This window comes from Capra hircus (assembly GCF_001704415.2).
Source record: "Capra hircus breed San Clemente chromosome X unlocalized genomic scaffold, ASM170441v1, whole genome shotgun sequence".
Taxonomy (NCBI): domain Eukaryota; kingdom Metazoa; phylum Chordata; class Mammalia; order Artiodactyla; family Bovidae; genus Capra; species Capra hircus.
In genome coordinates this window covers 42,110,241-42,182,329 of record NW_017189516.1, presented here as the reverse complement: position 1 = coordinate 42,182,329, position 72,089 = coordinate 42,110,241, and positions in this window count along the sequence as shown.

The following is a 72,089-nucleotide window of genomic DNA, read 5'->3' as shown; positions in this document are numbered from 1 at the left end:
GGCTGAAATGGTTCCAACTCCAAACTCGAAAGTACCCACCTCAGCCCGTGTCATGTACTCTGCCTCAACGTGCCTCCATTTCACCATTAGACAGCCAAACTAATGGCTGAATGAGCTCCCAGCCCCAAGCAAACTTGTGCATCCTCGATGGGAACTACTCCAAACGCCCATTTGAGGAAGGCCCACCTGACACTCATGTGATATATTCTGGGAGCCAACATGTGTTTATAGTACCAGCATTTTATTTTATTTTGTTTTATTTTTTTAGTACCAGCATTTTAAAAGTATGATTCCCACTAGGGCTGTATATTCCACACCACAGGCTGTGTCCAGCACCAGTTTGAGCTCTGGATGAATGTACTTTCCCCACTTAAAGGTCCGACTGTGCAGCAGATGTCTTCCAGGAGTAATGCCTGTGTTACCAGCTAGGGGCATATAGATGTCCCAGGCATGAGAGGGTGACATACGCCAAAAGTGAAAAGTCCTGTTCTGCTCTGAGCCAGTTGGTTTGTTCCAGGTTTCCATCATATGACAAGAGTGTAGGGGCCATAATTATCATCAGAACTTTGCAAAGCAGTGAATTGTTGGCTGGAAAGTTCTCTGGGGCACCAACACGAGGGACAGCTAGTGAGCAGAAGAAGTAAATTTGCTGGCTAATAAGCTCTCGGGTTCCTCTGGGATGATACTCTTGTGATCCCAAGGTCTCTCCATCTAAGGTGGGCAGACAGGTCTCCAAGAAGCCTAGGTTCCCATGAACGTGAAAAATGTAGGGGCCAGCAGGAACTGGAACCCTAGCTAGCAAAAAGTCCCATGTCCAGAAATTCCCCAGACACTTCTAGATCAAGATGCAGTGGAAAAAGTGATCCCTTGCACCAGATCTTTGGGTGGATGGTTAGCCTCAGGGCAGCGTGTGTGCCAAAACTCTGGCCCAGGATAGTGCCTATATGTGTTCTCCTAGAGCTCGGTGCACAAGTAGTTTGGCTTCATAAAGAATCAATAGGTACATGCCGCAGCAAAGTGTATGACTGGCAGTGCTCCCTGCATGCTAGGGCCCTGGACCCAAGGTGGGCAGAAGAGCCTTGGGAACCTAGAGTTCAGGCTGTGAGTTTCACAGCCACTAAGAAGGTGATGATGCAAAGTGTATCTAATCCTCCAGCTGATGGACGGGCTAGGGACATTAGAACTCATAGAATTCCAGATGCAGTGACCAGATAGTGCTAGGAGGGTGCCCAGGGACAGAATGGGTGTGGAATTCCATGTATGAAAGGGTTCTAGGTTCTGCCTCAAGTGCCATAGCTGAGGACCACTCCCAAGGCCAGGCTATGCAAGTGGCTGTAAAGGCCCTGATCTCTGAATCACAGTGTCAGTCTAGCGGCCTAATCACTTTAGGTCTACAGGGACACCAAACAATTCTGGACGCTAAGGGAGGAAACACGTTGTTGACTTGAAAGTTCATTGGTTCATCCATGCTGTTGGGAAGTACAGTGTCTGAAAGGACTGAGATTCATTAGCTGTGAGGGCTCAGGGCACATATGCCGAAATTTGGTTCTGTGACCCAACACTAGTTTTAAATGCCACCATAAGTACTCACCAGAAATCCCCTTGGTCCCAGGCATGTCCATGAACTTTGAGCAGCAGGATCTCCAGGAAACTTCCCTGATAGGATGTGGAGTATGTGCCTAAATGGCACGGAGACCATGGTCTCCACACTGCTACTGCTGCTAAGTCACTTCAGTCATGTCCGACTCTGTGTGACCCCATAGACGACAGCCCACCAGGCTCCCCCATCCCTGGGACTCTCCAGGCAAGAACACTGGAGTGGGGTGCCATTTCCTTCTCCAATGCATGAAAGTGAAAAGTGAACGTGAAGTTGCTCAGTCGTGTCCGACTCTGTGTGATCCCATGGACTGCAGCCTACCAGGCTCCTCCATCCATGGGATTTTCCAGGCAAGAGTACTGGAGTGGGGTGCCATTGCCTTCTCCCTCCATACTAGAAGCATGGTTTCCAATTAGGATATATTCTATAGCACAGCATTTGGGTGAAGCCCACTCGATGCCAGTTCACTGTCAATCTGGCTAAATTAGGACCCCAAGGGCAGCACTTCTATCGCAGATTGTGTCTGGAAATGCCCCCTGGGACACCAGTGTACTAGCAGAGAGAATCCAGAAAAGGCCAAAGACATGAGAAGATCTAGATGGACACAGACCTAAAAGGAACATCAGGTTGATGGTTTAATAAGAGGATCCCATATTTCCCCACCTGCATGTGCTTTCTGGACCTGAAAGATTGCTGAAATCTTGAAGAGAAATTTAGCAGCAGGAAAAATACCTGGGGCATCCACAAGAGGGCAGACTGTGGCCGAGAGCACTCCTTTAATGTCAGATGAAGGGGAAAGTTAAAGTCGCTCTGTCCTGTCCGACTCTTTGCGACCCCATGGAGCATATAGTCCATGGAATTCTCCAGGGCAAAATACTGGAGTGGGTAGCCTTTCCCTTCTCCAGGGGATCTTCCCAACCCAGAGATCGAACCCAGGTCTCCCGTATTGCAGGCGAATTCTTTACCAGTTGAACCACCAAGGGAAGCCCAAACTAGTTGGACTTAAATAAATTAATTTATAAGCAAACTTTGGTAAATTAATATGTAGTAATATTTAATCTCAAGACTGCTAGATAATTAAAGGTCCGAAAGGCTCACAGATCCACCTCATGGGTTTTAGTGCCTTGTGGGGAAAATTCTGTTTGTACTGCATACGGCCCAGCTCGTTGTCCAAGCACCCTTGGTCCAAACAGAACAAATTCACATTGAGGGCTAAGGAATATCCTGAAACCATAGCTATCAAGAAGTCTGCAGGCAGGAAACTTTCTGGGTATGCAAGTTAGATGAAGGTGCTGTGATGCAGAAGGGTTCTCTCGCTGTATGAGTCTGAACAACTGGTTGCCAATAAGGATTTCAGTTCTAAAGCTAACGTGCGGGCCAGTGTACAGAAAGGCTCTCCTGGAACTCTACACAGTTATTGTGGTCCCAGAAAGGACCCACAGGTCACCAGGGCCAAAGAAGTCCGAGTTCCAGTGGCCAGGTCAGCATCACTGCAGAGGAACACCCTGTAGATTCCTCCCGATCAAAATGGATGAGACACACTAAGGACTCTGCATCCTGGCCCTATCGGGAGGGTGATGGTCACAAGGGTACAGAGTGCCGCTAACTAACAGTGAGATGTGGGGCCATGAGTATAGGAACCTTAAGTGCAGAATGAGATGGTGGTTGGAACCTCTCCAGGGACATATCGAGCCAGCCGGTGACTGAAAGGGTTCAGAGTTCATGGCACACGAGCTATCGGAGGACTGGAGGAGCAATTGGCTCACCACAGCCGAGCCTTACTCCTGACCTGAGTTCTAGCTTCTGCTTGACGGGGCAGGTTGGTGACTTAAGAAAGTTTGGTTCCTGGGCATGTGATCAGTAGGCCGGAAATAGTTCCGGAACCTTAGAGCGAGGGTACTGTCAGTGTTTGGTGATTCTGCTGGGCACTGGAACGTAATGTGAAGGAAGACGGCCTACAAGCCTCAAAATACTTAGGTGTAAGGGCCCTGGTGAAGGATGGAAACCAAAAGAGCTCAAAATTGCTTAGCAAGAAGTGCACAGTGTATCTTGGTCAGAGATGTATATCTCAGTCTAACGTGTTCCATTTCTAACAGTAGTCACATGACCAAACTGGATCCACAACCCATGATTCCCATATGGGCTGTGAGCAGGAAAGACCTCATGAAAACATTTAAGGCGGGAATGGCACTCATGAGGGTAACAGGATGGGGGCATTGGGGCCAAAGGATACACAGGGTACCAACAGGCTGTTACTTGGTTTCAGGTAAGGCCTTATATTCCACAGTAAGGAATCTTAATTCAGTTTGTAGGACCCCAGTGCGCTGAGAGTCTAGTTGCCAAAAGGGTCACCTGGACAACGTTTCGGGGGGATGGTGTCCGGAAGTACCCCAGCAATTAATCCTTGAGGTGTCATGCATGTCCACAGTAGGGTAATGTGCTGTGAGAAGGAGCGATGGCTTGCTGGGCCAGCAGGCATGAAGGCCACCCCTGCTGATCTGCTGGTAGGAACCCATCGTTCCACTGAGGGATCTGAAGATGCCACGGAACCCTATGGTGATATGGAAGTGGCAGGTTGCTGCCTGGAATGTCAGTGTGGGGCACCATCTGCACCGCTGGACGGTGGCCCAGAGTTATCTCACTTCATCAGTTTACTTTGAGTGGTTGAGACCTCCACTTCCCCAGCCAGTGGCTAGTGTCATGACCAAGCGCTCTCTTTTCCACCATAGGCAGACCCTCTGGTCACTAAATAACCTAAGACTCATCAGGGCACATACAGACTAGGGGCAGTGGGAATCCCGGATTGCTTGCTACAGGAAATCTGGTGGCCGGAAGGTTTCCTGGGAGCACTGCATGGAAGCCTGTGTGGGGTCAATAAGGAGCTTCTTATGGCAGTGTTCTGGTTGTCAATATAAGGCACATATCCCTCAGCAGTAGAAAAAGGTTGTTTCCCAGTGTGGCAGCACGGTCTGGTAAATCATCTGCAGGGCCCCTGTGCCAGGGCAGAATGTGTCTGCAAGTGGTTCAGAGTAACAGTGCCCTGGACCACATGTCTCTGGAAGAACTCCAGGAGTCCTGGATGGACAACATCGTGGCACTGGTTTTAGAGCCTATGAAAGGAATGGTTTCACGTGTATTATATATTTTATTGAGGGGTTTTGGCCAGAAGGAGTTCTGGCATTGTAGTGAGTGGTTAGATTAGTGGTTGGCACGTGCTTGGATGGGGCAGAGAGGCTAGGAACAGTGGCCGAAATACCTCAAGTGACTGAACCAGAAGGAATTCTGAGCAGTGGGGGAAACTTAGAGTCCACATCTCTGGGTCTGCAGTATCCACTGTGGGTGGAAAGACCTCCCTGAAACATGAAGGGCTGAAAGGGTCTTCATGACACCAATAGGAGGAGGGTAAAATGCTTTTCAGAGGGGTCCAGGGAGCTGGAAGTTGAGTTCCCACAGGGGCCATAGTGCACAGTAAGGGTTTTGGGCAGGGCCCCGGCCCACCCTTGCATGGTAAATCCCTTAAACAAAAGGATCCCCAGTGGAGAAGTATGCAGGCACATGGAGTCCAGACATCATAGACAACTCTGTGCCCATCTCCCATGACCCCTTTGAAGCGGTAAGAATGCACCATTTGAGTAAGATGCCTGGAGACCTAAAGGCCTGTTGACGGCTTAGTACGAATTGCCCAAGTTTCAGGTGACAGTAGTGGCAAAGAACTCACCTGCCAATGAAGGAGACATAAGAGACATAAGAGACATGGGTCCATCCCAGGTTGGGGAAGATCCCATGGAGGAGGGCATGGGAACCCACTTCACTATTCTTGCCTGGAGAATTGCATGGGCAGAGGAGCTTGGCAGGCTGCAGTCCAAGAGGTCGCAAAGAGACGGATGGGACTGAGTGACTTAGCAGGCATGCACTGCCTTGATAAGGACCACTTGGTGGCCTGATGGGTCTGTGGAACCCTGATGAGCCAGCAGGTTTCTGGCAGGAAGGTTCGGGGCACCTGCCTGAGGGAGAGGTAGTGGCCCGAGAAAGTTTGTGTTATCGGAACTTGTGAGCCGACTGAGGTGGAAGGACTGCTGCTACCTCTGCGGGATGCCATGGTTGTGACTGAAAGTGCTGTCCTTTCCATAGCGGATGGGCAGCCTGAGTGCCTAAGAACCCTCGATACCTCAGCTTTCACACAGTCTGGGGTGGAAGGCATCCCCGCCCCTAGCTGGTAGGAAGGGTTTGGAGGTCAGACGGTTTCCAGCTGCACAGGCACGGTGTAATTAATAGGCGCTGAAAGCCCTACCACCCAGCAAGGCGGAGCCATGTGTTCCGCAGCAGTGGCTACTGTCTGCTGACCCTGGACCACAGTTTGTGTGCAGTATGGTCTCAGAAGGGACATCTAGGACAACATTGCCAGGCGGAGAGAGTCCAGAGGTGCTCCTGGGCTCAGCAAGGTGGCAGGTATGTTTCCAGTAGAGTTCTGGGGTCTGAAAGGGGGACATGGACTGAGGCAGGGAGTGCTAGCTTGCTGATGGCTGAGTAGGAGTGTGGATTTTACCACACTTGGGTTTCTTTGGAAAGGGCTCCAGAGGAAGTAAAATGCGAGTGGGATGCTTACCGCTAAGGCCCTAAGTTCCCTTGCCAGTGTGTAGCCTAAGCTTCCAAGGCCCTTGGGATACCATTTGTGGACAGGATGGTGCTGGCCCGGGTCTTTCATGCAGTATCTGGAGGGCTGTAGGGTGGTTGAAAGGTTCCTCTGGCTTCCAGGATGTGGTCAGACTGGTGCCCATTAGAAGAGTCTTTTTAGCCTATAGTCTTCTGGGTTCATTGTGTGGAAAAAAATCAGAAAAGGAAAGAATCAACAAAGTGGTAATTAGTAAAAGTTACTGTGCACATACCAAAACATAGTTTGTAAACTGTGAGCACTTAAAGCAAACCACTCACATGGCCTATAAGGCTCATGATTGTCCAGCTTGTGAGCTGATTGGAGGCCTGAAGGGCTCTCCACTCTTGTTTGGGAAGCAAGTGCCATAAACTAAATGCTCTCATTGCAGTCACAGGTAACAGGCACGTAGCAAAAGAATCCTGTAATCCCCAAAGCATACACAGGCTGGAGTCTAATAGGAAACCCGAACTCTAGATGTTAGAAAGTAAGAGTGAGCAAAAGGTTGCCTATGGTACAGCACAGATGGAGATGCAGTGGTGAAAAGAACCCTCTTGCACCAGAGTAGACCACCACACAAGACTAGTGTCCATATGAGCTCTCCTAGAACCCAGTGCGCAGAGAGTCAAATCTCAAAAATGACCTGGCATCAGGCTAATGGAGGCTTCCCTGGGAGCTCAGAAAGTAAAGAATCTGCCTTCAATGCAGCAGACCTGGGTTTGAAATCTGGGTCAGAATGATCCCCTGGAGAAGGAAATGGCAACCCACTCCAGTATTCTTGCCTGCAAAACCCCATGGACAAAGGAGCCTGGGGGGCTACAGTCTATGGTGTCGCAAAGAGTTGGACATGACTGAGCAACTGACACTTTCACTTTTCCCTTTCTAGGCTAACAGAGTTTGGAAGAGCTTCTGGGATTCCAGCACCCTGAACAGCACATTCTGGATGAGCCCTTAGGGACCTAGAGATCCAGATGGACACATTGTCCAAAGGCTATAGATTCTACATTCCACGAGAAGAGTGATGATCAGAAGGATACACGGTCCCCCCACATGCAGGCCAACTAGTAGATCTTAGGACACTTGGAATTCTGGGTTCTAGAGTGAATGGTGATGCCAATGTGCTGTGTATACTAACTTCTGCTAAGACACCTGCCAAAAGGATTCTAGGTTGCAATTCAAGTCGGATAGCTGAGGACTATAAGAGCCATAGTTTCCCATGCCTCCCTGCAACCAGAAAGATTTTTGTTTGTTTGTATCATGCTATCAGGCTTGGGGCAAAGAAATGTTGGTTCCCAGGAAAGCAGGATATCTCCAGACCAGAAGGAACCTGGGAGGCATAGCAAAGGGGTACGTTGGTAATCAGAAAATTCATCAGTGCACCCACATGGGGGCGGAGGTATGTGTGGTGGCTGAAGGGGCTCAGGGTTTTTGAATGCAAGTGCCAAGTTTATTCCAGTGTGAGGCCTGTATTATAACTGAAAATGCTGTGGTTTCAACAGCCTTTTGGAAAACTGATGGCTGGAAATCACCCAGAAGCTGAGCACACCACCAGATTTTCATTAGAAATTTAGAGCCAGAAGGGCCTTCGTGTTATGAACACGCGTGGTGTAAGGTGCCTGAGTGGGACCATGGACACAGGCATGCTGCACAGTATGGTTCACAGTAGGGCCGCATATTCCACAGCACAAATTTCATCTTGGTCAATGAGACCCTAGGTTTTCAGAAGTATAGTTGGAAAAGAAGCCTCAGGGAACCATGTCCAGGCAGGTGCTGTCCTGAACTGCCTCCCTTGGCACCAGTGCAGGGGCAGGCTCACATCCAGAAGATCTCAGGGTATGAGAAATCAAGATGGACTCAGACCAAAATGTCTACTCCTGCTGACAGACTAATAGGAGGAGCCTGAGTTCCATCACACAAGTGTGATTGGGAGCCTGAAAGATCCCAAGAACCTTAGCGAATGGACTTGTTCACAGCAGGAAGATTCTTGGGTGTCCCTAAGGGGGGACAAGCGGTGGCCTAGAGGTTTCATGACTCCTGGGCTGGAAGCGCCCATATCTCAGTGAGGCCTGTACTGTGAACAGAAGTGCTCTGGTTCAACCACCAGGCGGACAGTTGCCCTGGGGGGCAGTTGTTTTGTGGGGAAGTGCTCTCATTCCACCGCCTGTGAACAGGCTGATCAGCCAAGAGAGCAACACATTTCTCAGTTCCCCAGGTTTCACAAATGTGGAAGTTGTTGGGTATCCTGGAACTCTGCTACTGCTAAGTCACTTTAGTCGTGTCTGACTCTGTGTGACCCCATGAACGGCAGCCCACCAAGCTCCCCCATCCCTGGGATTCTCCAGGCAAGAACACTGGAGTGGGTTGCCACTTCCTTCTCCAATGCATGAAAGTGAAAAGTGAAAGTGAAGTCGCTCAGTCGTGTCCGACTCTTAGCGACCTCATGGACTGCAGCCTACCAGGCTCCTCTGTCCATGGGATTTTCCAGGCAAGAGTACTCTACTGCTGCTACTGCTAAGTCGCTTCAGTCGTGTCCGACTCTGTGCAACCCCATAGACAGCAGCCCACCAGGCTCCCCTGTCCCTGGGATTCTCCAGGCAAGAACACTGGAGTGGGTTGCCATTTCCTTCTCCAATGCATGAAAGTGAAAAGTGAACGTGAAGTCGCTCAGTCGTGTCCAACTCTTCACTATCCCGTGGACTGCAGCCTACCAGGCTCCTCCATCCATGGGATTTTCCAGGCAAGAGTTACTGGGGTGGGGTGCCATTGCCTTCTCCGAGAGTACTCTAGATGGCAGCAAGTCTGGTGGCCAGATGGCTCCTGGGGGTACCAGGCAGATGAAGGGATGGTGTGAAAGGGGCTATCTTGTACCAGGGCTCTACATAAGTGGTTACTTACAGGGTCCTGTGTTCCACAGCAACAGGCAGCTTGTGGTCCTTGTAGATCCCAGTGCACAGACAGCCAGGCCTGTCTGAGAGTATCCCTAGAATGCAGCACCAGGGCAGGGTCACCAGAAGTGCTTCAAGTGCAAGTGTCCAGAAACCTCCTTATTCCTGGATGTCTGGATGGAAAACCATGCCCGATGGACTCTGGGTGGCACAGCCTACTGGGAGGGTGATTATGGAAGGGCATGTGCAAATGGTGTAGCTGAGCGCTGGAACCACCAAATGTCCCTAGAGCTAGGCCTGACCAGTGGCTGGAAGTTCAGCACCCTGGACAGCACTTCCTGGCCACGCCCTTAGGAACATAATAGAGATGAAAATGGACAGGATGTCCAAGATCTATAGATTCTGCATCCTAGAAGAAGAGTGATGGTAAGAAGAGTCCATGGTTGCACAGCTTGCAGGTTAACTAGTAGATCTTAGGACAGGTGAAATTTTTGGTCTAAGATGGACGGTAGGCTTCATTGATGGCTAAGAATCTGCCTACAGTGCAGGAGACCCAGGTTCAGTCCCTAGGTCGGAAAGATCCCATGATGAAGGAAATGGCTACCCACTCTAGTATTCTGGCCTGAAGAATTCCATGAACAGAGAGTCTGACAGGCTATAATCCATGGGGTCGCAGAGTCAGACACGACTGAGCGAGTAACACACGCAAGGTGGACGGTGATCCAATGCGCTATGTATACTAACTTCTACAAAAGTTCTTGATAGAAAGGATTCTTGCTAGGATTTCAAATGAGATAGCTGAGGACTATAAGGACCATAGTTTCCCATGCCTGTCCAGTAATCAGAAAGATTCTTGTATCTGTATCACACTATCAGGTTTGGGACAAAGAATGTTTGGTTTCCAGGAAAGCAGGCTAATTGCAGGCCAGAAAGAACCTGGGAGGCATAGCAAAGGGTTTAGGTTGCTTATTGGAAAATTCATTAGTGCACCCACATAGGGGAGAAGTGTGGTGGCTGAAGGGGCTCAGGGTTTTTAACTGCCAGTGCTCAGTTTATTCCAGTGTGAGGCCTGTGTTATAACTGAAAATGCTCTAGTTTCAACAGCCATTTGGAGAACTGTGGCTGGAAATTGCCCAGGTGCCCAGCACATCACCAGACTTTGATTAGAAACTTAGAGCCAGAAGAGGCTGCATGTTATCAACATGCGTGGGGTAAGGTATCTAAATGGGACTGCGGGCACAGCCTACTGGAAAGTATGGTTCACAGTAGGGCCAAGTATTCCACAGCACAGATATGCTTTTGGCCAATGAGACCCTAGGTTTTCAGAAGTATAGTTGCCAAAGGGGCTTCCAGGGCAGTGTGACTGGGGAGATGGTGTCCTGAATTGCCTCCCATGGCACTAGTTCAGGGGGCACACTCATATCCAGAAGAGTCCCAGGGCATGAGAAATCAAGGTGGGCTCACACCAAAATGACTCCTCCTGCTGACAGACTAATAAGAGGAGCCTGGATTCTACCACACAAGTGTGATTGGGAGCCTGAAAAGTCCCCAAAACTTTAGTGAATGGACATGTTGTTGTCACCCCCAAGGGGTGAGAAATAGAGTGCCAGAGGATTCATGATTCCTGGGCTTAACGCACCAATGACATCTTACAGTGAGGCCTGTACTGTGAACAGAGGTGCCCTAGTTCAAATACCAGTCCCACAGTTGCCCTGCGGAATGTTATTGCTGTGAGGGGAAGTGCTCTCTCCGCCACCCACGAGCAGGCTGGTTGCTCAAGAGTGCAACACAGTTACAAGTTCTCAGCTCCACACAGGCTGGGAGATGGCAGGAAAACTGGAACCCAGGCGGGTTGTAAGTCTGGCAGCTGGAAGGCTCTCTGGGACACCACACAGATGAAGACAGGATGACAAAGGAGCCATCTTGTACCAAGGCTCTAGATAAGTGGTTACTTACAGGCTTCTGTGTTCCACAGCACCTGGCAGCCCGTGGTCCTTGTAGAAACCAGTGCACAGACAGCCTGGTCTTTCTGCGAGTATCCCCAGAAACAGCACCAGGGCAGGGTTACCAGAAGTGCTCCAAGTGAAAGTGTCCAGAAACCTCCTTATTCCTGGCTGTTTGGATGGAAAACCATGTCCAATGGGCTTTGGTTGCCACAGCCAAGTGGAGGGTGATTATGGAATGGTAATATGCAAATGGTGTAGCTGAGCTAGGCCTGACTAGTGGCTGGATGAATCCTTCTTTCTGCATCATGCAGGAAGTCTGGTGCCAAAGTACCATCAGTTCCCAGGCATGCTTAGAAGACCCCACACAAGAGAGAACCCAAGAACCCTAGCAAGGAGCCACATCTGTGGTTGGAAGTTTCATTAGGGCTCCCATGTGGGACTGGGTAGATGGGAAGGGGAAAGGTGGCTGAAATGGTTCTAACACCATGATGGATATTACCCATTTTGCCTCAGCATGTGTCACATACTGTGACTGAAATTGCTGCCATTTCAACACTAGACAGCTAAACTGATGGCTGGAAACCACCAGGCCCCAAGCACACTGGTGCATCTTAGATGGGCCCTACCCCAAAATTCCATGGTGAGGAAGGCCCTTCTGACACTTATGTGACAGAGTGTGGGTTCCAAAATGGATGTTAAGTAACAGCATTTTACAAGTATGGTTCCCACTAAGGCTTTATAATCCATAGCACAGGCTCTGTCCAGGGCCAGTGGGAGCCCTGGATGCCTGTAGTGTCTCACTTAAAGGGCCTGCTGTGCAGCAGATGTCTTCTAGGAGTAATTGCCTGTGGTATCAGCAAGGGGCCAGGAAAAGGTGCAAGCATGAGAGGGTGACATACCCCAAAAGTGAAAAGCCTTGTTCTGCCCTTAACCCCATTGGAGGAGCCTGGGTTTCCATCATGTGAGAATAGTGTCAGAGCCTAATGTCTTATCAGAAACTTGCTAAGCCATGAGGTTGGTGGCAGGAAGGTTCTCCTGGGCACCAGCACAAGGGACAGCTAGGAATAGAGAGAACTTCAGATTCCCCAGTTAGCAAGCTCTCGGGTTCCACTGGAATGATAGTGCTGTGACCCCAAAGTTTCTCCACCTAAGGGGAGCAGAAAGGTTGCCAAGTAACCTGGGTTCTCATGAACATGCAGAAAGTGGGGGCCAGCAGGAAACCTGGAACCCTAGCTAGAAAAAAGTCTGATGACCGGAAATTACCCAGGCACTTCCAGATCAAGATGCAGTAGGGAAAGAGGTCCTTTGCACCAGATCTGTAGGTGAATGGTTAGCCTTAGGGCGGTGTGTGCCACAATTTGGGGCAAGAGAGTACTTGTGTGTTCTCCTGGAGTTCAGTGCTCAAGTAGTTTGGCTTCAGAAAGAACCAACAAGGCACAAGCACCAGGGCAGACTGTCCAGAATTGCTCCCTTGGTGAGAGGGCCCTAGACCCAAGGTGGGCATAAGAGCCTTAGGGACCTAGAATTCAGGCTGTGAGTTTCATGGCCACTAAGAAGGTGATGATGTGAAGTGTATCTGATCCTCCAGCTGATGGATGGTCTAGGGCCATGAGGACATCTGGGACTCTAGATGCAGGGAACAGATGGCGATAGGAAGGTGTCCAGTGGCATAATGGGTGCTGAATTCCATGTTTGAAACAGTTCTAGGTTGTTTTAAATGGGATAGCTGAGGACTGTTCCCAAGGCCAGGTCAGGCTAGTGGCTGCAAAGGCCCTGATCTCTGAATAACAATGTCAGGCTAGTGGGCTAATCATTTTGGGTCTATATGGAAGCCAAACAATTCTGGACCCTAAGGAACACCAGACCCTAATGGAGGAAATATGTTTTTGACTTGAAAGTTCATTGTTTCACCCATAATATTGGTAAGTTCAGTGTCTGAAAGGGCTGAGATTTCTTAGCTGTGAGAGCTCAGCTATGCCCAAGTTGAGTGCTGTGACCAAAATACCTCTAATTTTCATAGCCACCAGTAACATAATCACCAGCTCCCCTGGTCCAGAGCATACCTTTGAACTTTGAGCAGTATCTCCTGGACACTTCCCTGATGGGATGTGGAGTATGGTGCCTAATTGTGGCTGAGACCACCAGGGTACGGGAAGGGTGGTTTTCAATTCGGCTATATATGCCATAGCACAGGATTTGGGTACAGCCCACCCCATGCTAGTTCACTGGGAATCTGGATAAATCAGGTCCGCAAGGGCAGCACCTCCATGGCAGATGGTGTCTGGAAAGGCCCTCTGGGACTTCAGTGTGCTATCAGGCAAGAATCCAGAAAATTCCTAGGGCCTGAGAAAATCTAGATGGATGCAGCCCTAAAGGGATCATCAGTTTGATAGCTTAATAAGAGGAGCCCATGTTTCCCCACCTGAGTATGCTCTGAAAGATTGCTGGAATCTTGCATCTGTGCTAAGTTGCTTCAGTCCTGCCCAACTCTTTGAGACCCTATGGACTGTAGCCTGTCAGAATCCTCAGTCCCTGGAATTTTCCAGGCAAGGATACTGGAGTGGGTTGCCATTTCCTTCCCAAGGGATCTTGCCGACCCAGGTATCGAACCCATGTCTCTTAGGTATCCTGCATTAGCAAGCGGGTTCTTTAGCGCTATCTTCACCTGCTGGAATGTTGCAAAGAGGGAAATTGAGTGGCAGGAAAAACTCATGGGGGATCAGCTAGACAGCCAACGGTGGTGGCATGCACTCATTTAATCTCAAGAAAGCGAGCTAATTGAAGGCTGATAAAGTTCACACTTCCACTTGGTGAGTATTATTGCCCTGAAGGAGACATACTCTGTTTTCACTGCAGTGGGGCAGGCTGGTTATCCAAGCACCGTCGATTCCCCGGAATAAATTCTCACTGGGCTCCAGAGGTATCCTGGAATCGTAGCTGCCAAGAAGTCTGCACATAAAAATCGCCAGGTACACCAGTTACTCGGAGGTGCAGTGATTCAGAAGGGCCCCTCCCTGCATGGGTCTAAACGGCTGGTTGCTGATCAGATCTCCGTTCGAAAACAAAGGTATGGGCAATGGTGCATTAAGGCTCTCCTGAAACCCTGTGCAAAATATTGTGGTCTCAGAAAGGACCCACAGGTCACTAGGAACAGAGCAGAATGTGTTAAGTCCTTTCTGAGCGCCCCTGGGCAGGGCAGAGTTATTGCGGAGGAACACCCTGTAGATTCCTCCCGATCAAAATGCATGAGATGCACTAAGGGCTCTGAGCCCTAGCACTATCAAGAGGGTGATGGTCACAAGAGTACAGAGTGCTGCTAAATAACAGTGAGACTTGGGGCCATAAGGACAGTAGGAACTTAGGTACTGGGTGGGCTGGTGATGGGAACCTCTGCAGGGACACTAGCGAGCAAGCTCGTGACTGAAAGGGTTCAAAGTTCCATGGCACATGAGCTAGATTAGGACTGCAGGAGCAATTGGCTCACCATACACAAGCCTAACTCCTGACCTGAAGAGTCTAGCTTCTGCATGACAGGGCAGATTGGTAGTTTAAGAACATATGGTTCCTAGGCACATGATTGGCAGGAACCTGGAAATGTAGAGCAAGCGTACTGTTGGTGGTCAGTGATTATGCAGGGTACTGGAGCTCGAGGTCAAAGAAGGTGGCCTACAAGGCTCACAATTCTCGGTCTAGGGGTACCTGGAGAAGTACGATGTCTGATTGGGCTCAAAATTCCTTTGCTTATAGACACGTTCTATCTTGGTCAGAGCTCTATACCTGAACCTAATATGTTTCAGTTTCAGAGGTAGGCGGGTGATCAGATTGGACAACCTTTGCTTCCCATATAGGCTGTGGACAGGAAATACCTCTCGAAAATATTTGAAGCTGGAATGGCCCTCACAAGGCTAAAAGGATGGGAATACTGGGGCCAAAGGGCCCCCAGGTACCAACAAGCTGTTAGGATAATTTCTAGTAAAGCCCTATCTTTCACAGCAAGGATTCTTAATGCAGTTTGTAGCAACCCAGTGCACTGACAGTCTAGTTGACAAAAGGGTCACCCAGACAATAAAGTCAGGGGGAATGGTGTCCGGAAGTACCCACACCAAGGCATCATTGTGGTATCAAGCATCTAAAAAGTACAGTAGTGCACTGTAATAAGGAGCGATGGCTTGCAAGGTCCAAGGCATAAAGGCTGATCCCTGCTAATTGCTGGTATGAGGAGCTCATGCTTCCATTGAGTGGTATGAAAAATCATTGGAACCCTATAGAGGAGGCAGGTTGCTGGTCAGAATGTCAGTGGTGGGCGCCATCTGCACTGCTGGTCTGTGGCACAGAGGGGTCTCGCTTCATCAGTTTGCTTAGAGTGGTTGAGGCTAACCCCTCCCCAGCCAGTGGCTAGTGAATGACCATGTGCTTTATTTTCTACTATAAGCGAACCTTCTTGTCACTAAAGAACCTTCATCCTCACTAACACACATACAGATTGGGGGCCGGTGGGATTTCCCCGTTTGCTTACTGACAGGAAGTCTAGTGGCATGGAAGATTTCCAGGAGCAATGCCCAGAAGCCAGTTCGGGATTAAAAGGAGTCTCTTGCAATCATGCTCTCAATAAGTGTCAATAAAACTACATATTCCTCAGCAATATAGCAGGCTGTTTCCCATAAGTGTTCTCCTGAATCCCAGTACAGGGGCAACAGGGTCTTTTAAAGGATGAGCAGGGCAACAGTGCCAGGGTAGAAGGTGTCCACAAGTGGTTCAGAGTGCCAGTGCCCTGGAATACATGTGTCTGGAAGAACTCTCGGAGTCCTAGATGCACAAAATCCCTCGGTTCTGCAGCCTACGAGAAGGGAGATGACCTCAAGAGTTATGACTTTGGGCCAGAAGGAGCGCTGGAATTGTAGTGAGGGGGTAAATTGGTTATTGGCAGGTACTTGGATGGGGAGGAGTGGGTAGAGATGGTGGCTGAAATGGCTCAAGTGACTGAACCAAAGGGAATTCTGAGCAGTGGAGCTGACCTACAGTCAGTATATCTGAGTCAACAGCATGAGCTGTCGGCAGAAAGATCTCCCTGAAACACTTCGGGGTGAAAGGGCCTTCATGACTCCAAACGAAGGTAGAATGCTGCCAAAAGGGGTCCAGGGAGTTGGCAGTTTAGTTACCATGAGGGCCATATTGCGCAGTAAGGATTTTGGGTAAAGACCCTGGCACAACCATTGGTGGTACGTCTCATTGCTAAAGGGGCCCCCAGTGCAGAAGTGGCCAGGCGCATGGTGTTCAAAAGTCCCTCCCCACTCCCATGCCCCTCATGACCTGGTATCCACTTTGAGTCTGTAAGTGTTCTTGGGTTCAGCATTCCAGACAGCACATTCTGGACGAGCCATTAAAGATCCAAGGATCAAGATGGACAGGACGTCCAAGGGCTGTAGGTTCCACATCCTACACAAGAGCAATGGTCAGGTTACATGGTAGCTCAGCTTCCGGGCCAACTAGTAGATCTTAGGACACCTGGAATTCTGGAGTCTAGGGTCTAACTTTTTCAAAGACTCCTGACAGAAAGGATCTAGGTGACATTTCAAATGGGATAGCTGAGGGCTATTATAAAGACCATAATTTCCCATGTCTGTCCCATATCTAGAAGCTTTATAGTACCTATATCACATTATCAGACTTAGACAAAGAGCTTTTGGTTACCAGGCAAATAGGATAAATCCAGGTCAGGAGGAACCTGGGAAACATAGCAAAGGAGTATGATGGCTGATCAAAAAAATCCATCAGTTCACCCATGGGGAGAAGTGTGATGGCTGAAAGGACTCAGGTTTCTTAACTTCAAGATCCCAGGGTATTCCATTGTAAGGCCTATATTGTGAGTGAAAAGGCCCTGGTTTAAATAGCCTTTTGGAAAACTAGCAGCTGGAAATCGCCCAGGTGCCCAGCACACCACCAGACTTTGATCAGATTTAGGGCCAGAAGGGCCTGCATGATATTAACGTGCATGGTGTAAGGTTGTTCATGGGACCATGAGCACAGGCACTCTGGAAAGTATGGTTCACAGTAGGGCCAGGTATTCCACAGCACAGATTTAGTCTTGGCCAACAGGAAAACTGCTTTTCTGATATATGGTTGCAAATGGGCCCCCAAGGCATCATGCCTGGGTGGATAGTGTCCGAAACTGCCTCCCATGGTACTGGTGCAGGGCCCAGCTCACATGTAGAAGAGTTCCAGGGCCTGAGAAATCAAGATGGACTCAAACCAAAATGTCACCTCCTGCTGACAGACTAATAGGAGGAGGCTGGTTTCTACCACACAGGTGTGATTGGGAGCCTGAAAGATCCCCCAAACCTTAGTGAATGGACATGTTGGTGGCAGGAAGATTCTTCAGGGTCCCCAAGTGGAGAAAAATGGTGGCCTAGAGGATTTATGATTCCTGGGCTGGAAGTGCCTATGATATCTCATAGTGAGGCCTGTACTATGAACAGAGGTGCTCTGGTTCAAACACCAGTCCCAAAGTTGCCCTGCAGGATGTTAGTTTTATGGGTGGAAGTGGTCTCCTTCCGCTGCCTACGAGCAGGTTGCTTGCTCAAGAGTGCAACACAGTTCCCAGTTCTCCAGGCTGCACACAGGCTGGGAGCTGGCAGGAAAACTGGAAGCCAGGCTGGCAGCAAGTTTGGCGGCTGGCAGGCTCCCTGGGGCACCATGCAGATGAAGGCAGGAGATAAAAGGAGCCATCTTATACCAGGGCTCTAGATAAGTGGCTCCTTACAGGGTTCCATGTTCCACAGCACTAGGCAGCCTGTGGTCCTTGTAGAACCCAATGCACAGACAGCCTGGCCTCTGAGAATATCCCGAAAACACAGTACCAGGGCAGGGTCACCAGAAGTGCTCGAAGTGCAGGTGTCCAGAAACCTCCTTGTTCCTGGATGTCAGGATGGAAAACCATGCCCAATGGGTTCTGGGTGCCACAGCCTACTGGGAGCGTGCCTGTGGGAAGGGCGTGTGCAAATGGTGTAGCTGAGCACTGGGACTGCCAAATGTCCTGAGAGCTATGTCTGACCAGTGGCTGTAGGAGTTTCTGTTTATACATCACATGGGAAGGGGGGGGTGGCCAAAGAACCTTTAGTTCCTAGGCACGCTAGAAGACTGCTTGCAAGAAAGACCCCGAGAACCCTAGCAAGGAGCCATGTCTGTGGTTGTAAGTTTCATTAGGGCTCCCATATGGGGCTGGGTAGAGTGGAAGCGAAACATGGCTGAAATGCTTCCAACAACTTAACTGAAATTACCCAATCTACCTCAGTGTGTGTCGTGCATTGTGATTGAAAGTGCTCATATTTCAACACTAGACAACTAAACTGATGGCTGCAAAGCCCCAGGCCCCAAGCACACTGGTGCATCATAGATGGGAACTATTCCAAAACTCCATGGCAAGGAAGGCCCTCCTGACACTCATGTGACAGACTATGGGTGCCAAAATGGGTGTGGAGTAGCAGCATTTTACTAGTATTGTTTCCACTAGGGCTATATATTACAAGTATGGCTCTGACTAGGGCCAGTGGGAGCCCTGGATGCAGGTAGTATCCCACTTAAGGGCCCTCTGTGTAGCAGATGTCTTCTAGGAATTATGCCTGTGGTAACAGCGAGGGGCATGGAAATGTCCCAGGCAGGAGAGGGTGATAAACCCAACAGTGAAAAGCCTTGTTCTCTTCTAAGCCTCGTTGGAGAAGCTCGTGTATCCAAGTTATGAGAAGAGTGTAGGAGCCTTGAGAAGCATCAGAACCTTCCTAAGCAATCTGGTTGTTGGCAGGATGTTCTCTGAGGTGCCAACATGAGGGACAAGTAGTGCCTGAGAGAACACAAGTTTCCCAGGCTAGCTAGCTCTCAGTTCCTCTGGAATGCTAGTGCTGTGACCCCAAAATCTCTCAACCTAAGGTGGTCAGGCAAGTGGCCAATAGCCCTGGGTTCTCATGAACATGCACAAAGTGGGGGCCAGCAGGAAACCTGGAAACCCAGCTCATAAAAGCTCTGATGACTGGAAATTCCCCAGGCACTTCCAGATGAAGATACAGTGGGAAAAGAAGTCCCTTGCATCAGATCTCTGGGTGGATGGTTAGCCTTAGGGCAGTGTGTGCTACAGTTTGGGGCAGGAGAGTGCTTGTGTGTGTTCAAGTACTTGAGAGTGCTCAAGTACTTTGACTTCAGAAAGAACCCACATGACACAAGCCCCAGGGCAGAATGTCTGGAAGTGCTCCCTGAGCAAGAGTGCCCTGGACCAAAGGTGGGCAGAAGTGCCTTAGGTACCTAGAATTCAGGCTGTGAGTTTCACAGCCACAAAGAAGGTGATGATGTGAAGTGTATCTGATCCTCCAGCTGATGGATGGGCTAGGGCCATAGGAACATGTGAAACTCTAGAGGCAGGGACCAGAGGTTGCCAGGAAGGTGCGCAGGGACACAGTAGGTGCAGAATTCCATGTTTGAAAGGGTTCTAGGTTCTGTTTCAAGTGGAATAGCTGAGGGCCATCCCCAAGGCCAGGCCTGGCTCAGTTACGTTCAGTTCAGTTGCTCAGTCATGTCCAACTCTTTGCAACACCATGGACTGCAGCACACTAGGATTCCCTGTCCATCACCAACTCCCGGAACATACTCAAACTCATGTTCATTGAGTTGGTGATGCTATCCAACCATCTCATCCTCTGTCTCATCCTCATCCTCACTCCTTATCCTCCTGCCTTGAATCTTTCCCAGCATCAGTTCAGTTCAGTCAGTCGCTCAGTCATGTCTGACTCCTTGCAACCCCATGAACTGCAGCACACCAGGCCTCCCTGTCCATCACCAGCTCCCAGAATCCACCCAAACCCATGTCCATTGAGTCGGTGATGCCATCCAACCACCTCATCCTCTGTTGTCCCCTTCTCCTCCTGCCCTCAATCCCTCCCAGCATCAGGGTCTTTTCCAATGAGTCATCTCTTCTCATCAGATGGCCAAAGTATTGGAGTTTCAGCTTCAACATCAGTCCTACCGATGAACACTTAGGACTGATCTCCTTTAGGATGGACTGGTTGGATCTCCTTGCAGTCCAAGGGACTCTCAAGAGTCTTCTCCAACACCACAATTCAAAAGCATCAATTCTTTGGCGCTCAGCTTTCTTTATAGTCCAACTCTCACATCCATACATGACCAGTGGAAAAACCATAGCCTTGACTAGATGGACCTTTGTTGACAAAGTAATGTCTGCTTTTTAATATGCTGTCTAGGTTGGTCATAACTTGCCTTCCAAGGAGTAAGCGTCTTTTAATTTCATGGCTGCAATCACCATCTGCAGTGATTTTGGAGCCCAGAAAAACAAAATCAGCCACTGTTTCCCCATATATTTGCCATTAAGTGATGGGACCAGATGCATGATCTTAGTTTTCTGAATGTTGAGCTTTAAGCCAACTTCTTCACTCTCCTCTTTCACTTTCATCAAGAGGCTCTTTAGTTCTTCTTCACTTTCTGCCATAAGGGTGGTGTCATCTGCACATCTGAGCTTATAGATATTCCTCCTGGCAATCTTGATTCCAGTTTGTGCTTCATCCAGCCCAGCATTTCTCATGATGTACTTTGCATATAAGTTAAATAGGCCAGGTGACAATATACAGCCTTGACATATTCCTTTCTTGATTTGGAACCAGTCTGTTGTTCCATGTCCAGTTCTAACTGTTGCTTCTTGACCTGCATACAGATTTCTCAGGAGGCAGGTCAAGTGGTCTGGTAGTCCCATCTCTTTAAGAATTTTCCAGTCTGTTGTGACCCACACAGTCAAAGGCCTGGGTAGTGGCTGCAAGAGCCCTAATCTCTGCATCACAATGTCAGTGTTGTGACCTAATGACTAGGGCTACAGGGAAGCCAAACCATTCTGGAACCTAAGGAACACCAGAACCTAAGGTAGGAAACACGTTATTGACTTGAAAGTTCATTGGTTCATCCATGCTGTTGGGAAGTACAGTGTCTGAAAGGGCTGAGATTCCTTAGCTGTGAGAGCTCTCGGTACATATTCCGAAGTTTGCTACTATGACCAAAAGACATCTAGTTTTAAAAGCCACCAGTAAAGTAATCACCAGAAATCCCCCTGGTCGCAGACATGTCCTTGAACTTTGAGCAGTGAGATCTTTTACAAACTTCCCTGATGAGATGTGGAGTACAGTGACTAATTCAGATGAAGACCACCAGGGTATGGGAAGTGTGGTTTTCAATTAGGCTATACATTCCATATCACAGGATTTGGGGGGAGCCCACATGATACTAATTCACTAGGAATCTGGGTAAATCAGGACCCCCAAGGGTAGGAGTTCCACGGCAGATGTTGTCTGGAAATGCCCCTGGGACCCCAGTGTGCTAACATAAAGCATCCATAAAAGTCCAAGGGCCTGAGAAAATCTAGATGGACACAGACTTAAAGGGATTATCAGGTTGATGGTTTAATAACAGGAGCCCATGTTTCCCCACCTTGCTATGCTTTGTGGACCTGAAAGATTGCTGGAATCTTAGAGAGAGGGAGATTTAGCAGCAGGAAAAATTCCTCGGGCATCCCTGAGACGTCACACTGTGGCCGAAGGCATTCATTAATTCTCAAGACTGCTAGCTAACTAAAGGTCTGAAAGCCTCACAGCTCCACCTCGTGAGTATTAGTGCCCTGAGGGAGAAATCCTCTGTTTGCACTGCAGACGTCCAGGCTTGTTGTCCAAGCACCCTCGGTTCCCCAGAATAAATTCACACTGGGGCTGAGGAGTATCCTGGAACCCTACCTGCCAAGATGTCTGCGAGCAGGAAGCTTTCTAGGTACACCAGTTAGAAGGAGGTGCAGTGATGCGGAAAGGCCCACTCGCAGCAGGCGTCTGAATGGCTGGTTGCTGATAAAGATCTCCGTTCCAAAGCAAAGGAGCAGGCTAATGTACATAAAGATCTCTTGGACCCCTACGCAAAATATTGTGGTCCCAGAAGGACCCCCAGGTCACCAATACCAGAGCAGAATGTTTCCAGAAGTCTTTTCTCAGTGCCAGTGGCCAGGGTAGCGTCATTGCGGAGGAACACCCTGTAGGTTCCTCCTGATCAAAATGCATGAGATGCATTAAGGGCTCTGAGTCCTGGCTCTATCAGGAGGGTGATGGTCACAAGGATACAGATGCCACTAAATAATAGTTTGACTCGGGGCTATACGGTTGTAGGAACCTTAGGTGCTGAGTAGGCTGGTGATCGGAACCTCCCCAGGGAAACTAGCAAGGAAGTCCGTGACTAAAAGGGTTCAAATTGCCATAGCAAAAGAGGTAGCTGAGGACCTTAAGAGTTATAGCTTCTATATGATGCGGTAAGTTGGTGGCTTAAGAAGGTTTGCTTCCTGCACACATAATCAGGAGTAGGCCGGAAATAGTCATGGAACCTTTGAGCCATGGTACTGTTGGTGATCAGTGATTCTGCTGGGCACAGGAGACCGAGATGAGGGATGGTGGCGTACAAGGGTCAAATTAACTGAACGTGTACTGGAGAAATACGGTGTCTGATGGGGCTCAAAATTCCTTTACTTATAGGGCCCACTGTATCTTGGTCAGAGATCTATACCTCAATCTAATATGGTCCAGTTGCAGCAGTATTCTGGTGGCCAAATTGGACCAATAGCTTGTGCTTCCAATATGGGCTGTGGGTAGAAAGTACCTCACAAAATCATTTGAAGGTGGCATGGCTGTCACAAGGGGTACTGGGGCGAAAAGGCCTGCAGGCGGTTTCTGGTAAGGCTGCATATTCCACAGCAAGGTATATTAATTTACTTTGTAAGAATGCAGTGCACTGACAGTCTAATTACCAAAAGGCTCACCTAGACATCAAGTCAGGGGAATGGTGTCCAGAAGTACACCACCAAGTCATCATTAAGGTGTCAGGAATGTAGCACAGTAGGGTTCTGTGTTGTAAGAAGGAGCGATGGCTTGCTGGGCCTAAGGTGTAAAGGCTGCCCTCTGCTGAAGTGCTGGTAGTATGACTTCATGCGTCCATTGAGGGGTATGAAGAATCCATGGAATGTTATGGAGGAGTCCAGTTGCTGGCCGGAATACCAATAAGGGCACCATCTGGACCACCCAGAGAGATATTACTTCATCAGTTTCGTTGAGGCACACCCCTCCCCAGCCAGTGGCTAGTGCCATGACCATGTGTTTTCCTTTCCACCACAAGTGGACCGTCTGGTCACTAAAGTACATCAATACTCGCTAGCACACATACAGGTTGGGAGCCAGTAAGCATTCGGGATTGCTTCCTGATGGGAAGTCTGGTGGTTGGAAGGTTTTCTGAGTGCACTACCCAGAAGCCAGTGCGGTGTTAAAAAGGACCCACTTGCTACAGTGTTCTCGATATGTGGTTTTCAATAAAGCCATATATTCTTCAGCAATAGAGCAAGCTATTTCCCATTAGAGCTCTCCTGGAACCCAGTATGGGAGCGGCATGGTGTTTTAAAGGCCAAGCAGGGCACTAGTGCCAGGGTAGAAGGTGTCCAAAAGTGGTTCAGAGTGCCAGTTCCCTCGACTACGTGTGTCTGGAAGAATTCCAGGAAGTCCTGGTGGTGGTTTAGTCTCTTAGTCTTGTCCGACTCTTGCGACCTCATGGACTGTAGCCTGCCAGGCTCCTCTTTTCATGTGATTCTCCAGTCAAGAATAGTGGAGTGGGTTGCCATTTCCTTCTGCAGTTATCTTCCCGACCCAGGGATCAAACTCAGATCTCCTGCATTGCAGGCAGAGTCTTTACCAACTGAGCTGCGAGGTGTGGTATGCTGTGCTTAGTCACTCAGTCGTGTCCAACTGAGCTACAATGGTAGATGCAGCCTACAGTTAGGGAGATGGTCTGAAAGGTATATACTTTCTTGATGACTTTGGGCCAGAAGGAGCTCTGAAATTGTACTGAGGGGTAATTGGTTATTGGCAGGAACTGAGACACATGTAAAGCAGGTCGGGATGGTGGCCGAAATGGCTTGTGACTGAACCAAAAGGAATTTTGAGCAGGGGGGCAAACTTACATTCAAAATCTCTGGGTCCACAGCATCCACTGGGGCTAAAAGTTATCCCTGACATGCTTCAGCGTGGATGAGCTTCCATAACTCCAATAAGACTGTAGAATGCTGCCAAAGGGGTCTAGGAACTGGAACATCCCACAAGGCCCATATTGCACAGCAAGGGTTTGGGGTAAGGCCCCTGGCACAGTCATGGGTGGTAAGTCTCATCGCCAGAGGGGCCCTGGTGCAGAAGTGGATGGGCACATGGTGTGCAGTAGTCCCTCCCCAGCCCTGTCCTCCTCATGACCTGCTTCCATACTAATGGAGTCCAGAAGTGTCTTGGGTTTCAGCACCATGGACAGCACATTCTGGAAGAGCCCGTAGGGACCTAAAGATTGAGTTGACCAGGCAGTCCAACAACTACATAATTCACATCTTACAAGAAGAGAGATGGTCAGAAGGTACATGGTTGCCCAGCTTTCAGACCACGTTATAGATCTTAGGACACCTGGAATTCTAGGGTCTGACGTGAATGGTGATCATAATGTGCTATGTGTACTAACTTCTGCAAAGACTCTTGACAGAAAGGATTCTAGGTATCATTTCAAATGGGATAGCTGAGGAGTATAAGAGCCATAGTTTCCCATGCCTGTCCGATATCCAGAAGGTTTCTTCTTTCTGTATCACATTATCAGGCATGTGCAAGGAACTTTTGGTTCCCAGGCAAGCAGGATAAATCCAGGTCAGAAGGAAGCTGGGAAGCATAGCAAAGGAGTAGGATGGTGATCAGAAAATCCATCAGTGCACCCGCATTGGGGGGAAGTGTGATGTCTGGAATTGTGATGTCTGAAAGCACTCAGCTTTCTTAATTCCATGTGCCCAGTTTGTTCCATTGTGAAGCCTGTATTATGAGTGAAAATGCTCTGGTTTCAAAAGCATTTTGGAAAACTAGTGGCTGGAAATCACCCAGGTGCCCATCACACCAACAGAGTTTGATTAGAAATTAGATCCAGAAGGGGCTTCATGATATTGTGTGGTGTTAGGTGCCTAAATGGAACCATGGGAACAGGCATATTGGAAAGTATGGTTCACAGTATGGCCACGTAGTCCACAAAACAGATGTTCTTTTGGCCAATAACACGCTAGGTTTTCAGAAGTGTATTTCAAAAATGGGACCACTAGTCAGCATGTCTGGGCAGATGCTGTCCTGAACTGTCTCCGATAGCACTGGTGCAGGGGCAACTTCACCTCTAGAAGAGTCCTAGGGCCTGAGATATCGAGATGGACTCAGACCAAAATGTCTCCTCTTGCTGACAGACTAGTAGGAGGAGCCTGGGTTACACTACAGAAGTGTAGTTGGGAGCCTAAAGCATCCTTGGAATCTTAAAGAATTGATATGTGTTGGAATGAAGATACCCTCCCTAAGAGGGTACAAATGGTGGCCTACAGGGTTCATGATTCGTGGAATGGAATCACTCATGATATCTCTAATGAGGCCTGTATTGTGAACAGAGGTGCTGTTGTTCAAACACCAGGCTGACAGTTGCTGTGGGGGACAGTAGTATTTGGGAGGATGTACTCCCCTTCTGCCACCCGTGAGCATGCTGCTCACCCAAGCAAGGTACACACTTCTCAGTTCTCCAGGCTTCACCAAGGTGGGAGCTGGCAGGAATCCTGGAAACGTAGATAGTGCCAAGTCTGGTGGCTTGAAGGCTCCCTGGTGCACCACGCAGCTTAAGGCAGATTGTGAAAGGGGCCATCTTGTACCAGGTTTCTAGATAAATGATCACTTAAAGGGTTTTGTGTTCTACAGCACCAAGCAGTCTGTTGTCCTTGTAGAATCCAGTGCACAGACAGCCTGGTCTCTGAGAATATACCTGGTCTCTGAGAACACAACACCAGGGCAGGACCACAAGAAATGCTGCAAGTGCAAGTATCCAGAAACATTTTCCTGGGTGTTGAGATGGAAAAACCACCCAATGGGCTCTGGGTACCACAGTCTACTGAGCGTGTGATTATGGAAGGGCATGTGCAAATGGTGCAGCTGAGCACTGGAACTTCCAAATGTCCCAAGAGCTAGTCCTGACCAGTGGCTGGAGGAATTCTCATTTCTACAGCATGCAGGAAGCCTGGGGGCCAAAGTACCTTCAGTTCCTAGGCATGCTAGAAGAACCTATGCAAGAGAGAACCTGGGAACCCTAGCAAGAACCCATATCTGTGGTTGGAAGGTTCATTAGGGTTCCCATGTGTTGTTGGGTAGAGGGGAAGGGGAAAGATGGCTGAAATGGTTCCAACACAAAATCGAAAGTACCCACTTACCTCAATGCCTGTCATGTACTGTGAATGAAAGTGCTCCCATATTGGCAGTAGACAGCCAAACTGATGGCTGGAAAGCCCCAGGCCCCAAGCACAGTGGTGTGTCATAGATGGGAACTACTCCAAAACTCCTTGCTAAGGAAGGCCCACCTGACCCTCATGTGAAAGAATATGGTGCCAAAACGTGTCTGGAGTAGCAGCATTTTACAAAAATGGTTCCCAATAAGGCTATATATTCCACAGCATAGGCTCTGTCCAGGGGCAATGGGAGCCCTGGATGTAGGTAGTGTCTCCACTAAAAGGCCCTCTGTGAACCAGTATCTTCCAGGAATAATGCCTGGTTACCAGCTACGGGCATGGAAATGTCTCAGGAATGAGGGTGACATACCCCAAAAATGAAAAGCTTTATTCTTCTCTGAGCCTAGTTAGAGGATCCCGGGTTTCCATCACATGAGAACAGTGTAGGAGCCTTAATTAGCATCAGAACCTTTCAAAGTAGTGAGGTTGTTGGCTGGAAGGTTCTCTGGGGCACTAACATGAGGGACAGCTAGTGTCTGAGAGAACTAAGATTCGCTGGCTAGTAAGCTCTCACGTTCCTCTGGGATGATACTGCTGTGATCCCAAAGTCTCTCCATCTAAGGTGGGCAGACAGGTCACCAAGAAGCCTAGGTTCCCATGAACATGAAAAAAGTTGGGCCAGCAGGAACCTGGAATCCTATTTAGCAAAAGTCCAATGGCACGAAATTCCCCAGGCACTTTGACATCAAGATGCAGTGGCAAAAGATGTCCCTTCCATCAGTTATCTGGGTGGATGGTTAGCCTTAGAGCAGTGTGTGCCAAAACTCTGGCCCAGGATAGTGCTCATATGTGTTCTCCTAGAGCTCAGTGCAGAAGTAGTTTGGCTTCAGAAAGAATCCACAGGGCACATTCCCGAGACCAGTACATGATTGGAAGTGCTCCCTGGGCAAGAGGGCCCTGAACCAAAGATGGGTAGAAGAGCCTTAGGAAGCTAGAGTCCAGGCTGTGAGTTTGAGAGCCACAAAGAATGTGATGTGGTCCTCCAGCTGATGGATGGGCTACAACCATGAGGACATGTAGAACTCTAGATGCAAGGACCAGATGGTGCTAGGAAGGTGCCCAGGGACACAATGGGAGTGAAATTCCATGCTTCAAAGGGTTCTGGATTCTGGATTCTGTTTCAAGTGGGATAGCTGGCGACCCTCCCCATGGGCAGGCCTGGCTAGTGGCTGCAAAGGCCCTGATCTCTGCATCACAATGTCAGTATAGTGACCTAATCATTTCAGGTAATTCTGGACTATAAGGAACACCAGACCCTAAAGTTGGAAACACGTTGTTGTCTTGAGAGCTCCTTGATTCATATATGTTTTGGGGAAGTACAGTGTCTGAAAGAGTTGAGATTCTTTAGCTGTGAGGGAGCTGGCAGTTTAGTTACCATGAGGGCCATATTGCATAGCAAGAGTTTTGGGAAAGACCCTGGCACAATCGTCAGTGGTAAATCTCTCTGCCAAAGGGGCCCTCAGTGCAGAAGTGGTCAGGCACGTGGTGTCCAGAGGCCCTCCCCAGCCACGTGCCCCGCTTGACCCAGAATGCAGGCTGAGTCCAGAAGTGTTCCTGTCGTCAGCACCACGGTCAGCACATTCTGGAGAAGACCTAAGGATCAAGATGGACAGGAGGTCCAAGGGCTGTAGGTTCCGCATACTACACAAGAGTGATGGTCAGAAGGTTACACGGTTGCTCAGCTTCCAGGCCAAGTGTTAGATCTTAGGACACCTGGAATTCTGAAGTCTAGGCTGGATGGTGATCCCAATGTGCTATGTATACTAGGTTTTTCAAAGACTCTTGACAGAAAGGATCTAGGTAGCATTTCATATGGGATAGCTGAGCATTATAAGGACGATAGTTTCCTATACCTCTCCAGTATCCAGAATGTTTCTAGTATCTATATCACATTATCAGGCTTAGGCAAAGAAGTTTTGGTTTCCAGGCAAGCAGGATAAATCCAAGTCAGAAGGAACCTGGGAGACATAGCAAAGGGGTATGATGGTGATCAAAGAAATCCATCAGTGGACCCACGGGGGGAAGTGTGATGGCTAAAAGGGCTGAGGTTTCTTAACTGCAAGAGCCAGTGTATTCCACTGTGAGGCCTATATTGTGAGTGAAAAGGCCCTGGTTTAAACAGCCTTTTGAAAAAATAGCAGATGGATATCACTCAGATGCCCAGCACACCAGCAGACTTTGATTAGCTTTAGGGCCAGAAGGCTTGCATGATATTAACATGGGTGGTGTAAGGTGCCTCAATGGGACCACGGGCACAGGCATACTGGAAAGTATGGTTCACAGTAGGGTCAGGTATTCCATAGCACAGATTTAGTCTTGGCCAACAAGACCCTTGGTTTTTGGATGTACAGTTGCAAACAGGCCTCCAGGGCAGCATGCCTGGACAGATAGTGTCCTGAACCTCCTCCCATGGTACTGGTGCAGGGGCAAGAACACATCTAGAAGAATCTCAGGGCCTGAGAAATCAAGATGGACTTAAAATGTCACCTCCTGCTGACAGACTAATAGGAGGAGCCTGGGTTCCACCACACATGTGTGATTAGAAGCCTGAACGATCCTGGGAACCTTTGTGAATGGACTTGTTCATGGCAGAAAGATTCTTCAGGGTTTTCAAGTGGGGACAAATGGTGGCCTAGAGGGTTCATGATTCCTAGGCTGGGAGCACCCATGATATCTCAGTCAGACATGTAATGTGAACAGAGGTGCTCTGGTTCAAACACCAGGCCCACAGTTGCTCTGTGGATGATAGTGCCATGAGGGAAAGTGCTCTCCTTCCCCCGCCAACAAGCAGGCTGGTTGTCCAGGAGAGTAACATACTTCTCAGTTCTCCAGGCTGCACACAGGGTGAGAGCTGGCAAGAATCCTAGAACCCTTGATGGCTGCAAGTCTTGTACCTGGAACGATCTTGAGTGTACTGTGCAAATGAAGGCAGGACGTGAAAGGGGCAGTCTTGTACCAGGGCCCTAGATGAGTGGTTGATTACAGGGCTCTGTGTTCCACAGCACCAGGCGGCCTGTGGTCCTTGGAGAACACTACGCACAGATAGCAAAGTCTCTGAGAGTGTCAACAGGACACAGCTCCAGGGCAGGGTCACCAAAAGTACTCCAAGTGCAAGTGTCCAGAACGTCTCCTTGCTCCGGATTGAAAACCACTCCTTATGGGCTATGGGTGCCACAGCCAAGTAGAAGGTGATTATGGAAAGGTGATGTGCAAACGGTGTAGCTGAGCCAGGCTACACCTGGATGAGTTCTTTCTGCATCATGCAGGAAGCCTGGTGGCCAAAGTACATTCAGTCCCTCAGCATGCTAGAAGTCCCCATCCAAGAGAGAACCCGAGAACCCAAGAACCCTAGCAGGGAGCCACATCTGTGGTTGGAATTTTCATTAGGGCTCTCATGTGGGCTTGGGTAGAGGGGAAGGGGAAAGGTCGCTGAAATGGTTCCAACAACAAACTTAAATTACCCACTTTACCTCAGTGTGTGTCACGTACTATGACTGAAAGTGCCCCCATTTCAACACTAGACAGCTAAACCGATGTCTGGAAAGCCCCAGGCCCCAAGCACACTGGTGCATCGTAGATAGGACCTACCCCAAAACTCCATGGTGAAGAAGCCCCTCCTGACACTCATGTGGCAGACTCTGGGTGCTCAAATGCATGTGGAGTAGCAGCATTTTACAAGAATGTTTCCCACTAGGGCTGTATATAACAAATATGGCTCTGACTAGGGCCAATGGGAGCCCTGGATGCAGGTACTGTCTCCACTTAAGGACCCTCTGTGCAGCAGTGTCTTTCAGGGGTAATGCCTGGAAGAGGGGTATCAGTGATGGGCATGGAAATGGCCCAGGCATGAGAAGGTGACATACCCAAGAGTGAAAAGCCTTGTTCTTCTCTTAGCCCAGTTGGAGAGACCTGGGTTTCCATCATGTGAGAATAGTGTAGGAGCCTTAATTATCATCAGAAACTTACCCAGTAATCAAGTTGTTGGCAGAAAGGTTCTCCTGGGCATCAGGACAGCAGACAGCTAGTGGCCAAGAGAACTCCAGATTCCCCAGCTAGCAAGCTCTTGGTTCCTCTGGGCTGATAGTGCTGTGACCCCAAAAGTTCTGCACCTAAGAGGGGCATACTGGTCACCAATAAGCCTGGGTTCTCATGAATATGCAGAAATTAGGGGCTAGCGGGAAACCTGGAGCTCTAGCTAGCAAAAAGTCCGATGGCCAAGAAGTTCCCGCAGGCACTTCCAGATCAAGATGAAGTGGGGAAGAGAGGTCCCTTGCATCAGATCTCTGGGTGGATGGTTAGCTTAGGGTACTGTGTGCCACAATTCGGGGCAGGAGAGTGCTTGTGTGTGTTCTTCTGGAGCTCAGTGCTCCAGTGGTTTGGCAGCAGAAAGAATCTACAGGGAATGTGCCAGAGCACAGTACATGTCCAGCAGTGCTCCCTCGGTGAGAGGGCCCTGAACTAAAGGTGGGCAGAAAAGCCTTAGGAACCTAGAGTTCAGGCTGTGAGTTTCACGGCCACTAAGAAAGTGATGATTGAAGTGTATCTGATCCTCCAGCTGATGGATGGACTAGTGCCATAAGGACAAGGTGGAACTCTAGATGCAGGGACCAGATGGTGCTAGGAAGGTGCCCAGGGACACAATGGGTGTGGAATTCCATGTCTGAAAGTGTTCTAGGTTCTGTTTCAAGTGGGAAAGCTGAGGACCATCCCAAAGACCAGGCCTAGCTGGTGGCTGCAAAGGCTCTGATCTCTGAATCACAATGTCAGTCTAGTGATCTAATCATTTTTTAAGTCTACAGGGGAGCCAAACTATTCTGGACCCTAAGGAACACCAGACCCTAAGGGAGGAAACATGTTGTTGACTTGAAAGTTCATTCGTTCATCCATTCTATTGGTACGTTCAGTGCCTGAAAGGGTTGAGATTCCTTAGCTGTGAGGGCTCAGGTTACATAAGCCCCAGTCTGGTACTGTGACCAAAAGAGCTTTAGTTTTAACAGCTGCCATTAAAGTAACCACCAGAAATCCCCTTGGTTCCAGGCATGTCCATGAACTTTGAGCAGTAGGAGTGCCTGGACACTTGCCTGATGTGATGGTGTCTAATTTTGACTGAGACAAGCAGGATACAGGAAGTGTGGTTTTCAATTAGGCTGTATATTCCATATCACAGGATTTGGGGGGAGGTGCCCATGCCACGCAACTCCAGTTCACTGGCAATCTGGCTAAATCAGGACCCCCAGGGCAGGAGTTCCAATGGCATGTGCTGTCTGGAAATACCCCCAAGGATACCACTGTGCTGCTGCTGCTAAGTCACTTCAGTCGTGGAGAAGGAATCCAGAAAAGTCCCAGGGATTGAGAAAATCTAGATGGATGCAGACCTAAAGGGATCATCAGGTTGATGGCTCAATAGGAGGAGCCCATATTTCCCCGCCAGAGTTTGGTTTGCTGACCTAGAGGATTGCTGAAATCTTGGAGAGAAGGAAATTTAGCGGCAGGAAATATACCTGGGGCATCCACAAGAGGGCAGACTGTGGCCGAGAGAGCTCACTGAATCTCAAGACTGCTAGTTAATTGAAGGTCTGAAAGGCTCACAGTTTCACCTCGTGGATATTAGTATCTAGAGGGGGAAGTCTTCTGTTTTCACCTCTGTCAGGCAGCCTGGTTACCCAAGCACCCACAGTTCACAAGAATATATTCACAGTGGGGGCTGGGAAGGAGCTGGGGACTCTAGCTGCTAAGATGTCTGCAGGCAGTAGCATTACGGGTACACCAGTTAGAGGGAGGTGCAGTGATGCTAAGGGCCCTCTCACTGCAGGAGGCTGAACGACTGGTTGCCAATAAAGAACTAACTTCCAAAGCAAAGGTGCAGGCTACTATACATAAAGGCTCTCCTGTAAGCCTACACAAAGTATTCTGGCCTCAGAAAGGACCCACAGGTAACCAGGACCAGAGCAGAATGTGTCCAGAAGTCCTTTGTGAGTGCCAGTGGCCTGGGCAGCATCACTGCAGAGGAATACCCTGTAGGTTCTTCCTGATCAAAATGGATAAGATGCACTAAGGGCTCCGTGTCCTGGCCCTGTCGGGAGGGTGATGGTCACAAGGGTACAGAGTGCCACTAAATAACAGTGAGGTGTGGGGCCGTGAGTGTAGGAACCTTAGGTGCTGGTGATCGGAACCTCTCCAGGGACAATAGCGAGCAAGCCCGTGACTGAAAGGGTTCAAAGTGCTATGGCACATGAGCTAGTGGAGGACTGGAAGAGCAATTGACTCACCACAGGCAAGCCTAACACCTGACCTGAAGGGTTCTAGGTTCTGCATCACAGGGGAAGGTTGGTGGCTTAAGAACGTTTGGTTCCAGGGAACATGATGGTCAGTAGACCGGAAATAGTCCCGGAACCTTAGAGCCAGGCTACTGTTGGTGGTCAGTGATTCTGCTGGGCACTGGAACTCAAGGTGAAGAATGGTGTCAAATTTCTTAGCTGAAAGCATACTGGAGAAATAAGGTGGCCAACGGGTGCTCTTCNNTGGTTCAACATCGCCAGGGGGTACAATTCCTGTCTTCTAGGGGTCCTGGCTGCACGGAGTATGGAGGGGATCAAGGTGTCTGTAGAGCTTCACATATCTTTTGGTTTTCAGTCTTACCTGTATTTAGGCCTCAATTAGAACCCCTAAGTCTACAGATTCTGAACCTTATGGATGGTATTTCTGTATAGCTCTTGATTATTTAACTCTAAACTTAAAAATATTTTGGGATAGACAAAGAAAAGATTCAGAATAGTATGAAATGGAAAGCTTTGCTGTCCTTCAACCACTCAGATTCCTTCTCTAGAGTCAACAAGTAAGATAAATTTCTTCTAGAGACATTTAAACTTACAAATGTTTATACTTATTAAACACAAGTGGTGGCATACTACACACATAGTATAGTATTGGGGGGGCTTTACCTTTTATACTTTACAATATATCTTAGAATCCATCCCACACTCTTACAAATAAAGTTGATTCATTTTTCTAATGATTGCATCATATTCCACTGTACCATGATTTCCTTAGCTGATCCTTTATTAATATATACATTTGGGAACACTGCTTACAATAGAGCTACTACAAATGACATGGTAATAATAAAGCTGCATAAGATATTTCATATATGTAAGACAAATTTTCATTTTCATTAATCTCATTTACTCTCTAATATACCTTATGAAAGGAATGATGACATTCTTTTTTAAAAAAAAATCGCTATGGCTACCACATGGTGAATAGATGGTGGAAGGTCAGAGATAAGCAGAGAAATGAGTTAGGAGGTTAGTCCAAATTAGAGAATGATGGTGACCTCTTCCAGCTTGATAATGGAGCGGTTAAGTTGGACATTTTGTTTGAGATGCGTTAATTTTCCAAGGCCACTGGATATACAAAACTAGAGCTAAAAGGTGAAACCTATGTTCAAATTGTATATTTTGAAGTCATTGGCAAGTATTGGGTTGGCTAAAAAGTTCATTCAGCTTTTCTATAAGATGTTCTGGAAAAATTCAAACAAACTTACTTTTTGGCCAACCCAACAGATGGAAACTGAACCTGGGCGGATGAGATCATAACATGAGGTGAGACAGGAAGAGGCCCTAAGACTAGGCTCAGAGAAAGGACATTATTTGTAATATGTGTAATAGAGAATACATTATCTAAGGAGTATAGATATATTTTTAAAAGTAGGAATAAAATCATGAACTACTGTCATGAACTCCAATGGAAGAGTTTCAAAAAGAAGGAAATAGTCACTTTTTTTTTTTTTTACATTTCCCAAAAGCTGCTGAGAGAAAGACCTCTACTGTACTTATTTTCAAGGTTTTCATGGTGCACTTAAATTTTTCTTTCATATCACTTTATTTTGGTTTGTACCTCTAATTTAAACATATTATTTAAGTAACTCTGCTTCCCCACAGAATATAAGTTCCATGAAGGCAATAACAGTAAGTGTTTTATTCACCAGTACCTAGCTCATGACGAATATCTGTCTGATTAGCATTTCTCACCAGTACCTGGCAGAGCTTGGCAAAAAATAGGTATTAAAATATTTATGGAAGAAATGCTAGATCAAGATGAGGGTAGAAACAATGTCAGTGGATGCAATCATGGAAGTCATTGGAGGGATTCTGGTAGAGAGGTTAGGATGACAGCCAGAGAGGTAGAATAGATGAGGGAGAAAATGAGAGATGAGGACACAGGAAGCAGGTACAGACAACTCTAATGAGAAGTTTGGCTGAGAACAAAGACAGAGACGGGGCGGGAGCTAGAAAGTGAAGTAGAACTAACAATAGAGTAAAGCAATTATTTTAAAAAAAAAGAAAGTAAAGTAGAGTAGAGCTGAAGGAGGGAGAATGGTATTTTCACACCAAAATTTGATATCAATTCACAGAGCAACTTGTTCTGTCCTAGAAATGATGCTTTCTACTTCCAAAGTAGGAAGAATCTGATGGCTTATGTTAAGTTTCAGAAATCCTGCCACTTTGAGTTTCCCTTCATGTCAGTTATAACAATTACTTAAAATGTGAACTTGCATCCTTTCCCAGTAGAGACATTGCAATCAGATGTAGTCAGATATTAGAGGCTCTGGAATAGTGCTACTGTAGTTCTCTCTGGCCCCTGGAGGATGGCATGACTACCTACTCCAGTATTCTTGCCTAGAAAATTCCATGGACAGAGGAGCCCGGAAAGCTATAGTCCACAGGGTCGCAAAGAGTCGGGCACAACTGAAACAACTTAGCACACACACAAATTCTGGATGTTCAAGCTGGATTTAGAAGAGGCAGAGGAACCAGAGATCAAATTGCCAACATTTGTTGGATCATAGAAAAACGAAGGAATTCTAGAAAAACATCCACTCCTGTTTCATTGACTATGAGGATCACAACCCAACTGGAAAATTCTTGAAGAGATGGGAATGCCAGACCTGCCTCCTGAGAAACCTCTATGCGGGTCAAGAAGCAACAGTTAGAACCAGACATGGAATCACAGACTGGTTCCAAATTGGGAAAGGAGTACTTCAAGGCTGTATGTTGTCATCTTGCTTATTTAACTTATATGCAGAGTACATCATACGAAATGCCAAGTTGGATGAAGCACAAGCTGGAATCAAGATTGCTGGGCGAAATATCAATAACCTCATATATGCAGATGACACCACCTTAATGGCAGAAAGCAAAGATGAACTAAAGAGCCTCTTCATGAAGGTGAAAGAGGAGAGTGAAAAAGCTGGCTTAAAATTCAGCATTCAAAAAACTAAGATCATGGCATCTGGTCCCATCACTTCATGGCAAATACATGGGGAAACAATGGAAACAGAGACAGACTTTATTTTCTTGGGCTCCAAAATCACTATGGACAGTGACTACAGCCATGAAATTAAAAGACGCTTGCTCCTTGGAAGAAAAGCTATGACAGCGTATTAAAAAGCAGGGATGTTACTTTGCCAACAAATGTCTGTATAGTCAAAGCTATGGTTTTTCCAGTAGTCATGTACGTATGGAAGAGTTGGACCATAAAGAAGGCTGAGCACCGAAGAATTGATGCCTTCTAACTGTGGTGTTGGAGAAGACTCTTGAGCATCCCTTGGACTGCAAGGAGATCAAATCAGTCAATCCTAAAGGAAATAAATCCTGAATATTCACTGGAGGGACTGATGCTGAAGTTCCAATACTTTGGCCACCTGATGCAAAGAGCTGACTCATTAGAAAAGACCCTGATGCTGGGAAAGATTGAAGGCAGGAGGAGAAGGGGATGAGAGAGGACGAGGTGGTTGGATGGCACCACTAACCAGGTGGACATGACTTTGAGCAAGCTCTGGGAGTTGGTGAAGGACAGGGAAGCCTGGCATGCTGCAGTCCGTGGGGTCGCAAGGAGTCAGACACGACTGAGCGACAGAACAACAGTCCTTTGGAGGAATATATTAAATATCCGCAGGCTATGCCATTTACTTTCATTTTTCTATAATTTAACTATTCAACAGCTCTAAATGCTTTTTTCTTTTCACCTGTAGTAGATAGGCTCTAAGTTAATGCACTTGAGATTGTTTTACATTCACTAATAGTATTATACTATAAGACTCGAGCTTTCAATAATATTGAAGGTAACTGATTACATTTATGTGAATCATTTTCATGAGTCTCAGACTGAAATCATCACTATACAGTAAGGAAGAAAGGAGACCGTCTCAGAATTATTTTCTCTTTCTATTGTAATGTCTAATTTTGAAGTTAAAATCTATTTTGTGATTTCCTTGGTTGTTACACATTCAGTTTGAAACACTCATAAGGGTGCAAGGAATTATCTCTGGGACTTTAAGAATACCTGAACATAGCTAATACCTCATCAGGTATTAAGTATGTGTCTGCGATAGTTATAAATTAAGCAGGTAGGACCCAGGTGCAATAGTATCTGACCTATTTGGAATGAATCAAATTCTTCTTGGAGGATCATGAGAATTATATATTCCAATAACATGAATCATCTTTAGCTCTCTTTTGAGTTAATTCACCTTTACCCACTTTTTTCAAAGGATATGTTCTTCAAATATTTTCCTGTCTACTTAATCATAACTAGCACAATGGCAACCGACTCCAGTACTCTTGCCTGGAAAATCCCTTGGGCGGAGGAGCCTGGTAGGCTGCAGTCCATGGGGTCGTGAAAAGTCAGACACTACTGAGCGACTTCACTTTCACTTTTCACTTTCATGCATTGGAGAAGGAAATGGCAACCCACTCCAGTGTTCTTGCCTGGAGAATCCCAGGGACAGGGGAGCCTGGTGGGCTGTCATCCATGGGGTCGCACAGAGTCGGACATGACTGAAGTGACTTAGCCGCAGCAGCAGCAGTAAACTTTAAGTTGAATACCATAATAGCTAAATGCTCAGGCAGGTTTCAACTTCACTTAAATTATTTTCTGAATTGCTTATGTGTCCTGTCAGCCATGACTGTTCCCCTTCAGATACCATTACTATTAGACTTCCTGCTTTCAGGGGATGGTGATATATATTAAAGCTATAGATATGATTGTTAACAATTTTTGCAAACATATTCAACCTTCATTTCCAGATCTGTCAACAATGAATGAATTTTATCATTTTATTTTTTTCTTCTACTTTCTCTGATGTTATACTGTTCAAAGACAGAGATTATGGAACTCACTACACATATGTCCTTGAATGAGTTATTCTAATGAATCTCATTCTCTAAAAATTAAGATGTAATATCAACCTCAAGGAATTTCTAAATGAAATAATGTGTACAAAATAATTAGAACTTGGCTCCTAAAAAGTATCAGGAATTTCATAAACACTTAACTCAAGATGGATTATTTCCTGGGAAATAAACATATGTTCAACAGTTTTACTGATCCTAAAGTGATATACACTCAATGTAGAAAACTTGATAAATACAAAAGCATAAATTTGTATCACTTGTAGAACCACCAGATAAAATCATTATTAAGATACAGGCGTGTTGAAATGAAGTCAAGTGAAGTGAAAGTCACTCAGTCATGTCTGACTCTTTGCGACCCCATGGACTAGACAGTCCACGGAATTCTCCAGGCCAGAATACTGGAGTGGGTAGCCGTTCCCTTCTCCAGGGGATCTTCTCAACCCAGGGAGCAAACCCAGATATCCCGCATTGCAGATGGATTCTTTACCAGCTGAGCCACACACAAAAAAAAAAAAAAAGGTTAAGCTCTAAGCTCCAGAATCTAGTACTTAAGTGTTAAAAATATATACACATATCTATCTATAAAAGAGATAACAGATATATACACAGAGTAGAATAAGATGATAAAATCAGCCCATTACAATATCTACATATTATCTAGGCCTTTCCTGGTGGCTCAGATGGTAAAGAATCTGCCTGCAATGCAGGAGATGCAGGTTCAATTCCTGGGTTGGGAAGATCCCCTGGAGAAGGGAATGGTAACCCACTCTAGTATTCTCACGTGGAGAATCCCATGGGCATAGCATCTATACATACATCTCTGTAACTATAAATATATCTACATCTTTACCTACATCTTTAGAGATAATATGATTTAAACTTCCAGGAAAGCCTTTGTTTTGGTTTGGTTTATTTTTTGAGACTGAAGGTTTTCTCCTACTAGTGCATGCATGCTAAGTCGCTTCAGTCATGTCCAACTCTTTGTGACCCCATGGACTGTAGCCTACCAGGTTCCTCTGTCCATGGGATTCTCCAGGTAAGAATACTGGAGTGGGTTGCCATGCCCTCCTCCAGGGGATCTTCCTAATCCAGAGATCAAACCCGCCTCTCTTACCTCTCCTGCATTAGCAGGTGAGTTCTCTACCACAAGCACCACCTGGGAAGCTCCTCTTCTACCAGGAGAACTGATTTCTTCAAGCTAACACTGGGAGGTACAACTCATAGCATCATTCAAGTCGACTAGTGGGCCAACATTTGAGTAACAGACATATTCTCCTCTCCAGTGTTCCTTGACAATTTAGAGAACTGAAAGTGCTACCTGACAATAGCGTTTTTGCCTACAAGTATTTTGTGAAGGCTGTAATACTGGAGGTAGGCAGGATAGTATGAGTGTAACTTTGTGGGGACCTTAAGTCTACAGTGATGTAAAGGAAGCATAAACAGAAATAGATGTTAGCTTGGCAGACAATACTATATTTTCCATATCCAGTGGGCTTGCTTTGACCAGTAGTAACTGAATAGGCTTCTGCCATTTGTAGGATCCTTGAGTCTCAATAATCTGTCCAGGGACCCCAGAATCATGACATCAATCATTTGGGTTTCTAGAGATATCTGCCACTCATTTTGCTGTATGGTATCAGGCAGGTTAAGTCACCTCTCTGGGCTGCAATTTCTTTAAATCAAGATTTTTACTTGCAAGTAATGGCAATAGAGGAGAGGGAAATGGCAACCCACTCCAGTATTCTTGCCTGGAGAATCCAATGGACAGAAGAGCCTGATGGGCTGCCATCTATGGGGTCACACAGAGTTGGGCACGACTGAAGCGACTTAGCAGCAGCAGCAATGGCACTATAAAAATGGATAACTAACGTCTGTTGAGAACTTTCTGTTTGCTGAAGCCTATTTCAAGTATATTTGCTTATTTAATATGTCCACAGTTTAAGCAATACTGTCAAACTCACGTTATAAAGACACCATTACCCTGATACCAAAACCAGACAAAGATACCAGAAAAAAGAAAATTACAGGCCAACATTACTAATGAAGATAGATATAAAAATCCTCCACAAAATATCAGCAAGCAGAATCCAACAAGACATTAAAAGCATCATACACCCATGATCAAGAGGGATTTATCCCAGGGAGTTAAGGATTTTTCAATATCAATCAGTGTGATACACCACATCAACAAACTGAAGAATAAAAACCACATGACCATCTCAATATATGTAGAAAAAGCTTTTGACAAAATCTCACACTCATTTATGATAAAAATTTTCCAGAAAGTGGATACAGAAGGAACATACCTCAACATACTAAAGGCCATATACAGCAAAGCTGCAGCTGCAGCTTTTCCATGGTGAAAAGCTAATATGTCCATAGTTTTATGTATCAGGTATTGTTATTTCCATTTTACAGATAAGGAAATTGAGGCACAAAGGAGCACTCAAGGATATGCAGTTAGTGTGAAGCTGGGACCCACATTGATAGCAGATGCTCAACAAATAGCATGAAGAGCGAAAAAGTGACAAATGTAAGTAGATCAATTAGCTGGAAGTAATAAAACATTTATGAAGCCAAAAGCAGATTTTATTTCCAGGTGATTCACTTAGTTTCTCTTTCATGGTAGTAGTGGCACCCTTATCCTCACTTATCTCTGGCTTCTGGTCACCTGACAAGCCAATGCATGAAGAGTTCTATGTCATTTCTGGGATTAACACCTTAGGCAGGCTCTCCACGTTGGGGATCCATAGCCTATTTCATACATGAGATGGTCAGCACACAAATTATCCAATCGCTATGTAATTTTCTTTCAAAATGTATTCTAAGTCCAAAGGCTTTCAACAGTGACAAAAATATGTACTCAGTTAAAAATAGCCAGGAGGATCTGCCTCTACCCATAAAATGATCTCTATATTTCATTCACCATATTCTCACCTATTTATGCTTTGTCTTCTTTTAAAAGGAAACTGAAGTGATCGAGACATCTTTTTAAAGTTTCAAGTCTCTCCAAAAGTCCACTTTATAGATAACCCATCTAGAATATAAAATAACAGAAAGTTATTATAAAGTCAAGCTTAAAAGTGTACATAATAAAAGTACGAAAGAGTAACAACAAAAAGCAACCACAGTAAAGACATTTCATTTCAAACAAACAAGATTAAACTATCCAAAGGGGAGAGAAAAACTTATCTATCTTATAATAATTAACAAGAGTAAAGTATTGCCTGAGGTTCAGTACTGCTATAATTGATGAATGACTCCTGTATCTTAGGTACTTTTCATTTCTCCAATTTTTCTTCATGTCTTATATGTGCCAGGCCCAGTTCTAGGTGCTAGGAATACAAGAGTGAACCAAAGAACGTAAAATTTCTTATCCTCATAGAACATTTTACTGGGGATGTAGAAAATAAACAAGCTAAAAAGGTTAGATACTTACATGTTCAGTTGAGTACAGTTGCTCAGTCGTGTCTAACTCTTTGTGACCCCATGAATCGCAGCACACCAGGCCTCCCTGTCCATTACCAACTCCCGGAGTTCACTCAGACTCACGTCCATCGAGTCCGTGATGCCATCCAGCCATCTCATCCTCTGTCGTCCCCTTCTCCTCCTGCCCTCAATCCCTCCCAGCATCAGAGTCTTTTCCAATGAGTCAACTCTTCGCATGAGGTGGCCAAAGTACTGCAGTTTCAGCTTTAGCATCATTCCTTCCAAAGAAATCCCAGGGTTGATCTCCTTCAGAATGGACTGGTTGGATCTCCTTGCAGTCCAAGGGACTCTCAAGAGTCTTCTCCAACACCACAGTTCAAAAGCATCAATTCTTCGGCGCTCAGCCGTCTTCACAGTCCAACTCTCACATCCATACATGACCACTGGAAAAACCATAGCCTTGACTAGACAGACCTTAGTCGGCAAAGTAATGTCTCTGCTTTTGAATATGCTATCTAGGTTGGTCATAACTTTTCTTCCAAGGAGTAAGCGTCTTTTAATTTCATGGCTGCAGTCACCATCTGCAGTGATTCTGGAGCCCAAAAAAATAAAGTCTGACCCTGTTTCCACTGTTTCCCCATCTATTTCCCATTAAGTGATGGGACCAGATGCCATGATCTTCGTTTTCTGAATGTTGAGCTTTAGGCCAACGTTTTTTGCTCTCCTCTTTCACTTTCATCAAGAGGCTTTTTAGTTCCTCTTCACTTTCTGCCATAAGGGTGGTGTTATCTGCATATCTGAGGTTATTGATATTTCTCCCGACAATCTTGATTCTAGCGTGTGAGATGAGTGCAATTGTGCAGTAGTTTGAGCATTCTTTGGCATTGCCTTTCTTTGGGATTGGAATGAAAACTGACGGGATTGGAATGAAAACTGACCTTTTCCAGTCCTGTGGCCACTGCTGAGTTTTCCAAATTTGCTGGCATATGGAGTGCAGCACTTTCACAGCATCATCTTTCAGGATTTGAAACAGCTCAATTGGAATTCTATCACCTCCACTAGCTTTGTTCGTAGTGATGCTTTCTAAGGCCCACTTGACTTCACATTCCAAGATATCTGGTTCTAGATTAGTGATCACATCATCATGACTATCTGGGTCGTGAAGATCTTTTTTGTACAGTTCTTCTGTGTATTCTTGCCACCTCTTCTTAATATCTTCTGCTTCTGTTAGGTCCATACCATTTCTGTCCTTTATTGAGCCCATCTTTGCATGAAAAGGCAGCAATAATCCTCAAAACACTCATAAGAAGTGAGAGTTATCTTTTAATTTTCATTTTACATTGGAGTATAGTCTCAAGTGTATAACAGAGTGATTCAGTTAAACACACACATACACACACACACACACACACACACACACACATATATATATATATATTCTTTTTCAAATTATTTTCCCATTCAGGTTATTACAGAGTATTGACCAGAGTTCCCTGTGCCATACAGTAGGTCCTTGTTGATAATGCTTTTTAAACATAGCAGTGTTTACGTGCCCAATTCAAACTTTTAATCTATCCCTTCTTTCCACCCTTCCCGCTGGTAACCATAAGCTCCTTCTCTAAGTCTATGAGTCTGTTTCTGTTTCATAAATAAGTTCATCTGTATCCTTTATATTTTTAGATTCCACATATACGTGATATCATATGATATGTCTCTGTCTGACTTACCAAGTGAGTCATTACCTAACATTTCAGAAAAGGAACACATGAATAAGCTTAGGCATAATTTCTGTCATCTCTTCCCTTCCCCAAAAGGCTCTGCTCATCACTTTGACAATGCAGTGAGTATAAAACATGTCCCATTCGAAGGGATTAGAGCTGCTACAGGCTGTGGCAGGTCATGACACTGTGGCACCTTCTATCCCCCCATGGTAGAACAACTTAAGGCCCAGAGAGTAGACCTAATGTCCAAACGGTATACAATAACAAGTCTGAAACTGAGTCCTCACTCTCAAAGGACTGGGCAGAAGATGGCAAGAGAACCTTTAAATGAGGGAGTGGCAAGAGTATCATAGAGACTGAAAAAAATTTCTGCTGGAGTTTTCAAGTAGGAAAAAGTGAGTATTTTTTGAAGGCCAGGCTCAGTGATGCGGAAGAGGCAGAAACCAGAACGCAACAGCCAGAGCATCGGCAGAAAAGCATGTAAAGCTAGGTAATATCTAATAAGAGTAAATACATGGACATAGAGTGAAGAAAATGTAAATTTAACTATGACTGAAAGAACCATGGAACCCCCCATGAAAGAGTAGGCACTGAAAAACAGGATTCAAATGATAGAGAAGGGAGAGGAAGAAAAAAAAGTGAGATGATAGGAACAGAGTATGCAAAGATGAAGAAGCAGAAGTGAAGAGAGTCAGTACTTTAATTTGACTGTAGGGTAGAGAATACATTTGGGATCAGAGGCCAGTAAGAATGGGGAAGTAGGCTAGGGACTGGTCATGAAACTCCTAGAATACCACAGAAATTTTAACAAAATAATTAAATTCAGTCCTTAAGAATTATAGTGAATCAAATTTTATTTTGAAAACACTATTATTTCAAAATGTTAATATGCTTTAACACAACATATTAGCTTTGGAGTAATACATATTTGGTTAACAATCCCCCAAAAAAGAATGACATTTCAATGGAAAACTTGATGAATTGTAAAGCATTTTTACAGGATACACGAAGTGTCTGGTGGTGTTATTAGCACCAATTATACTGTCTATCACAAGATATTACTATGTTTCTGTGACTCTGGCTTCTAATTTCATCTTCAATTATAGTATTTTAATACATACATATTATTCCCTAAACATTTCCTTGGAACTTAAATGAAAGGATGCCTTATTTATATTGGAAATGTCACCTATACAACATTCAATAGCACTCTTTTATTCCAAAGGGCACTGAGAGCTAATTAACTAATCAAGCATAGATCATTAAGTGTAAACCAGCACATCATATCTTATTCAGGATTTCACCTTCATCTAACAACAGGATTGACCCTCAGTACGTGGAAAGTACAGCACTCAACTGGAACAACTGCTAGACTTTCTGTAAGTTCTAGAAAGTTAAATAACTTTTTATATTTTTTCAAACATCCAGTGGCTTTATTAAATTTTATTTGTGGAAAAGATCACTGTAAACATAGGCCATAATGTTAACTTTAAGGGTACTTAAGGCCTGAAAATATTTCCCAACAACATTCTTAATGTTTTCACTATGGCAAATACTACTGCTGGCCTACCCAATACCCACTACCCTCCCCAGTGTTCTTTGATGGCAAAGCACGACTTATGTAACAGAGCCTCAGAGATTTCATTAATGCAATTTATTGACCACAGATTACAGTCTGTGTCTCATGTCTTGTTTCTTCTTATTTTGTCTATATTCTAGCCATAAAGAACCTTTTGAACTTCTTGAGATATGTCATCTTCTCTCATGTCTCTTTGTGGTTTCAAATGCTGTTTCCTCTACAAGGAATATGTTTTCTTCTACATCTTAATTGGGCTAAATCATAATCATCTTCAAGACCCAGTTCAGGCTTTCAGTATTTCAGGTTGGGTTGGGTGGTCTTAGTATGTACTCCTACAATTCACAGTGCCTAGCTCTCTTCTGGTACGTAAATTATTTAATGCATGTGTGCATGCTCAGTTGCTAAGTCATGTCCCACTCCTCCATGCCACCTACCAGGCTCCTTTATTCATGGGATTTTTCCAGGCAAGAATACTGTAGTGGGTTGCCATTTCCTCCTCTAGGGAACCTTCCTGACCCAGAGATCAGACCCTCATCTCTTGCATCTCCTGCACTGACTGGCAGGCAGATTCTTTACCATTGAACCACCTGAGAAGCCCTTGACATCTCTATCCCACTATTATTATCCTGTTTTATAATCACTGGTCTTTGGATACAATCTTCTCCATTCTACTACAGGGCCTGGATTATGGTAAGAGTCATTTATGAGCCTAGCACAGTGTCTAACCCATAGTGAAAGTGTGGACACACTCAGTTGTGTCCGATGCTTTGTGACCCCATGGACTATACAGTCCATGGAATTCTCCAGGCCAGAATACTGGAGTGGGTAGCTTCTCCCTTCTCCAGGGGATCTTCCCAACCCAGGGATCAAACCCAGGTCTTTCACATTGCAGGCAGATTCTTTACCAGCTGAGCCAAAAGGGAAGCCCATAGTAAATATTGAATATTTACCCATAGTAAATATTCAATATAGTCTTGAAGAATTGATATATTTGTTCATTGTCTATGGAAAGAGTTGTTCAGAGTTGAGGTAAGTTTGGAGGGATTGGAGTAGAGCATCAAGAGAAGGCTAGCATATGTGGTTCTGAGGGGGAAAGGAAGACCCTTGTCAGAGACCTTTTGCAAACAGGTGGTCTTGTGCAGGCACTGGCTGCCCCAAAGGTCAAGAAACAAGATGAGCAAATAAGAACAACAAAAGAAACACAAGCATGACCTACTTCATAGTTTTGTCCAGCACTGAAGCCAAGGACAACGCTGAAGAATTCAAGGCCAGGAAGTTATATTTCCTAGGTTGCCAGGGAATCCAAAGACCTTCAGTCTGTAACAAAGAGTTATAAGGTTGAGGGAACTAGATGCCACTTTCACCCTTTGGTAAGATGGTAGCTTATCTGCTGAAGAACTGCACATCTTTCCCATCATTAAAGACTTCTGTGAAGGGTAGTGTACCACTTCCCTTAAGAGACTGTTTCAAAATCTCTTCTTACTAGTAGCTAACTAGTAGTTTCTGATAAATTTCTGGGCTCCTTTCTTTCAGTAACTTTTGTAGAGATGGAAAACAAATGATTGATATATTCAATAAATCCTCCATAGTTGCAGAGGATGTTTCCCTGAGCTCTTAGTATAAGTAAAACCTCTGCTATTCACCTGTAAATTAGTAGTAGCTAACATTTACTTTCAGTTAGACACTGCATTTACATGGAAAAAGATTTCTTTTAATCCTTACATGATTGTGTGAGTTAGGTACTGTTATTAACCTCAGTTTTGTAGATGAGAAAACTTAGCCACAGAGAAGACAAGCAACTTGAACAACCTGCCAAATAAACACACAATTAACTTTTCCCTAATTCTTACCATCTTCACCTTTAATAAAAACAGAATCGCTGATTAGGGTTAAAGCTAAGACTGGTTCTGGGAATTTAATTATTTGAAATGATTGATTTCTGAATCCCAAACCCAGATATTCTTTTGTGTAATGAAATGTCTTCTTATGAAGACTGGGGATTAGACAGTGTTATTAAAATTTTTAGCAGCCTTTCCAAACATGGTCTACCCAGGAATTAATGGAACTTACACACTCACTTTTTACATGTGGGTGAGTTAGAGATATTTTAAGAGTGTTTATCCTTGGAAATGCAAACTGAAACCATAGTGACATCCTACTTCAAACCCACTAGGATGGCTATAATTGAAATATGGATAATACCAAGTGTTGATGAGAATGTGGAGAAATGGAAATCCTCAAATATTGCTTATGGGAATGTAAAATTGTGCAGCCATTTTGGAAAACAGTTCAGTGGCTGCTCAAGCAGTTAAGCATAGAGTTATCATATGACCAATCAATTTCACTTCTAGTTATATACCCAAGAGAACTGAAAACACATGGGGACAGAAAATGAGTCCATGAAAAGTTCATCACAGAATGATTCAAAAAAGCTGAAGAAGGGAAACTAGTATCTATCAACTGATGAATTGACAAAAAAATGTAGAATATCTGTACAGTGGAATACTATTCATCTGCAAAAAACCTAAAGTATGATGTATGCTATCATACACAGATAAACATTGAAAATATTATGCTAAATGAAAGAAGCTCATCACATAAGATCACATATTGTATGATTCCATGTATATGAAATGTCCACAATAGGCAAATCTAGATATATGGAAACTAGATTTGAGCTTGCCTAGGGTGGGAGAAATGGTAGGAGACTAGTGATGGGTATGGGGTTTCTTTTTGGGAGTGATGAAAATATTCAAAGATTGATCATGACGATGGAGGCACCACTCTCTGAATATACCAAAAACCAATGAATTGAACAATTCAGTGAATTTATGGTATGCCAAAAAAACTGTTTTTAATAAAAAGAGCTTTTATCCACCTTTACTCCAAACATAACTTACTATCATTAGGTCATTTGATAGGTTACTGTGGCACTGATATGAGAGTTTAGTTGTGTTCTGTTTTCAGTACCACTCACTCACTTCAGTGAGTTGTTGCACATGAAGCAAAACAATACAAATAATTCTCCAAAGGGAGCAGAAGGCCTGATGTCCTGCTTGAATTGTAGAATCATCAACCGGTCCCCCAGTAATGCAGAGGGCTAACCTGTCTATGACTGAATTGTTATTAAGAATTCACACAAAGCAGAAGAAGTTCAGACATGTCCTTTCTTCCACCTTCCTGCTCATGAGATAGCTCCATGCCTTAGATTCTAAAGCTTAGAAGCTTAAGTTGTTTTTCCTTGACCCAAGAGCAGTAAAGTAGTAAGTAACGCCAAGAACTGGTTTTAAGAAGGAAACTTCATCTCCAGGGAATTAGATCACAGAACTGGCCCAACAACTCCCTTGCCCCTCAACATACATCGCAGACATTTCCCAAAGGATGGGAAACTATTTCACGACTTTATCTTATCAGCCTGCAGATATCCCCTTGAATACCAAGTCCTCTTCTTGTTCTTAAGAATGCAAGCCATTCTGAAAGTCAAAAAGATATGGGAACTATGTTTACACTCACACTTGTATGTAACCCAACTCCAATCAGTGGCGCCCCAAAGGAGAATATACATCAGTCCTGGGATGGTTCTCAATTACATTTCACATCACAGCTTGATAGTTGAGTGGTCTTTCTCCAACTCAACAGCTGACAATGTGGGAGGCACACTCTGAAATGAACAACAGGAATAGTTATCCAGCTCCAGGTGGGCAGAATGGAAAGCATCAGAAAAGAAATATTCTTTATATTTTCAGAGTGTGTAGAAAATTCCAGATTTTCCAGAGAGATGAGTGAGAAGCCAGGGAGATAGGCAACAGTTTGACAAGCAATGGATAGCACCTCTTTGAGCATTCGTGCCTCCTGAGGTCAAAACAATAGTGCTTTCTTAACAATATGTACCCAGAACTGTCATTTTTTTTTCTTCTCCAGAATGTGGCTTAAGTGTCTCATTAAATGAATGCAGTGCATGTTGAATTTTTTTGCCAAGACTTTCTACATTTATTGATCGTTCCTCCCTTGCCCTAGGATTGTTGGATGTTAATTTGAGAAATGCTTAATTGGAGGAATAGTTGGAATGTGAATTCATCAGAACTGCTGGTGGTTTAGGTGCAGAGTGAGAGAGAAGGTAAAGAGTCACCAAGATTCCTCTATTTTCAGCTGAGAGCCTGCCCAATGCAAAGAAGCTTAAATGAATTGTACATGAAGATCAGCTCACTGGAACATAGTCTGATGCCAGTGCGTGGTGCTTCTGTGTGAAAGAAATAAGATTTATCGTCTGTGGGATGCTTTTCTGTGTTGGTCTCCAAGCTGATACTTTACATACTAATTTCTACTTAATAAAATAAAAATCTTTCTGTACAGCACAACTGTTTGAAAATAAAATGTGTCACTCTGGGAAGAAGAAAACATCTTATCAGAAAAAGGGTATGAGGAAAGGCTTACTGTTTGACCACCCTGGGGATGATGTAGTAGACTATGCTTTTCAAACTTTAAGGTGCTGGGAAGCACCTGGGGATCTTGGTAAAATGTGTATGTTGGACTTCCCTGGTGACCCAGAAGTTAAGAATTCGCCCACCAATGCAGGGGACACAGATTCAATCCCAAGTTGGGGAGGATACCATATGCCAAGGGGCAACTAAGCCTGTGGGCCAAAGCTACTGAGCCTGTGTTCTGAAGCCAGGGCTCTGCAACAAGAGAAGCTACCAAAAAAAAAAAAATAGATAAAAAAAAAAAAAAAAGAGAAGCTACCACAACAAGATGTCCACACACCCAAAGCTGCAAACAGCAACAAAGATCCAGTGCAGCCAAAAATAAATATATATTTTTTAAAAATAAGATGCTTATGCTGATTCAGGAGTTCTGGGTTGGGGCCTGAGACTGCACTTCTAAAAAACTCCTAGGTATTGCTGCTGCGGCAGGTCCATGGGCCACAGTATACCAAAGTTGTAGAGCAAGTCTCAATCTATTTGTGGTCATGAATCTATGTAATGGATTGCTATGAAGATTAAAAACATACAAAATGGGAATTCCCAGGTGGTCCAGTGGTTAGGAATCCATGCTTTCACTGCTGAAGGCCGTTGTTCAGTTGCTGGTTGGGGAACTACAATCCCACAAGCTGCATGGGATAGTCAAAAAAAAGAAAGTGCAAAACAAAAAGATACTGCCACCCCCCTCAAAAAACAAAAACAAAAAAACAAAACACTCCACCACATACAAAATAGAAAAAGGAGGAAACATCTGAGTGCACATATTGCTTCATGAGAATTCTGTTTCAGTTATGTGCAATTATGATCCAGTTTGTATGTACTGTATTATGATGTAGTCTACGTACTTCTGTTTTTTTAATACAGGGTCACAAATGAAAAGATTGGAAAGCTATGATTGTGGAGGAAAGTTGTATGAACAGATTGAATTAGAGAACTGCTTAGGTTTCTCCTTACTTTGAAATTCTAAGATTTGGTGCAGTCTTATGCCTCTTATCCAAATCTCTCATTCCACAGTTCAGACATTATTCAAAGAGGCTTGAGCATCAGTGAATCTACTAACTTCATCTTCATACTGGCACCCAAAATGTTGAACATAGGCCAAGCGTTATAAGTGCTTCAATTAAAAACAAACAAACAAAAAACCAAACCTCGAGATAGTACCTTCTTTCAGGGTGGATTTCTGTAACCAAGCAGGACCCCATGGGGCCTTCCCTGGGACAGGCCTTTCCATATCCTCTGCTTTAGCTCCTCTCAAGTTCCTTGGGGCTTCACAAGTGGCTCAGTGGTCAAGAAGCTGCCTGGCAATGCAGGAGGTGCTGTCCGACTCCAGTATTCTTGCCTTGAAAATCCCATGGACAAAGGAGCCTGGTGGGCTACACTCCATAGGGTTGCAAAGAGTCAGACAGGACTGAGCACACATGTTTAAGGCAGAAGCACCTAGATAACAGGATCTGATGCACATTTCCTGAATTGTTTTGCAGATGTAAAAAACCTTCCCGTCTTCAACAAACTGAAGATGTTAAGTACTTGATGACTGGAAACACATAACCCCAGCCCTCCCAGAACCTAAGGATGTCAACCCCTGGGACACCACCCTGCTGTACCTCACCATCAGCCAAACAGCGAATTGTGACACGCTGATCACAGACCCTGCAGACACCTCTCCCTCACTTGTCTTTTAAAAATGCTTTTCCAAAACCTTTCATGGAGCCAGGGGCTTTTTAGGGCAAGAGTTACCTCTCTGTTTGCATGGTCTTGCAATACACCTTTCTGCTCAAAACTCCAATGTTGTGGTTTGTTTGGCCTCACTGTACATTGGGCACACAAACTTGTGCTAACATTTTCAGTTATTTCTGTTAATTGTTTTGATGCTGGGTCATTTGCCTAATTACAAGGGACTGTTAAATACCAATTTGTGAATTATAGGCAAAGCTATTTGAAAGTAAAATAAGAACCTAAGAGAGTTAATGTTACTTTCAAATCTACCTTATTTACAAGGTCATAATTCAAATTTTAAATAAACCCAGTTCATTATTTTTTAACTGAACAAAGATTGCATTTGAAATTCAATCCACACACAGTCACTTATTGCTGTAGTTTATAATTTGTACCCAAAAGATCTTACTTTGAAAGACTGTAGACTTCCCAAGGGTGCCAATGTGTCTACGAAATTGAGTTTTGTAGCAGAGTAGCCAAAGGCAAGCAAAAACAGCTGCAAGGATTTTAATGAGATATTTCAGTTTGGAGTTTTACTACGGCAACAGTCAGAAGGGTAAGTTTGCTCTCTGAGTCATTAATATGACTTTTCTGGTTAACATTTGCATTGAAGGAGTTAGATCCTATCATATTAATTCACATTACTTCTCTAATACATGCATAATGCTATGCAAATTACTTTAATTATGAAAGTAGTGGATACTGCATTTTAAAAACCTGTAAGATATTCACATTTTTGTATTTTACAATTGTTTTCCTGCATTACCAGATAATTTTCATTTAAAAACATGAGCTGTTGTTTCAAATAACCCATTGGGTAAAATTAACACAGTATTTCCTCCTTAGTTAAAAAATAACTTAAGTCCAAGTCCATTCCAAGTAATGACTACCAATACTAGAAACAGCTAATTTGATCTTAAGGCATTTCAGCGATATTTGAATGTTGTGATGCAGAAAATAGAGCTTGGGACTTCTAGCCACTGAAGCTCAAAATGAAGCAACTTAGGGGAGAAATACAAATAAGTGAATGCCCTCAACAATATCTGAACAGAACTCAGAAAACTTCTCTTCATTTTTTCTCAAGCATTAAATTAAATTTTTCTTTATAATACATCCTTTTTTCTTTACTTTAAAAAATCTTTTATTCTGTATTGTGGTATAGCTGATTAACAAACAATGCTGTGATAATTTCAGGTGAACACCAAAGGGACTCATCCACACATATACATGTATCCATTCTCCCCCAAACTCCCCTCCCATCCAGGCTGCCAAATAACACTGAGCAGAGTTCCATGTGCTAGACAGTAGGTCCTTGTTGGTTATCCATTTTAAATACAGCAGTGCGTACATGTCCATCTGAAACTCCCTAACCATCCCCTTCTGCCCATCCTTCCCTCCAGCAACCATAAGTTTGTTCTGTAAGTCTGTGATCCACTGCATTCTTACCTTCATCTACTAAGCCCATACTCAGCTGGGTACTAGATGTGTTAGGAAATACAGCATAAACACAAACTGAGCCCTGTCTAGAAATCCTTTTCAGTTGGTTTTTCTAAATTGCTAGAATTCAGAGATGCAAAGTCAAATGGATATATATTCAATTGAACAAATCTGCATTTAGCTCATGGTAGATCTTGACACTCTCTTCTTACTGAGTTACATTACTATTTGGCATATCTTTAATGTGGCTAAAAAATCAAATTAAGTGCAGTCCATGTTCTCAGGGATCAACAATTAGCAAGCTAATAAACTGTTTTCTACTGACATTTCAAAATGCTCAAGCTAACTGTTTACATGCCAAGCTATGTCTTAATTACAGGTCAGCAAGAACACATAACAAAAAAAAAATGGGACTGCCATTGTATGCTTGAATTTCACAAGTTTCACCTTTCATATCAGTGAGATAAACTGAATTGGTATTTTCATATTGAAACATGAGATAACACATGGAACACACGGTTTCATTTGAACATAAAGCATGAGAACTACTTGGACTTTGGATGAGAAATACTTGGACTTTGGATGAAAGGAAACTTTATGTATATCTTAACTGTACTACCCTACTTCAGGCAATGGCTAGTCCTTGGATGCAGTACGTGTACCTGTTCCATAGTTATAATCTTTACCTTCGGATAACACAGTATTTTGAATTTCACTTGTTATTTTGAATGATAGAAAGAAATGGAAGCAGCAAGTAAATTTAGATTTATCACTAATAGCACTTCTTTCATCAATGTATTACTGAAGATGATTTGGTGATTATGCATGGACCAGGCCTAATCCCGTTTTTCGGAAAACAGACTGATTTAAAATTGGGAAAGGAGCGTGACGATGTTGTATATTGTCACTCTGCTTATTTAACTTATATGCAGAGTACATCATTTGAAATGCTGGGCTGGATGAAGCACAAGCTGGAATCAAGATTGCCAGGAGAAATATCAATAACCTCGCATACACAGATGACACCACCCTTATGGCAGAGAGCAAAGAGGAATTAAAGAGCCTCTTGAGGAAAGTGAAAGAGGAGAGTGAAAAAGCTGGCTTAAAACTCAACATTCAAAAAACTAAGATCATGGAATCCAGTCCCATCACTTCATGGGAAATAGATGGGGAAACAGTGGAAACAGTGACAGACTTTATTTTGGGGGGCTCCAAAATCACTGCAGATGGTGACTGAATCCATGAAATTAAAAGACACTTACTCCTTGGAAGAAAACTAATGACAAACCTAGACAGTGTATTAAAGCAGAGACATTACTTTTCCTTCAAAGGTCTGTCTAGTCAAAGCTATGGTTTTTCCAGTGGTCATGTATGGACATAAAAGTTGGACTATAAAGAAAACTGAGTGCCGAAGAATTGATGCTTTTAAACTGTGGAGCTGGAAAAGACTCTTGAGAGGCTCTTGGATAGCAGAGATCAAACCAGTTAATCCTAAAGGAAATCAACCCTGAATATTCATTGGAAGGACTGACGCTGAAGCTCCAATACTTTGGCCACCTGATGTGAAGAGCTGACTTACTGCAAAAGACCCTGATGCTGGGAAAGATAGAAGGTAGGAAGAGAAGGGGATGACAGAGGATGAGATGGTTGGATGGCATCACTGACTCAATGGACATAGGTTTGAACAAACTCCGGGAGATGGTGAAGACAGGGAAACCTGGCATGCTGCAGTCCATGGGGTCGCAGAGAGTCAGACACAACTGGGCGACTGAACAACAAAGGCCTCATCCCAAGAAGCATGGTGGTCAGTAAAATTAAGCTTTCACTTCTGCTGGGGGTACAAAAATAAGATTACATCAATTGGGTCTTAATTACCACATCTAAGACTCTATGAAGATCAATAACCAAAGAAATGTCACACATTTTTAGCTAATTCACGCTAGAGTTGTTGATGAATAATAATGAAATATTAAACTCAAATATCATTTACAGTATGAAAGTACAAAGGGGACGACAGAGGATGAGATGGTTGGATGGCATTACTGATTCAATGGACATAGGTTTGAACAAACTCCGGGAGATGGTATAAAGTACTAAAAATTTTAGTTACTAGAAGATACCAGTGGTGAAGATATTTGGGGCAGGAAATCATTTCAAATTACATATTCATATATTTTTAAGTAATAGATTGCCTGGAATTGTATGTAAAGGAATATTTGTTAATTGAAAACATTCAAAGCTAGGAAGGAGAAATTCGTATTTAACATTTTACTGCCAAAATCCAATCACTTAACGTAATTGTTAAACTCTGCAATATATTATGTGTTTATGTAGATGATTGCTAAATATATAGAAAATATATTTCTTTTTATTCTGCTTTTTCTTTCTCTTCTCTGTCATCTAGGTGAATGAGAATGACACATGCCCCATATATGTAAAAATGATTTTTTTTCTCTTCTTCAAAATTAGTTTCTAAGGCATTTTTCAGTTTCAAGTCATATAAGAGGTAGAAAGGAAACAATGCAGAATTTTTTTATTTTCAATTTTTCCCAGTCTTATGGAGAAGTGCCACTTTATTATCTTTCACAAATAAAAGGCAATAAGAAAAATGACTTCTGTTTATCATTACAATTTTCCAGCTGCTATAAAAGAAACATTTTTCCCCAGATAAAGGGTGTACACATACTTGTATACACACACACTGAATTGTAACTCTGACTTCCATTCAGGACAATAGCTCAATATAGCTGAACAGAATGTTCACAATGAAAGTCCCTCAGCAGATTCAGAATACTAAGCCACTATGGACTTAGCTACGGTTCATTCATCTTTCAGGGAAGCACAAGAGCAAAAGATAAATCAGGAGCCATTAAAGACCAGAAAGTTTCATTTTTTTTTTAAACTTCAAAATGACACCAAATTTAAAAATGACATATTCAATGGCAGCCAAATCCCCAGTTGACGAGTGGATTTATTATTTGGTCATTTGCTACAGATGAAGAAACTGAGGCACTGAGACTATGAACTAGGTCACAGGGCTTGAGAAGTGCCAACTCCTGACTTCAAGGTTAGTGCTATTTCCTCTAGGATCATGGAAGAAATGACCAGAACTTCGGAACTGAAGCTGAGAGGAGAATGAACGCTTTTAAATAGTACTGGAGCATATATTAATGCCTTTTGCAGAAATAGGAAGATCATGTTGGGATTAAAATTATGGTTTTAAAGGCTGAAATGCTCCCTGTAAGATGAGGGGCGGGGGTATGAGGGAGGTAATAAAAGGCCAAAATCAAACTTGGCAACATCTCTGTGTGTTGAAATAGTCTCTTGTAATGTGAAGTAAATAAAACAGAAAATAGAAAGACCTTGATCATCCTTGGCCTGTTATCTGAAATGAGTTCATTACTAGTTATCATTTACACAAATTAATTCACATCCCTAACTTTTCTGGATAATGAAGGTTATTCCACACTTAGTACACTTTTGCAGAGATCTGGCAACATGAAGAATGTAGCTTTATGTCACTTTCCATTAAGAAGGTGATTATGAACTTTGTACATCCCTTTCCATATGTATTCTTTTAAAAGTTAACCTTAGCCTTGTACATGTTGTTTTGTTTAGTGTCCTTGCGTCTGGTTTTAATCTTAAATAAAGGGACAAGAAATGCTACTTTTTTTCCTCCAAAATGGGAAAAATCTGAAAAGCCACTTCAACAAACCCAAATACTGCAATAGTTTCATTCCACTTCAACTAACCTCTCCTACTCATTAGGCGCTTTGATTTGAGCTAACAAGGTTATCAGACTGTCTGTCTATTGTCCTGTTATGACTTCCTTGGCTGGGTTCCTGCGGTAAACAGTGCGGATGTGATGTTTTGTTCAGGCGGCAGCACAAGAGGGCGGGGGAGGAGGTCTAGGAAGGGGGGCAGGGTCACCCAGCTGTCAAGGCCTTCCCAGTGGTGAAGCCGTAGCAACTGCTACCTCTGGTCAACTCTAATCAGAGCTTCAGTGTGCTGACCTTAGAGCCAGGTCCAACTCTGGCAGCCTGGAAACGGGGACTGAAACTGTATGCTTCATTCTTTTGAAGTGAACGCAGACAGCAGGCAGGAGAGGAAATAGAATGAAAGAGCGTGAGGAAGAAGGAGCAAGAGAAACACTGAATCTGGTCAAGGCAAAGGGAGCTCAGGCCTCAACTCAGCACTGACCTATTTTTCTATTAATTCCCTATTCACACAATCATTCACCACATTGCTCTAGATAAATCCTTCAAGGGATGAAGGAGATTGTGTTTAGCAAAGGTGGTTTAATAGAACATTGCACGAAACCTTAAATAATTAGCTAATGAAAAATTTTAAAAATGTATTTGTCCAAATCTCCCCAAGGTTCTTGGTTGTCCTATTGTGTCCCGGTTGCCTTTGTCAGAAGTGAGGTCTGGGCAGTATGAATAAAACAGGTGGCTGAGTAGAAGCAAAGTGCTTTGGACTCCTCTTCAGGCATCAGTGTCTGGTTTTACTAACAATCTTAAGTGACCATGGTCACATACATGATGTGTCACTTTCCTATGGCTTCTATAACAACTTGCTCTGAAACTTTGCAGCTTAAATCAACATAAGTTTATTTTCATACAATTCTGGAGGTCAGAAGTCCAGACTGGGTCTCACCGGACTAAAATCAAGGTGTTGGCAGGGCTGTGTTTCTTCTGGAGGTCCCGGGGAAGAAACTGATTTCATGCTTTTTCCAGACTCCAGAGGCTGCCTATATTTCTTAGCTGATGGTACCCTTCCATCTTTAAAGTCAGAAAGGTTCAGTGGATTTTTTTCATGTTGCCATCCTTTTGTTTTTGACTTTTCTACTTCCCACTTTCACATTTCACTGGTCCTTGTGATTACATTGGGTCTGCCTATGAATCCAGGATAATCTCTTTATCTTAAAGTCTGAAGGTTGTAAACCTTAATTCCACCTGTAACCTTAATTATCTGCTGTCAAGTAACATAATGGGCTTCCCTGGTAGTACAGCTGGTAAAGAATCTGCCTACAATGCAGGAGATCCCAGTTTGATTTCTAGGTCAGGAAGTTCCCCTAGAGAAGGGATAGGCTACCCATTACAGTATTCTTGGGCTTCCCTGGTGGCTCAAACAGTAAAGAATTCACCTGCAATGTGGAAGACCTGGGTTCAATCCCTGGGTTGTGAAGATCCCCTGGAGGAGGGCGTGGTGACCCACTCTAGTATTCTTGCCTGGAGAATCAATCCCATGGACAGAGGAGCCTGGTGGGCTGCAGCCCATGGGGTCTCAAAGAGTCAGACATGACTGAGCGACTAAGCACTGCACAGTACATGTAACGTAACATATTCACAGATTCTAGGGATTCAGATGTAAACATCTTTGGGAGGTGGTCAGTATTTTCCTTGCCATTCATGATATTTACCGAATTAAGAAGTAACGAGTACTATTAGGCAATTTGTATAGGATAAATATTAATTAAATTAATGCTATGAAACAAACCTCCTAGAGCAGATTTGGACAAATAAAATTAGGTCATTTTCAAACATTCATGTATATTATTCCAGACATTCTCACATTATCCCCTGTCTGGTTCTTTAGGATTCTCATAAGATGCAGTTTTCATACAACTAGTGGACTACTGTTAAATTCAACTATGTCAGTTGTTTATCATGCTAAATAGCTATTGGTAAGGAAGAAGTCATTTACAGAAATCAGTTTCAAATTTGAAAGAGAATCTACTGTGTACCACTGAACTGCTTGGTGTCGGGCATGTGATATGATCATGGCAAACACACAGATGCCCTCACAGGATTGATGTGTCTATTCACGACTGGAAAGGTAAGCCTCTGTTGAAACCTATGTTACTTTAATCTTTATTCAAAATATTTAAGATGGAAGAGGCAGCCTTTTGTCCAAAGGCAGTCTTCTTTCTAGGACATACTGTATAATCAAAGGGTTTGCTTATACAACCAAGGTGCTTGATTCTTCTTTTATTCCATCAACTATTTCAAAGCATAGTGGAGTTTATCTACTTATTGAATTGTTGGTACAAAATTTTACCTCAGATTAATTTAAGACTAAATTCCAATGCAATATGTTTATCTTCATTTTTGAGATAGCTCACTAAAACTGTCATTCAGAAATAGATTTATGCTGACAATTTTGGATGATTTGGGAGAATGGCATTCTAACATGTATACTATCATGTAAGAATCGAATTGCCAGTCTATGTCTGACGCAGGATACAGCATGCTTGGGGCTGGTGCATGGGGATGACCCAGAGAGATGTTATGGGGAGGGAGGTGGGAGGGGGGTTCATGTTTGGGAACGCATGTAAGAATTAAAGATTTTAAAATTAAAAAAAAAGAAATAGATTTATGCTGACAATTTTGAGGTAGAAGCTTCTACCTGGACTAGAGTGATAGACGCCTAAGAAACAATCCTGATTCTTGTCTCATAGCCTTCCAACTTCTCTTCTATGCTGAGTGACTTAGCAAAATACTACTTTTTTAGCACAATAGACATCTGCATGACCTGGTCCTTGCCGGGAATTTCTCTGCAGACATATTTCCCACCACTTCTCACTTCACACATGATGCTTCCTAAGTTCATATCAGACTTCCTATAACTCTCTGTACAAGTCAAGTCATGCTGTGTCAAGCCTTTGAGCCTTGCCTTTGTTGTTTCTTCTCTTTGGAACACCTTCTCTGGTTTTTCATTTGGCCCATCCTCTGGACAGATATTTACGGCTTTACTTAGGTATGATTTCTTTCTTTCTTTTTTTTTTTCCATCTTTTTCTTAGGTATGGCTGCTTCTTAAAAAAATTCCCCTAACTCCACACAACCCATCTTGGGTGGTAGTGCCCCTCATCCTCTGTAGTGTTTATCCCCCTCTTGACTTCCTGAATGATGTCTCAATCTCTTGTTTTCCCAACAATTAGGGAGGAAGTCTACAAGGTATTTAAGACATCAGGAATGATTTACACGGGAAACTCTACATTCTCCATCAGAGTAACACACAATAAAAGAGATTTGGCAAATGGACCTGAGCTATAACTGTGCAGCCTGACCTTCAGTCTCAAAGGGACCAGAAAGATCATGCCTGATTTCCTGACATCAGCAAGGTCAGGGATCCAATCTTTAGATTTTTAGCTTGTACTTTCTCTTTAAGATTGTTGTGTGCTTTTTCACAAAAACAGACATATGGATAAATGGAACAGAATAGAAGGCCCAGAAACAAATCCACACACCTATGGTCAATTAATCTTAAACAAAGGAGGCAAGAATATACAATGGAAAAAAGACAGTCTCTTTAGCAAGGGTTATTGAGAAAGCTGGACAGTTGCATGTAAATTAATTAAGTGAGAATACACGCTCACGACATACACAAAAATAAACCTCAAATGGCATAAAGACCTAAATATAAGACATGATTCATAAAACTCCTAGAAGAGAATACAGGCAAAACATTCTCTGATATAAATCACACCAATGTTTTCTTAGGTCAGTCTCCCAAGGCAATAGAAATAAAAGCAAAAATAAATAAAACCTAATCAAATTTACAGGCTTTTGTACAGCAAAGGAAACCATTAACAAAATGAAATAACCACCTATGGATTAGGAGGAAATATCTGCAAATGATGCAACCAATAAGGGCTTAATTTCCAAGATATACAGAACAACAAAAAACAAACAGCTGAATCCAAAAATGGGCAGAAGATCTAAATAGACATTTCTCCAGAAGACCTACAGGCACATGAAAAGATCCTCAAAACTGCTCATTACTAGAGAAATGCAAATCAAAATGACAGTGAGGTACCACCTCACATTGGTCAGAATGGTCAACATTAAATACTCTACAAATAGTAAATGATGGAGAGGGTGTGGAGAGAAGGGAACCTTCCTATACTGTGGTTGGAAATGTAACTTTGTGCAGCCACTATGGAGAACAGTAGGGAGGTTCCTCAAAACAACTAAAAATAGAATTACCATATGATCCAGCAATTTCATTCTTGGGCATATATCTGGACAAAACTTAATTCAGAAAGATACATGCATCCCTGTGCTAACAGTAGCACTGTTCACAATAGCTAAGACATGAAAGCAACCTGAATATCCTCCAAAGACGAATGGATAAAGATGCAGTACATACATCCAATGGAATACTACTCAGCCATAAAAAAGAATGAAATAATGCCATTTACAGCAACATGGATGCAACTAGAGATTATCACACTCAGTGAAATAGAAAGAAAAAGACAAATATCACACAATATCACCTGTATGCAGAATCTAAAACATGACACAGAAAAACTTACCTATCTCTGAAATGGACTCAGAGACATAGAATTTTGGTTGCCAATGGTAAGGGGAAGTGGGGGGAGGATGCAGTGTGAGCTTGGGGTTAGCAGATGCAAACTAGTGTGTGTGTATATATATATATATATATATATATATATATATATAGAGAGAGAGAGAGAGAGAGAGAATGGATAAGCAACAAAGTCCTACTGTGTAGCATAGGGAACTATATTCAATATCTTGTACTAAACCATAATGGAAAATAATATGAAAAAGAATGTATATATGTATAACTGAATCAGTTTGCTGTACAGCAGAAATTAATACAACATTGTAAATCAACTATACTTTAACGAAATAAAATTTAAAAATATAAAGTATGACCTGGACAAAAAGAAAAACAGACTGTTGTGTGCTTTTATTATCGTTGAACTGTATCCTTCAACTTTCAAGTGGGTTCTGCTATATTACCACTGGGTCAACAGATTCATCTTCATAGTCAATTAAAAATTGGGGTTATATCTGCTTCTCTCAGCCTTAATTTTTTTTCAAAGTTGAAAATACTAATCATAGATTTGCTGACAAGGTGTAAGTAGGAGTTTCCAAATTTTTCTATCTAAACTTACCTCTTTCATTAAACGGTATGTTCAACTAGAGAAAAATCCCTGGAACAGATTTTCTGTTTTGGATTTTTCCCATGGTGATTAACATGAATCATATAATGAGCCTGCCTTTATAGGATCACGAGGCTACTAGCTAAATTAGATGCTAATTTAGGTGCTTGTGTGAAGGTTGGGACTGAGTGGAAAGTGGAGAATCTGGATATGTAACTGGTGATAACTGATAAAAGCCATAGTTGCTCTTAGCTTCATTAAAATTCTTTTGGCTAAACATACACTCCCACACTTGCTGAGGCCAACTGACAGAATTTCTATCTCATGGCCACAGAGAACACACAGTTCTTCCAGTAACTAAGGTACTGGAGAGAGTACTAATTCACTTCCATCAGTATGCAAGATTGTGGGACAAAATTAGACCAGGATCTTCTCTCTTCCACTTTCTAAGCCAAGCAGTGGAAAGAAAAACTATAGAGAAGTGCATGTGTGTGCATGTAAATTCTTCTGTTTTGCAAAGGCACATCTGATGTAAGAGAATCTGAAAGAGATCTAACAAGAACTGCAATCCTAACAAATAACTAACAAATAACTGCAATGGTTATTTTTTAAAGACTTTTTTGATGTAGACCATTTTTAAAGTCTCTATTGAACTTGTTACATTATTGATTCTGTTTTATCTTTTGGTTTTTTGGTCATGCATCATGTGGGATCTTAGTTCCCCAACCAGGGATCAAACCTGCACCTCCTGCTCTGGAAGGTGAAGTCTTAACCACTGGACTACCAAGGAAGTCCCCAAATAACAGGTTTTAATTACATAATAATAGGAAATGAAATAATGAAAACTGATTTCTGAAAACTTATTTATGTTAGTGGTGGTATACAGAAAAATATCTTGTGCTGAAAGAAATTAGTAAAAAGTACAGGAAGCTGAAACCATTTTTAAGAAACTGAATTTCATAGAATTTTTCCTCAAGCTTAGATGTGTGTGAAAATAAAGGTTGTAGGAAATCTCTTCAATTATTAAAAGCATGATTCATTTTTGTTCATTCGAATGTATTTTGTCTGCTGCAACTATATGAGGAATTTTATAGTCTTGCAACATACTCATGAATAATGGGAACATTTCACCTAAATTCAAAATAGAAGTTTTTATTTAATGGAAGCATTAAATTCTGTGGGACAGCTGAATGTTACTAAGCCTTTTTTTAGCCCTTGGCAGTGAAAAAGGGTATCTTTAGAAGGAATGAAATGGTCACTATGGACATAAGAGATGTCTCTTTTACACAAACCTGGGGGTCAACTTCAGTCATCCTAGGAAAATTTAAAGACTTTTCCCCTCTTTACAGAATGGACTATGGAGAGCAGGTTGAGGCAAGGAATTTTGAATACTAAGAATGAACTTCATGCAATATAATCATAGCCATTTAATAGAAAGGTCACTAGGCAAATTTCCAGTCACTTCAATGAAAATCAACCATAATAAAATACAGCAGAGTCCAGCTTTTCTGGTATCCTATCAACTAGAAATTCCCATTCATGGGTTCTCCTACACAGATCACTGAAACCAATATTCTCATTAGTGACCCTCAGGCTCTGAAACATTCTGGAAGATTTCCCAAATTATCAAAGAAAGATGGAATGACTTCAGCATCATTTGGATGCTAAACATATTTTGCAGTATTTAATGCTTTTAAAATTGAGGATTCAAGCATGCACAAAAATATAGTACCTTCAATTCCACATATTATTTGATGAATGAGAAATATAATTTTTAAGTCATATACAGATTTGATACAGAAGTTCCTCTTGGCATTTAATATACATTTACTGAGCATCTACAATATGCTAGAAAGTGTGCTAGGTTAGGTAAAAGCTAACAAGAGAAGAGTTCAAGGCCCTTCAGACCTTTAAAATCTGGTGAGAAAGAAAGATATGTACACAGGGAACTGCAATAAAGCATATTTTTAAATACATGCATGAAGATATGTGTAAACCACTGCTGCAGAATCTCAGAAATGAATAAAGAAAAATTTAAAATATCACTGGTCAGTATAGCCAATGGTCGTAACATTGCAATATTTGATATATGTGATGAGAAGAACATTATGACATCCACCCCAGTGGTTCAGTTTTGCCTTGACACATAGGCTAATAAAATCCTTAGGATTTATAATTTAACATCTGATATATGATAAGTGTTAGTACCGTGAAAGGAGGGACTAAATGTTTTAACATGAGGACACCTGTAGTTTAATCGTATCCAATTTCCAGAGCTGATTTTCTGATTGTTTATCTACATAGGTATTCTCTTTCTCTGTGAACCAGTGAACCCTTCCAAAGCTGTTATCTGCTTAGAAGAGGCCAGTATTTCCACGTGGAGAAGGACCATCTTCAGTCATTGGCAAAGAGGACCTATGTGCCCCTTTTAGAATGTTACAATGCGCACTCCAAGAGCACCTCTTAGTTAACTCTATATACTTGACATCTGACATATCATACTTACATAGTCATATTTCTTATGACTTATCATACTCATATTTCTTATGAGTTCTTGATTTTGCTGTACTTTAGACAAATAACTGGAAATGAATAAGGGTTTAAGTAGGTATAGAACATTTTAATACCTGAGCTATAGCTACATTCTAATTTTAGCTTTTAATTAAAATGTCTTTAATTTGTCAACTGATAATTTTTTTCCCAATAAAAATCCTTATTAGCTGTCAGGAATTTCCTGGTAGTCTGGTTCATGGAAAGAAGGTTCCTCTTTTATTGCCAATAGATACATTATACAGTCTATCACAATTTTCATTAGATGTCTATTCAAAATAGTGATGGATAATATTATGTCTCAGATTATTTCAGCTATGATATCATGTTCATTGGTAAGCTGGTTATTCCCTGTTGGCCCACAGATACATACGCTGCCCTTTTCTGACCTATTACTCATTTATGGCCCCCAGTATCTGACTGCTGTGAGTGCAAATGAATTTCCTAGACTCCTTTAATGGATGGCTTTAGGCTGGTTTTACCAATGGGTGTCATCAGCAGATCAGAGATGGGGAGAAGAAAAAGAACAAGATCATAATATTACTTTTTTGCTTCATCCCTGCTGTGGCAGGGATGGTTTGGTTCTAGCAGTACTGTATCCCTCTGCATCTGTTTGGCCAGATCTCTTCCTAATTCCAATCCTTCTGGGTTCTGTTTCCTTCTCTTATCCCTTCAGCCCTAGAAGTGGTAATGGCTTTCCATTGTTGCTATCTTCTGGTGCCTCATCATGCCTAATTTCCTCCCTTAACTCTGTATTAAAATATCTTAATTTTGGGACTTCCCTGGTGGTCAGTGGCTAAGACTCCCCACTCCCAGTGCAGAGGCCCAGGTTTGATCCCTGGTCAAGGAACAAGATCCTACATACCACAACTAAGAGTTCACATGCCACAGCTAAGACTCAGTATAGTCAAATAAATAAATAAATACTTTAAAAAATCTCTTAATTTTGAATCTTGTGGGGGTAAATTGTATTTCCTACTGGGATCCTGAATAATAAAACTTCTTTAAAATGTGTTACAATCCCTAGGAAGAAAATATTAGGCTTTTGTAAGAATCTTGTTTTCTACAAAATAGAAAACTTCAACATGATAGTTTAGTATTCAAACACAAGTTATTATAATAAGTAAGATCAATAACCATAAACAAAATGAACAGACAACCACAAAATGGGAGGAAATATCTGCAAACAATGCAACTGACAAGGGCTTAATTTCCAAAATGTACAAAGCTCAGACAGCTCAACAACAACAACAAAACAACCCAATGCAAAAATGGGCAGAAGACCCAAACAAACATTTCTCCAAAGAAGACCAACGAGCACATGAAAAGATGCTGAAGACTGTTCATTATTAGAGAAATGGAAATCAAAACTACAATAAGGTATCATCTCACACCGGTCAGAATGGACATAGCTATAAACTCTACAAATAACAAACGCTGGAGAGGGTGTGGGGAAAAAGGAACTCTCTTACACTGTTGGTGGGAATGTAAGTTGGTACCACCACTGTGGAAAACAGTATAGAGGTTCCTATGAAAACTAAAAACAGAGTTACCATATGACCTAGCAATTTCACTCCTGGGCATATATCTGGGCGAAACTATAATGCAAAAAAGCACTCGCACTCTTATGGTCATAGCAGCACTCTTCACAATAGCCAAGATGTGGAAACAACCTAAAAGTCTATCAACAGAAGATGTGGTGCATATATACAATGGGATACTGCTCAACCATAAAGGAGAATGAAATAATGCCATTTGCAGCAACATGGATACAACTAGAGGTTATCATGCTCAGTGAAGTAAGTCAGAGAAAGACAAATACCATATGATATCACTTAACTATCCAATCTAAAATATGACAAAAATGAACCTATCTGTGAAACAGAAATGGAATTACGAACATAAAGAACAGACTAGTAGTTGCCAAGGAGAGGGGTGGGAGAGAGATGGTGTAAGAAGCTGGGGTTAGCAGATGTAAGTTTTTATATATAGAGTGCATAAACAATAAAGTTCTACTGTATAGCAAAGTATATATAACATCCTATGATAAGAATATTTAAAAAGAATATATATAACTGAATCACTTTGCTGTATGCAGTAACTAACACAACACTGTAAATCAACTTAAAAAATTTAAAAAATGAACCACCACAACAGATTAATGGATAAAGGTGTGATAAATACACACAATGGAGTATAATTCAGCCATAAAAAACATGAAATAATACCATTTGCAGCAACATGGATAGGCCTAGTGATTATCACACTAAGTGAAGTAAGCCAGAGAGAGAAAAATACATATCATATGATATGTCTTATATGCAGAATCTAAGAAACAAAGATACAAATGAACTTATTTCTTTACAAAACAGTAAGAGACTCACAGACATAGAAAACAAACTTCTGGTTACCAAGGGGAAAGAGGCAGGGATATATTAGGAGGTTGGGATTAACACAGACACACTCAGTTCAGTTCAGTTCAGTTGCTCAGTCGTGTCCGACTCTTTGCGACCCCGTGAACTGCAGCACGCCAGGCCTCCCTGTCCATCACCATCTCCCAGAGTTCACCCAGACTCGCGTCCACTGAGTCAGTGATGCCATCCAGCCATCTCATCCTCTGTCGTCCCCTTCTCCTCCTGCCCCCAATCCCTCCCAGCATCAGTCTTTTCCAATGAGTCAACTTTTCGCATGAGGTGGCCAAAGTACTGCAGTTTCAGCTTTAGCATCATTCCTTCCAAAGAAATCCCAGGGCTGATCTCCTTGCAGTCCAAGGGACTCTCAAGAGTCTTCTCCAACACCACAGTTCAAAAGAATCAATTCTTCGGCACTCAGCCTTCTTCACAGTCCAACTCTCACATCCATACATGACCACAGGAAAAACCATAGCCTTGACTAGACGGACCTTAGTCGGCAAAGTAATGTCTCTGCTTTTGAATATGCTATCTAGGTTGGTCATAACTTTTCTTCCAAGGAGTAAGCGTCTTCCAATTTCATGGCTGCAGTCACCATTTGCAGTGATTTTGGAGCCCCCCAAAATAAAGTCTGACACAGTTTCGAATGTTTCCCCATCTATTTCCCATGAAGTGATGGGACCGGATGCCATGATCTTCATTTTCTGAAGGTTGAGCTTTAAGCCAACATTTTCACTCTCCTCTTTCACTTTCATCAAGAGGCTTTTTAAAAAGTTCCTCTTCACTTTCTGCCATAAGGGTGGTGTCATCTGCATATCTGAGGTTATTAATATTTCTCCCAGCAATCTTGATTCCAGCTTGTGCTTCTTCCAGTCCAGCGTTTCTCATGATGTACTCTGCGTAGAAGTTAAATAAGCAGGGTGACAATATACAGCCTTGAAATACTCCTTTTCCTATTTGGAACCAGTCTGTTGTTCCATGTCCAGTTCTAACTGTTGCTTCCTGACCTGCATATAGGTTTCTCAAGAGGCAGGTCAGGTGGTCTGGTATTCCCATCTCTTTCAGAATTTTCCACAGTTTGTTGTGATCCACACAGTCAAAGGCTTTGGCATAGTCAATAAGGCAGAAATAGATGTTTTTCTGAAACTCTCTTGTTTTTCCCATCATACAGCGGATGCTGGCAATTTGATCTCTGGTTCCTCTGCCTTTTCTAAAACCAACTTGAACATCAGGAAGTTCACAGTTCACATATTGTTGAAGCCTGGCTTGGAGAATTTTGAGCATTACTTTACTATGGTGTGAGATGAGTGCAATTGTGTGGTAGTTTTGAGCATTCTTTGGCATTGCCTTTCTTTGGGATTGGAATGAAAACTGACCTTTTCCAGTCCTGTGGCCACTGCTGAGTTTTCCAAATTTGCTGGCATATGGAGTGCAGCACTTTCACAGCATCATCTTTCAGGATTTGAAATAGCTCCACTGGAATTCCATCACCTCCACTAGCTTTGCTCATAGTGATGCTTCCTAAGGTCCACTTGACTTCACATTCCAGGATGTCTGGCTCTAGATGAGTGATCACACCATCGTGATTATCTGGGTCATGAAGATCTTTTTTGTACAGTTCTTCCATGTATTCTTGCCACCTCTTCTTAATATCTTCTGCTTCTGTTAGGTCTGTACCATTTCTGTCCTTTATCGAGCCCATCTTTGCATGAAATGTTCCCTTGGAATCTCTAATTTTCTTGAAGAGATCTCTAGTCCTCCCCATTCTGTTTTCCTCTATTTCTTTGCATTGATCACTGAAGAAGGCCTTCTTATCTCTTCTTGCTATTCTTTGGAACTCCGCATTCAGATGCCTATATCTTTCCTTTGCTCCTTTGCTTTTGGCCTCTCTTCTTTTCACAGCTATTTGTAAGGCCTCCCCAGACAGCCATTTTGCTTTTTTACATTTCTTTTCCATGGGGATGGTCTTGATCCCTGTCTCCTGTACAATGTCACGAACCTCATTCCACAGTTCATCAAGCAGTCTATCTATCAGATCTAGGCCCTTAAATCTAGTTCTCACTTCCACTGTATAATCATAAGGGATTTGATTTAGGTCGTACCTGAATGGTTTAGCGGTTTTCCCTACTTTCTTCAATTTAAGTCTGAATTTGGCAATAAGGAGTTCATGATCTGAGCCACAGTCAGCTCCCGGTCTTGTTTTTGCTGACTGTATAGAGCTTCTCCATCTTTGGCTGCAAAGAATACACACTACTATATATAAAATTACCAACAAGACCTACTATATAGCACAGGGAATTATATCCAATATTTTGTAATAACCTGTAAGGAAAAAGAACATAAAAAATAATATATACACATATGCTGCTTCATAGTCACTCAGTTGTGTCCGACTCTCTGTAGTCCCATTTACTATAGCCTGCCAGGCTCCTTTGTCCATGGAATTTTCCAGGCAAGAATACTGGAGCAGATTGCCATTTCCTTTCCAGGGGACCTTCCTGATCCAGGGATCAAATCAGTGTCCCTTGTATCTCCTGCATTGTCAGGTGGATTCTTTACCACTATGCCACCTGGGAAGCTATATACACACACATATATAAAATTGAATCACTGTGTTGTACGCCTGAAACTAACATGATATTGCAAATCTACTTAAAAAAATAAACAAACAACAATGAACCTCTAAGAGACTGTGGAAGTCACAAACAGTCAGACTTGTTCTCTTGGAATTTTGTTATAGACTTCATTCGAGTCTTGGTACATTTAGTCTCATCTATGCCTTTAAATACACACTGATGTCAGAGGCAAGGAAGTAAATTAGACATGGAAGTAATGTCATTTCTCTGCTCAGTACTTTTCAAGGACTGCCCTTCATTCCCAGTACATACACAATCCTTCAGGAAGTGTTTGCTACCTACACGGCCAGTATTATCTCCAGACACTTCCTCTGTCACACTCAGCGGAACCACTTAGGGTTTTCTGAGCATTCTACTTCCCTCTACAACTGGAATGCTCATCATATTTATTGTTGTTCAGTCACTCAGTCCTGTTCGATTCTCTGTGACCCCATGGACTACAGCACACCAGTTTTCCCTGTCCTTCACCATCTCCCGGAGCTTGTTCAAAGTCCATTGAGTCGGTGATGCCATCCAACCATCTCATCCTCTGTCAACCCCTCCTCCTCCTGCCTTCAATCTTTCCCAGCATCAGGTCTTTTCCAAGGAGTCAGCTCTTCGTATCAGGTAGCCAAGGTATTAGACCTTTGGTTTCAGAATCAGTCCTTCCTATGAATATTCAGGGTTAATTTCCTTTAGGATGGACTGGTTTGATCTTGCAGTCCAAGGGACTCTCAAGAGTCTTCTCCAACACCATGGTTCAAAAGCATTAATTGTTCGATGCTCAGCCTTCTTTATGGTCCAACTCTCACATCTGTACATGACTACTGGAAAAACCATAGCTTTGACCTTTGCTGCCTAATTCCCTGAGATGTTTTTCCTGATCTCTCAGGGCAAACTTAAGAGTTCCTTTTCTGATGCTTACATAGTTATTTACAGATTCTTCATTACAATATTTATTTTAGGTTACTGTTATTGTCAGTTTATTTGCCTGTCCCTCCACAAGACTATAAGATTCTTGAGGGACCTTATATTGGTTTGTCATTGAATTTCCACACCTAGTACTGTCTTGTACTCACTGAAATCTAATTAATCAGTGCTTCTGAATTTTGGCTGCATATTACAATCACCCGGGGGGAATCTTTGAAAAATCTCTATACCCAGGCCTTACTTCATCTAGTTGAATGAGAATCCATGAGGATGGGGTCACCATATTAGCATTTTTAAAATTCCCCAGGTGATTCCAAAGTGCACCTGATTGAGAACTATGCTAAATGGCTGTTGAGTGAATGATTCAGTAAATGTTAATAGAATTTGAGAACAAAGAAAGGAATACACTGGAATGTTAACAATGATTTTCTCTAGTTAATGGGATAATTTGCTAGCTTTGCATTATTTATTTATTTTTTAGACTTCCTAGAAAGAATATACATCATTTTCTTACTAGAAAAAAATTTACTGTTGACTTTGTTAGCACCATAAAAGCCAAATGTTTCATAAATCATGATATTTAGGGATTAAGACAGAGATTTTACTTATAAACCTTAGTCCCATCACCTGATGTGCATCTGTGTGCTCAAGAGGTTAAAAGGATAAGTTCATGAGTCAGTGACCTAATGTTGCTCCATCCTTTATATTTACTATTCAGTTCCATTGATCCTTCACAAAGAAAATTATTCCAGAAATGAAGAGACAGTTCTAAGTAATGATTATCATCTCATTGCTTTCACATTTTATTTTACTAACAGTAAATGGTAAACAGATGTCCTTTGCTAGGCAGGACTGTGGGATTTGCCTTCCTCAGTGATCAATGCACAGAAACAGAGGAAAACAACAGAATGGGAAAAACTAGACATCTCTTCAAGAAAATTAGAGATACCAAGGGAACATTTCATGCAAAGATGGGCTCAATAAAGGACAGAAATGGTACAGACCTAACAGAAGCAGAAGATATTAAGAAGAGGTGGCAAGAATACACAGAAGAACTGTACAAAAAAGATCTTCATGACCCAGATAATCACGATGGTGTGATCACTCATCTAGAGCCAGACATCCTGGAATGTGAAGTCAAGTGGACCTTAGGAAGCATCACTAGGAACAAAGCTAGCGGAGGTGATGGAATTCCAGTGGAGCTATTTCAAATCCTGAAAGATGATGCTGTGAAAGTGCTGCACTCCATATGCCAGCAAATTTGGAAAACTCAGCAGTGGCCACAGGACTGGAAAAGGTCAGTTTTCATTCCAATCCCAAAGAAAGGCAATGCCAAAGAATGCTCAAACTACCACACAATTGCACTCATCTCACACCATAGTAAAGTAATGCTCAAAATTCTCCAAGCCAGGCTTCAGCAATACGTGAACCGTGAACTTCCAGATGTTCAAGCTGGTTTTAGAAAAGGCAGAGGAACCAGAGATCAAATTGCCAACTTCCGCTGGATCATCGAAAAAACAAGAGAGTTTCAGAAAAACATCTATTTCTGCTTTATTGACTATGCCAAAGCCTTTGACTGTGTGGATCACAATAAACCATGGAAAATTCTGAAAGAGATGGGAATACCAGACCACTTGACCTGCCTGTTGAGAAACCTATATGCAGGTCAGGAAGCAACAGTTAGAACTGGACATGGAACAACAGACTGGTTCCAAATAGGAAAAGGAGTATTTCAAGGCTGTATATTGTCACCCTGCTTATTTAACTTATATGCAGAGTACATCATGAGAAATGCTGGGCTGGAAGAAGCACAAGCTGGAATCAAGATTGCTGGGAGAAATATCAGTAACCTCAGATATGCAGATGACACCACCCTTATAGCAGAAAGTGAAGAGGAACTAAAAAGCCTCTTGATGAAAGTGAAAGAGGAGAGTGGAAAAGTTGGCTTAAAACCCAACATTCAGAAAACTAAGATTGTGGCATTGGGTCCCATCACTTCATGGGAAATAGATGGGGAAACAGTGGAAACAGTGGCAGACTTTATTTTATTGGGCTTCAAAATCAGTGCAGATGGTGACTGCAGCCATGAAATTAAAAGATGCTTACTCCTTGGAAGGAAAGTTATGACCAACCTAGATAGCAGATTAAACAGCAGAGACATTATTTTGCCAACAAAGGTCCGTCTAGTCAAGGCTCTGGGTTTTCCAGTGGTCATGTATGGATGTGAGAGTTGGACTGTGAAGAAAGCTGAGCGCCGAAGAAATGATGGTTTTGAACTGTGGTGTTGGAGAAGACTCTTGAGAGTCCCTTGGAGACTCAAGGAGATCCAACCAGTCCATTCTAAAGGAGATCAGTCCTGGGTGTTCTTTGGAAGGACTGATGCTAAAGCTGAAACTCCAATACTTTGGCCACCTCATGCGAAGAGTTGACTCTCTGGAAAAGACTCTGATGCTGGGAGGGATTGGGGGCAGGAGGAGAAGGGGACGACAGAGGATGAGATGGCTGGATGGCATCACTGACTCGATGGACGTGAGTTTGAGTGAACTCCAGGAGTTGGTGATGGACAGGGAGGCCTGGCGTGTTGCAATTCATGGGATCGCAGAGTCGGACATGACTGAGCAACTGAACTGAACTCAC